Below are 70390 nucleotides of genomic sequence, written 5' to 3' on the forward strand. Positions count from 1 at the left end.
TTAGCCACTGCTTATCGTGTGGAAGGGAGGATAAAGACAATTGCTGGAGGGAAAAGATGTGATAAAATCATGAGTTAATTACGCCAAGTATATAAAAAAGTTTGTAAAAAGTAATACTTTGATAAAAAAAAGTATTTTTTTTTTTAAGATTTGATGCTAAACGTACGAATCAGTAACAATCAAGTGTATTTCGTCATATGCCGTCCAATGCCGTTCCGATTTGCGGACGTGTGACACGTACATTTGATATGACTAATTTTTTTTTAAAAAAATTGATTTAAAATTTTTTACAATAATAAATAATAAAATAATATTAAAATAAAATTCAAAACATTTTCTCACAACTCTCTCTTCTCTCTCTCTCATCTCTGTCTTCTCTCTCTCCTTTCTGTCCTCTCTCTCTCTGTCACGTCTCATCTCTCTCTCTCCTCTCTGTCTGTCACGTCTCTCTCTCTCGCCTCGACGACGATGCGGTGCCAATCCGAGCAAACAGCACCGATTCGATAGGGGCAGGACGTCCACTCTGTCCCCGATTGACCGATGCTCGAGACGACCTCATCCTTCCGATCAACCTCCTCATCACCCTCGATTGCAAACCTGCCTTCAATTCGGGTGCGAGCTGAGGAGGTTGGCAACATGAAATTGGGCGTCGAGGATCGGTTCGCAAACATGGTTGTCGGGGGTTACATAGGGCTAAAGCAGGACGAGGGCTTCATCGTCTTGTCCTCGCCTCTGCCGCAGCTCTTGAGTCGAGGATTTAGATCCGGTGGGGCGGCCGAACGCCCCATCGACCTGATTAATTGGATGGTTCCCAATAACTCCACCCAACGCTATTTCTATACGATGATGAGATTCGGTTACATAGATCTTGTATTTTAGAGGGATTCTTTTGGATAAATTAAAATTATGGGAGGTACTGTTCACACAATTTCAAAAAATTAATTATAAAATGTTGTTTTCTCTCTCTTAACAAGTGTTCTTTTCAGAATTTAAATTTATATTTTCCTCCTTATTTACAACTCAATAAATATTTTATTGATAAATTATTTTTTTTCAAATTACGAATGATATTTACGGGACCAAGAATATAACAATTTCTGCGTGTTAATTATTACATCAATGGAAAACGATGGCATTGAGATTTTGTTCCAATATTTGATAGGATAGGATATCCAGTAATAATCCATACACAAAAGCAGCGGACAACTTTACACGTTATGGCTAAGCTGCTGGGAAACATAGAGACGTGGACAATTTTTATCAAGGTTAATAAAAAGAAATTCACATTTTAATGATTTTAATAAGAATTTTTTTCTTTAATCAATTAAATTATAAATTAAAAAATATAAAATTCACTCGATCAATCATCATGTATCACGTGACATTACCATGTACATTTCAATTAAAATTAACGGAGATATGATGATGTGCTATTACTGTTATCAAATTGATAATTTAAGTAATTAACTGGAAAAAAATCATCTTAAAATTATTAAAAGGTGAGAAGTTTAAATATATATATATATATATATTTTTTTGTTATCGATACTTTTTTTTTTTTTTCAGTTATCAATGATTCAATCAAGTTTGTCGTTGAGTCGTCGACCTTTTTGTAGTCATGCAAGTTGATTGATGCACTAACTGGCACTGTTCTAATATTTATTACTACCTTTATTTATATCTCGCGCACATAGATACGTCTCTGACTCTTTTTCCTGGCAGTGTATAACCATATTTTATTGGATATTTTTTTCAATAGAATAAATTATATCACGAGATGCTCTGTGTTTTGTTTATAAGTAATATTTTAAAATTAAATTTTAATTTTAAAAAATAGTGATATAAATGATTATGTATAAGACTCATCATTTGACTTTGTATGAGTTATGTGATTTTGATTTTGAAAAATAGTGATATAAATAGGGTCCACTCTTTGATTTTGTATGAGTTATTTTATTTTGTTGTGGGTAAAATTTTATTTTGTTGTGAGTAGAATTAAGTTAAAGTAAGATTTTAAAATGCAACTTTGAATCCAAATGGATGCACTCCAGCAATTGTCGATCAAATAATTAAAAACACAATTCCCTACAGAGAGGGCTGTTATTTTCACTCGAAAATAGTGAGGATCTTATCTTTAAAAAAGAAAAACGAGTAAAGCGTGAAATGCTTTAAAAACAAAAAATATATTGCAAGATCGGAAAATATCAGGGAAAAGATTACAAGATCAGGTAATACCGTAGGAAATATTCAGTCTAATTAAAAAGAAAAATATATGTCAAAAATCAAATTATTAATTAAGTAAGTATAATAAAATTAATCACCAAAAAAAGGTATAATAAAATTGTAATTGATTTGCCAACACCGAAATCCTAATTATTACCCTTGCTTATCTATATAAAGCCCAGTAAAAATCGGGAAGAAGGTCCTTGAACTGTAATCCATGCATAGTGCTCTTACATGGCTTCGAAGAGCATCAGGGAAATTCGATAGCACCAGAAATATAATTTCCTTGATATTTCTGGGACCATTGATATTACTGGTCTGAGGGCAAAAAAAAATAATAATCCTATATTCTATTTTGCATCATGAAGTTTATGCCAAACACCTTTTATCACCACAATTTACACAAACTTGATGAAAAAAAAATGAATTACACAATAATCGTATAAAACTTTTTTAAAAAAATTCTACATAGTATAATTCGTGCAAACAGCCTCGATCTTTGATTTTGATTATTCACGGCAATCCAGTAAATTATCCTGTTCCTCTTCAAGCTTTTTTCCCTTGGAAACTAATATCAAGATTATGGTATTGAGTCAATCAAAAAGCAGATAATGGTCTGCAGCAAAAGCCATAAAGGGCTTAGGGCATTGAGGATGCTTTTCATTTTTCAATCAAGAGGTTTGGATCCAATATTCTTTCTAGATGAATTATCATTACTCTTTTATTTTTCATTTATATATATATATCTCTTATTAATTTTATGGGATTTTATTGTAATTGAAAAGAAAACGGTAGTGGAATATAAGCAAACAAGATCCAAATCTCACGTTGCATAATGACAACGCAAAGGTCATGGTGTAAGATAAAGATACCAAACCGATGAGGGTTAGCTCCAATAATTCGTCATTTATTTCTCTTAAATAAGATCCATGGTTCAAGTTTTATGAATGAAGAAATTTATGATTTGAAGAGTTTTATCTCCGTTTGGACGGACTCAATTGGAGTTTTAATTAATTGGGACGACTGAATTTTCGGAAGCAAGTGGTGAAAAAAAAACAGTTTAAACAAGGAAACCTTGCACACATGGCATGGATTATGGACGTCCCATAAGAGATATCCCTTCAAGTTAGTTGAAGAGAAGTCACTGGCTGCTACCTCCTGCATAGCAAAAATATCAAGTGATAGAATTTAATTAATGGAGTCTCTTGAAGCATCTTCTCTCATTTCATTTTGTTTCCTCTTGCTCATTTTCCTCCTCCTCCGCCGCCCCAGGCGGAGCGGGAGCGGCTGTGGCCTCCCCCCTGGCCCTCGGCCGCTCCCTGTGCTCGGGAACATCCTCGACCTTGGCACCAAACCCCACCGAACCCTGGCTGAACACGCCAGGAAACACGGCCCTGTAATGACCCTGAAGCTCGGGACCGTAACCGTGGTGGTGGTCTCCTCCCACGAAGCAGCGAGAGAGGTCCTCCAGAAGAACGACCACGTCATGGCTAGCAGAACAATCCCGGACGTAGTCCGGGCAAGGGACCATTACAAGCACTCCCTGGTGTGGTTGCCCAACTCGGCCAAGTGGAAGGGCTTCAGGAGAGCATGCTCAATGCAATTGTTCTCCCGGCAGAAGCTTGACGTTACCGAAATGCTTCGCCAGAGAAAGGTCGATGAGCTATTAGACTACCTCCATGAGAACTCGGTCAGGGGCAAGGCAGTCACGGTCGGCCAGGCTGTGTTCACGACGGTTCTTAATCTAATATCGAACACACTCTTCTCTATTGACCTGACGCATCACAAAGAAAACTCCGTTGTGGAGTTCAAAGAGCTTATATGGGGCATGATGAAAGAAGGAGGGAGCCCGAACATATCGGACTTCTTCCCAGCCCTTCGGTGGATCGACCCACAAGGAGCCCGCCGGAGGATGGATGCCCACTTCAGTCAGCTATTTGCAGTTTTTGACCGCATTGTCGAAGAAAGGACACTGAAGAGAGCATCGACAGATGGGTCGCCTCGGAGTGACGATATGTTAGAATCTCTCCTTGATCTCAGAGATAGCTCCGAATTGAACCGAGAGGACATCAACAGCATACTTGCCGTGAGTATTTACGTCTGTATTCCTTCCTCAGTATTTTTTTTTCAGTTAAATTCACGGATTTCTTAGTTCATATCAGGCCCGTGATACAGATTTTAATTCATTCTGTCCATATATGCCCTTTTTTTTATTTTTTGGGTATTCGATCTAATAGACTTGGCACAGCATGAGACAGTTGAGATGGAATGCTATTGATGGTTGGAAATAATCAAGCCTAAGTACACATATACAATGAGATAAAATATATGAAGCATGTGAAACATGCGATGTCTTTGACATCTTTTCGTTTTCACTTTAGAGATATATATGATTGGACCACATTTATAACTAGTGTACTTTCATAATATATCAGGATCTAGTCGTTGCTGGCGTTGACACAACCCATACTACTGTTGAATGGGCCATGGTAGAGCTGCTGAGGCACGCGGAAAAGATGGCAAAAGCCCGTGCGGAGATCGAACAGGTCCTCGGCAAGGACACGAAGGTACAGGAATCGGACATCCCGAGGCTCCCTTACCTACGGGCAGTCGTCAAAGAAACCTTCAGGCTGTACTCGCCGTTCCTGCTCCCACACAGAGCAGAAACAGAAGTGGACCTCTGCGGGTTCAAGATACCCAAGGACACGCAGATCATGGTCAACCTGTGGGCCATGGGCAGGGACGAGAGCGTGTGGCAGGACCCTGACCGCTTCGAGCCTGAACGGTTCTTGGAGCTCAAGATCGACATCAAGGGGACAGATTTTGAGCTGATTCCGTTCGGGGCCGGGAGGAGGATGTGCCCTGGGATGCCTTTGGGTTATAGAATGGTGCATTTGATATTGGGCTCTTTGATCCGCTCCTTTGACTGGAAGCTTGCGAATGGGGAAGCAACTGAGACAATGGACATGAATGAGAAGAATGGGATCACAATTCAGAAGGCTAAGCCCCTCTGCGCCGTACCGATCCAACTGCGACGTTAATTTCTATCGTACACCGATAGACATTTACATTGATGAGTGAGCACGCCATTGCACTGCTAATATGCCTTTTAGCGAAAAAGAGTTGTATTAGTTGTTGGGATTGTAGGTATTATTATTAAAAGATTAGTTGTAATAATGATTAATAAAATGTACGGGAGATAATTTATTATAACATAAAATAAAAAGAGTAATAAATAGTTGAGAGAATTTAATTTTTAAAAATTAATTATCCTAATGATAAGAAAAGAGTAATGATTATATTGTTTAATTGAGTGAATAATAAAGTAAAGGGAGTGAAGTAAAATTATAATTTCAAAATCAAATGGAGCCCCCAGATTATATCCCAATTTCTAATATGAGGATCATAAATTATTAATAGCTTGCAAAAAGAAAAAAAGAATCATAATAAAAAAGCAAAAGTACATATGCGATGAAAAGAGGATAAGAGGTGCATGCGCATGAAGATAAACCTTTGTAAGTCCATTAGCTAGCTAATCAGTGGAATTGATAAAACAATTAAGAAAGTTGCTTGCGCATGAATCTCTATCGCACAACGTGATAATCAATCTCAATGTGCTTAGTTTTAGCATGAAAGATGAGATTTACTATAAAATAACTTGCCGAAATGTTGTCACACCAAAGAGTGGAACAGTGATGTTGCTAAATTCTCAGTTCTTGAAGAAGAGATTGTAACCATAAGATCTTAGGGCATGTTTGGTTCGACGGATTTGATCAGAAACGGATTACCTATTCCGCATGGAATAGGTAATCCGACGTTTGGTTCGTAGGATTTGAGAAGAACCTATTTCGGATGGGCCCAAAATTCCGCTTTCATCCGGATTGAGGCAGCCTCACGTGAAGATCCGGCTTGGGCAAGGGGCATCCGGAGTAGATCGTGAAAAGACTAAAATGCCCTCATCATTTTAAGTTAATTTCAATCCATGCTATCATTCTAATCCATCACAGCTCTGATAATTATGCTTATTAAATTAATTAAAATAAATAATTTTATTAATAAGCATAATTTTCAGTAATTTAATTTAAAAAAATTCATTTATTAAATTTTATTTAATAATCATCAATATTTTTATTATTTTAATAAAAATTATTTTAATTCTTTCTATATTTCTACTTATTAAATTAATACATAATTAATTTTATTACGAAAAACAAATTTTAGTAATTTAATTAAAATAATTATTTTTTAAAAATTATTTCATAATTGAAATATTTTTTATTAATTAAAATAATTATTTTTTAGTATCAATTAAAATAATTATTTTGAAATATTATTTATTTATTAAAATAATTAATTTGTAAATATTATTTAATTTTAAATTATTTAAAATGTTTATTTTTTTGTTAATTATACAAATAGATAATTATGCTTATTAAATTATTAAAATAATTTCTTTTATTAGATAAAACTATTTTTAGTAAGTCAATTAAAATAATTAATTTTCAAATATTATTTAATTTTTTTGTATTTTTATTAATTAAAATAATTAATTTTATTAATAAACTTAATTTTTAGTAATTTAATTAAAAAATTAATTTTTTAAAATTTTTTAAAATATTTATTTTTTATTAATTATTAAAATTATCATTAAGGTTATCTATTTATCTTATAAAACTCATTAAATTTAGTATGAAGGGCATTTCTGTCTTTTTACCATATTCCCGTTCTTTCCCATTCCTTATTCAACCCAACCAAACATCAGAATTATAACTCCCAGTTTTGTTATTCCCTCCAACCAAATAAAAAAATTTCATCAAAATTTTTATTTTATTCCTTGCCTATTCTATTCCCTATCTATTCTATTTCATATCTATTCATATCCAACGAACCAAACGTAGCCTTAGCGATGGGTTTGACATGTATAGTTGGAAAGGATGAGGGAAGGACAATGGAGATTGAGGAGGATGAGCGATCAACCATTAGTGCCAAGAAGAAAACGGATAGATCAGGAAATAGACAGGTGAGTTAGGGGAATGAGCAGAAGCGAGCTATCCAATTCGGAGTTACTCGGTGTAGATTTGACACTTTAAAGAATTGGGCACAAAATGATATAATTCCTCACTAATGAGGTGAGATGTGTATATTAAATTATATAAATATTGTACATGACCATCAAGGAAAGTATATAAATGTGTATTAATACATGCCTAAAGTGCAACAAGCATATATGAAAATCTATGATTTCTAACATCCTTTATTAGAGTGAACTTGTACAATATCTTTCTTTCTTCTTATGAAAGAGAACAATATCTTTCATCATGATTGTCTATTTGTTGCCTATCAGCTGTAGGCACCGACTAAGAATCATGACAAGCGAAGACCCGACCCAGGAATTGGATCGAGGGGAGCGGACCTCAGGGGGATGAATGAAGAAATGAGTTTTCCAAGTTAGGAAACGCATATACAAGCAATTTCATAAAAAAAAATGAATAATATACAAATTCTTTTAAAATGTCAAGATTTTAAGGGAATGATTCTTTTACAAGGGAGGCCCGTGATTTTAATATAATAAAAATTCTAATAACTAATAAAGAAATACGAGTAATCCTACTGAATATCGAACTTGAAATTTTTTAATTACCAAATAACAACATACATGGTCTTGTGAAGGGAAACCTAAACCCTCGCACTTCATCCCTGATGATAAACATGTGAATTCTCTCCCACTTCCTCTCTCTTCCCCCTCACCTCACGTTCTCACTCTCTCTCTTTTAATTTTCTTTCTTTCTCACTAGTACTCTAAATTCTCTTTTAATTTTTCTTTATTAATATCGCTACACATTTACGTATTACTGCACGTAGCAAGGATCTGACTCTAGTATATAGTATTTAGAGACGCAGGAAATATACCTCCAATTCGCGAAGCATAACACTCACTTTTAACAGTAAAATGGACATTAAAAGTGAATGTTATTAGTATAACACTCACTTTTAACAGTAAAATAGACATTAAAAGTGAATGTTATTATAATCGTGGCACAACTTACAAATTAGTCATTGATTATATTATAATTGTAGCACAATTTACAAATTTTCTATAATACTTCTCTGGTTAGATAACAAGTTTGAATACGTTATAATGTTTCTTTTTCTTATTATAGATATTAGATAAATTATTTCTTATATTTCAACGTCCTAATGAATATCGGTTGTAAGTGACCTAATGAAGTAAAAAATGGTTTTCGAATTATTAAAAAAAAATATGGCAAAGTGTAAAGAGATATTAGCTTTTATATCATCTAACATATATTAATCAATATACTTTGTCAGAAGTCTAAAACTTTACTAATAATCAAGAGTTTATGATTTTAATTCTTTACGAGATATTGAGGCTGTATGCTATATCAAGTATCGCATAAATTATAATTACAATATGATTGTTCGGAATAATTTCAGCCTTACCGCACCGCTCAAGCCTTTTGCCCTAGTATTGTCCTAAAGACAGAACAAAGTTCTCCTTTTTAAGTAAAAAAAAAGAAAAAAAAAATTGATGATGACCCTTCTATGCCATAAATATTTACCACTATCGGCTATGAGAGAAAACCGACGAGTCTAGTAAAGGGATACAAAAATGGGAAATAAAGACAACAAAAAATCCTATAGGAAAAATTATAACCGGAACCTCTTACTTTCAAGCGAAGACGTACCGATATTTAACTACTACAACCACTTCTCAAATATTTTATGTTCTTATTTGTATTGATCCCATCTACATTTTCTAGACGCACAATACTATCCGTATATATAAGAAAAATTGACTCTTATTATAATAAATGATTCATCATTAAAGGAATAAAATAGTTAAAATGATTTTTTTTAAAGGATAAGACTATTAATCTAATTTCTATCATAAGATTAAAATCATTATAATACATAAAATTATGATATTATAAAAACAAAAATTAAACATGTGAAATAAATATGTCATGAATTTTATATTTAAAAAATGTGTAATCAAGTTTGTGTATATAAATATTTATAATAAATCTGTGTAGTACACAATTGATTAAATAAATATACAATTGCATTCTAATTGAGAGATGTGAGTTATATTTATTGAATCATACAAAATTAGTCTCATTTTATCAATTGACTATTGTATAAACTTAAAATTAATCATTTCAATATTTTATTGTTAAGAAGTAAATGAATTTTTGAAAAATTAGAATAATTGTTATAAGAAATGTCATACAAATGGTGCTAAAATGAACATATACAACGCAAAGGATATAAACACCACAAAAATAAAAATAAAAATAAAAAATTGAACGATTATTTATAGAATTTTCGAAAAAACGTTTGTGGATGTTTAAAGAAAAAATTTATAATATATCATCATGAACTTAATCTCACAAATAAAATAAAAATAAAACTTTAAAAAAATGTGATAAAACATGATTTACAAATAGGACAAGACAAATTTGTATTGTAATTACTAAACTTAATTAATATAAGTGACAAAACTAGACTAACAGTCAAATTAAATATAATTATTATAACAACTTACTTTGACTACATTATGATAATAATTTACTCTAATTCTAACAAAAAAATATTGAAAATTATTATTTATAAAATAAAATTACTAATAGATGTGACTTTTATCAGAAAAATAGTGTTTCAAAATGTAATAATTATAATAAGAATTTATACAAAGATTTAAAAAAAAAAACGTGAAGCGCATAGATAGAAGTAGACTAGTTGTCCTCAATAATAATACGCACATAAATGGCTTTTCCCAATGGGTGTGACTAACACATCGCTTTTTGGACTTGACCCTTGAAAGCCCAGACTAATCCCTTGATCTTAGCTATGGTTGGGCTGATGGGGCTGGACCAAGCCCCAATGTGGCAAGAATTATTTAGCGTCAACAATATGGCATCCGCACTTTACAATTACATAAATTTATAGGGGTGAGTCGGGCACGAATACTCCATAAGTTTTATGAGAGAAGAACCCTATCCAATTCTTATAAAGACTAGTCAATATTCGCACGTTGTGCGAAAAACTTTTGTCAATAACGTTGTGCGAAAAACTTCTGTCAATATCTAAAAGGATATATTTGACCAAGTAAACATAACAAACACAATGATTATAAGTGAGATATTGTGTAGGACTTAGGGTGTTGGAAAACTATATGGGAAAAAAATATGTCGTAGCATAACATTTTACTTTTGTGTAAATTTTACCACAACTTTTTAAAATTACACTATATAATATATCGTTTAGGGTGTAATGTCAATTATGGCTTAACGTCAAATTTTCCGTGAAAATTAAACGGAAGGCTGATGTGGCACACTCGTAGATGAATAGTGGACCTAAACTTTTGCCACATTCGAAATAACCCATATTCGGACCTGTCTGGTGCCTTCTTTTTACCCACCCGACTCTCTTACTATCAATACCTGAATCTCATTCACGCATCTTCACATACAGAATTACTCTTTCTGAAAACATCAATAGAATGAAAAAAAATCACATATAGAACTCATTACAGTTCGCATAGTGAACAAATGATGAAAAATTGCTAAAAAGAAAAGATAAGCTCATACCTGTCAGATGAAATGAAAACATTTATTCGTTTTCTTCTATGAAAGTAAAAGAGGGAGAAGTGTGAAGAGAGGCTGACAGGCTCGTGGGTGAAGAGGGGGACAAAGGGCAAAGCGCTAAACTAAAGAGAAATTTGAAACTGCAATGAGGCGGGAGAAGTGTGAAGAAGCGGGAATGGGATTAGAGTATTGATAGTGATGGGGAGTTGGGTGGATAAAAGGACACCGAGCGAGTCTGAATATGGGTTATTTCGCGTGTGGCGAGAGTTTGGGCCCACTACTTATCCACATGTGTACCTTGCCAACCTTTCGTTTACTTTTAATGGAAAATTTTGCATAATTGGCACTTGTTGACCCGGTGTTTCGTATTTAGGTTAGGATCGGTCTCAATTAAAGGAGAAGGGCGGCCCATGAGGTGTTGGACTGATCTAGGGATTACGAGTTAAGATGACGATGCTGATAAAAAGACAAGCCCAGCCCATTGTCGGATGGCTTGGTCTTAGAATCAGATAGAATTTGAAGAATGCGAGATAGATTTGATGTCATGCTTATCTCTTTTGTTGAGGCTCCATCAGTTAAGGAGACATGGGGACGCACAATCATATTTGGATAAACTAGTAAAAGTGGTGAAAAAGGAGAAGAAATAGCATATGACTTGATCATTTGATAGCAAGCAGTTACTGTACGATCAAACACCCACATTTGTTGACTGAGAAGCATGAGAACGTGGAGGTTACGGTGATGAAGGCTTGATTGCTCTATAAATACTAGGCTTGGAAAATCAGAGAACACACACGCACATGCTCATCGATTCAGACTTGAAGCTCTATTAAAATGCTCCTACAATCTTTTTCTTTTAGCTAATTCTTTTGTTTCCCCATACATACGTTCCTTTAGGTTTTCTTGTTTTCCCTTCAATTTGTAAAGATCGTCCTTTCTCTTTACCTTATTGTATAGACCTTTACCCTATTAATGCAATTTTAGTTTGCTCGATCCTTCTCAATCTAAGTCCTTTTTCGAAGTAAGGCTCGAACCCATTACCGAGATTTAGAAGTTCGATTATGCACATTCTTATACTTTCGAGACCTACTATCTCTGGCATATTATTTTTCTACAAACAATACTACATCCTAAACGTTGTGCTATATAGTGTAATTTCGAAAGATTGTGATAAATTGACATGAAAGCAAAAGGTTTGTGCTATGGCATATTTTTTCCAAACTATAATGGAACAAAAAAAAATTTAGGTCTTGTATTTATAGGGCTTTCGGTACATTAAACAAAAATATCACATATTTCAAGGAAATCTTTTCAATTGTCAAGAAAATTTTTAATTTTTCAAAAAATTTTATTATATATTATCACATATGTATAATATGAACAAGTAGTCAAAGTACATTGAAGATGATACAAGCAAAATATTGTAAATGTTCATTAAACTAGAATTTAAAAGTTAATAACGTCGAACTGAGGGTTTCATATTTGGATTTCATGACGCATTTTGTTTTTACTTGTCGGTTTTTATATACCATAATAGATTGGTTTCTAAATTTGGGTCCTGGTTCCTACCATATCATATTGTGGACATGTACTCTATTATTCTTTCTCATAGCAAAAACTCAGAGTTTGGATGTCGAAATGAAGTATAGAGGAATCAGAAGAACGGATGAAGGAGATGCAGAATCCAAAAGTATTTTTTAACATTTGTCACATATATCTTATATAACTAAAACTCTTGCACATATTGCCACATGTCAACTCTTTAAATTTTTCTAACTTCTTTTCATTTATTTTCTTTGTATTTTTTTTCTTTTACTTATCCATCCTACAAACATTAATTAGCTTCATTACAAAAAAATAATAATAAATGAAAAGAAGTTAGAAAAAATGAAGAGTTGACATGTGGAAATATGTGCAATAGTTTTAGTTATAGAAGATGATGATGATGATGATGATAATCATAGTAATAGTAATAGTAATACCAGCTGTTATTGAGGTTATTGGCCCTTGTAAATCCAAGATCTCCCATTTGCACAACCAATGCGGGATTCGGGGGTGACGTTCATTTTATTGTATTTTATATAAAATCTAAAACATTATTATAAATTGAGAATTTATAATTTCCACGAATATTATCATAACTAGAAAATTGAATTTGTATAAATTAATATATTACTAGTAATATTATTGTCGGCTAAACAAAGGGTGCACAATGAAACAAAATTTAATTTTTCCTTTGTAATAGAAAGAAGCACTTCCAATATCATGTCGGTATTCAGAACATTGAATCATGGATAATTGGATTGGAAATTCTACAAGTATGCTAAAATTTGAGGTTGAGTTATAAATGGCTAAATTTGAATGAATAAATTTGGCTATATTATACATATTTAGTGCGAAGCGACCAATTTTTTGTTATGCCTACGCTACCAAAATATGTGCATTATACAAGCTACTGAGTAATGAAACTAATGAATAATAAGACATATATAAACCAATTTAATCAGAACCGATAATATGAAAAATTCAATGGTCATGCCAAAGATAAAATACTAATGAAAAACATAAAATAATAATCATATTTATAATATCAATCCATTTTTCAGTTGCGAAGTGTGGGTTTGCGTCCTAGTATTTTAGAAATTGAGTAGATGAAATGAAATGAAAGGAATTTAATGGAGTAGAAAGGAATAGATCTAAGATGAAAGAAATGGAGATGAAATATTTAGAACATAGATTTTGAATGGTATTGATAATATTAAAAAAAAAGCAAATTACGGAAAACAAAAACATATATTTATATATTATTTAATATTTGTATACGGTCGATTCCATTTTTAAGTTCGAGGTACTATTGAAATTGGAGCCGAAACCTATTTTACCGTCCTAATTTTATTGCCCAAACATACTGAGAACCAGCCCACAAACCCTATTAATTTGTAGTGTTGAGGAATAAATTTTAATTTTTAACATATATAATATGGTAGGTTGCGTTTGGTCGGCCATAGACTAGGATTGGGATTTCAAAATAATTATCTTGCATTTGGTGGGAATTGGATTGAGCCCTATATCATTATTAACTCATGATCAATCCCACCCGATATGAATTTAGGACATGTTAATAAGATAATATTTTATTCAGAATGACAATGTAAAATTTTCACTTGAGCCTACACAAACCGGAGCTTATCTGTGATCCAAAAACTTAAGTTGATAAGTTGTTAGACCCAAGTCTCATGCTTGTGATTTCTTTTTCAATTTTTTCCGTATGGGACAACATATCTCAATGCCCTCACATGGCAATGTGTGGTACATCACGTGCCACATACCTTTGAACATCCTTACTCAATAACTAACCACGAGACCAACATCCTCTTCTTGCTCAGGCAAAGGGGGCAAATACCAAACTAGTCTCAAGCTCCACACTCGGGTCTAACTAAAGGTGCACTTTTAGCTACCTTGAAACTGGACTGGGTCGCTCTCGGGCCTAAATAACATGATGCACACTTTTAGCTGCCTTAAAATTGAATCTAGCGTGGTGTGAGCCACACTTGCGCACGAAAAGCGTAACCCGCTTTGATACCATGTAAAATTTTCACTTGAGTCTACACAGACTTGAGCTCATCTGCAACCCAAAAGTTGAAGCTGATATGTTGTTGAATCCAAACCTCATATAAGTTTGTGATTCTTTCTCAATTTGTTGAGATATATTGTCTTGCACATAAAATTTGAGAAAGAAACCACAAGCCTATATGATGTTTGGATCTAACAAGCTATCAGCTTAAACTTTTGAGTGTATGGGGCCCGAACCCGTGTAATCCCAATGAAAATTTAATATGGTATTAGAGCCCGTGTTATGCATTTGCGCTTGCCAAGTCCAGTATGTCCGAGAGCAGCTAAAAGAGCGCCTCGTGTATGTCCCCTCTCACCCAAGCACGGAAGAGTAACTCGACTCGAGGTCAGTTGTTAAGGGCGGGTTTTTAATGTCACGTGACAATGTATAAGCAGAAAATAGACCACATATTGCACGTGAAGACGAGTATTGAAGAGTAAAATATGATAAATTCCATATCATAAAACAAAAGGAAAATCCATGGATTAATATATGGTTTGCGTACCACAACTTATCAGCTTTAACTTTTAAGTGAATATGGGTCCAAGCCTGTATAAGTCAAATAAAAATTCAATAGACACAAATGCCACTACTTTTGTTCTTCAATTTGTAAGGAGTGCCATTGAAGGAGAGAGAGAGAATCAAGAGGAGGTGGTGTCCTAAACGCGCCACCACCACTCCAGGGAACTCTCCGTTGACCTTGCCTAGACAGCAATGACTGAATTCGGACCGCCACCGTGTCCCCTTGATTCCTTTCACTTTCCTTCCCACAAAAAGAGCGGGGTCTGAACTGGAGGAAAAAGGGAGAGGAACGGTGACAACCGATATTTGGGCAATTACAAGTTCAGAGCTAGGTTTTAGTAAGAATTTGATACAAGAATTTGTCACCTTTAATCTTTGGGAAGTACTGTTGTTGATCGACAGCTATTACATCCGAGATACTTCTGTCATATTGTCTTGTTATTGGATCTACTTTGTGAAATTTTCTTTTTACTGTAATCGATCAATGTTTGATGTTTTCACCAACTATGCTTTTCTTTATATGTGCACGGTTTTGGCCCAAAAATTTAAGAAACTAACCTTGCCTTTGGTTTTCGAGTTGGATAAGTGATCCAACTTAACTTGATTTTGTATAATAATTATAAGTATCGATAAATATATTGATATATGAGAATATATATATATATATATATATGTATGTATGTATCTATAGATGTGAAAGTAAATAGAAATTTTATTAAAAAATTAATTTTAAAAATAGTTAGGAAAAAGTATGAGTGAGAAAGTATTATAAAATGGAAGTTTAAAAATTGTTAGGAAAAAGTATGCTTGAGAAAGTATTATTAAATGGAAGAAAAAGATAAAACAATAATTATTATAAAATGAATATAATTGAATTGGATAAAGTTAAATTATTATAAAAAGAAATAAACAAAGCATAAGAAATTGACATGAATGACTATATACAGTCTCCTGTGCTAATTACATTAAAGTGTTATCCATTTAAATTTTATTGAAAAGTCGTGGGAAGTAATCTCCATAGATACTTTAGGACTGACGTATATTGACTAAACCTTTCTTGCCAACCAGAGAGGGATTAGGTTATGGTTAACCATACTTCTTTCCTTTATTGGTGAGGACGGAATTTTTATTCTGATAATAAGAAAGGAATTTTAGTATAGTGTTACAAATTGTGGACTTGAAATTAAAAGGTCTTGCATTTTTTTTCTCAACAAAATAAATTAATTAATGTTAAATAAAAAGATATATAATTCATTGGTGATGATCGAACTTTCTTGCCTCTTGGTTAGAAATCCGTCCAAAGGAGCACACCCATCCTGGGTAGAAAACGAGAAAAATATGGGTCCTTATCTGTAAATACTGGAACTTCTGGAAGCATGTATAGATTTGTGATAATCTCAAAGTACGGGGGAGAATATGAGAGAATCCAATTCACGAAGCACTCGGGTATAAACAAAACTTTCAAACTAAACGGACAGATGGGCGTAAGCGTGATTAATTGAAGTCACGGCAACAGTCACAAGGGGAAAATTCTCCCCGCACACGACCATGCACCCGGTGCACGTAAGGCCAAATGAGTAGGACCCACCGCTTTGCTCCTGGCCTCACCGCAACCGGGCGCGTGCACTTTCTCCAGGCGCCTCCTCTGTGAACTGCTTCATCTTCAATGCATTTCCCATCTCCTGGCCGAGACGACGAAGAAGATGAGAAGATCCCGTCAGATTGTTTCCGCCATGGATTGAGGAACCGCCCGAGCTTTCCATAGGGAGAGAAGATTGAATATTCGATGCGTTTCTGTTTCTCATAGTAACCGATCGTTTCGCGTTTCGGTCCGCATTGAGTCCTGGTCGTTTCTGTTTGTCCGACTGAGGCGTCGCTCCGGTATTATCGTCGTCACTCTGTCTGCGATTTGACTGTTTGTTTGTGTAAGGACTTGGACTGCTGCTTCTAGAGGACGATCTGATCGGACACGTTGACCTGTGGCGGAGTCGGAGATCTTGTCCTGCCTTCTGTTTGTGCTCTGGTTTTTTCGGAGAAGCGGATAGTAGAGATGGGGTTTACTTCGGGAATCGTCATGGGGGCGATCTTTGGGGTGGCGGTGATGTTCGGATGGAGTTACATGATGAGCTATCGCAGGACCAAGCGTGTCGCTAAGGTGAACTTGATGAAGTATTTCTCTGATCAATTTCGTTCGTCGATGAATCTTCGGTCATGTGTTTCTATGTTGCATTTGTTTCCGTGATCTCCTATGATACATTAGGGCCTCTGAAATATGCGAAAAGGATTAAGCTCATGGAATTGGTAACTGTGCTGCTTTTTGATCGCTAACGTGATATAGAGAATCCTTTCCATAGATACTCAAAAACTGCATGGTTAAGTAAGTGTCATTAACTATTGTGTTCTTGAAAAGGAGATGCTGCTGTGTACCTCATTCGATTTCTGGCTTCCGGTGCATCGGAATGTTCTTGTATATTGCACAGTGACTGCTCCTTAAACTAGCCTTAAGTTTTTGGGCCATTGCATCGCATCGTATTTTGTGCTCTTCGAGATCTGTACTCTTGAGGAAAAAGTAATGATTTAGATCAATAAAGTGATGGTGAGTATAAAACTTTCTGATGTTTTGCCAATCAGCTTCTCTATGCTTACTTAGGACATTTCAAAGTGCATGTGAAATATCTTTATTCGAAAAGAACCAGTAGCTGCGATGGCTATACTTCGATGTAGATACTGAGACAAATTCATTTGGTTTCTTTGCTTGCTTGGGATTGGTTAATCGGTGACTTCTCCTAGTTCGGTGAGGTCCTGTTTGTTTATATCTCCTGTTCTCTTCACAGGCAATGGTTATCAAACAACTGGCATCCCTTAACCGAGATGATCTAAGGAAAATTTGTGGTGATAGCTTTCCTGACTGGATATCATTTCCCGTATATGAACAGGTTAGACTTTTCTTTATCTTTCGTACTTAAGAATGGAAAATCACCAAACAATTAAAAAAAAAAGACTTTTCCTCTTTTTCCCTTATCCATATTGCATAATCATCTTTTATTTGATATAATAATGGCCCGGAAGAATAGTTTGATTATGAAAGCATATAGAGGACGAGAGAGAGATAACTGTTTTAGATCTGCCAAGGACTAGAAGTAACATTCTAATTGCTTCTTGAATGGTACAGAATTGTTTTTTCTTTTTTTCTGGGGGTAAATGACTGTCCAACCTTTATAACCTCTGAACTATATTTTCATTATCTGATCTCATGCAAATATGCTTCTTTAATGCAGCAAAGGTGGGAGGCAACTGTTTTACATAACGATTCTCTAATAAAGGAGCTTACTATAATTTAATTTGGCATGGTCCTTAGTTGTTCATTTAATTGGTTGCTCTATTTTGTAAATGATTCCTTCTTTCATGTTGGCAGGCGAAATGGATGAACAAGCAACTGAGCAAACTGTGGCCATTTGTTGCAGATGTAATTCTTTTTTTCTTCCTTCTATTTTCTGTATATTCATTTTACCTGGCTATCCATGCTACAAGCAGCAGTACCACTGCCGCATGCGCTTTTAGTTTTCGATTTTGTTTCCATGAAAAATAATTATGACCAAAACTGCTGAACTGAGAGATCGGGGTGTAGGCCAGGGATGGGTGGTTGGAAGGGAATTTAGGCAGTTAAATGAATGAGAGATAGCTAAATTTTAGGCAGTTACAGACTTAAAAAATAAATTGACAACCTCTATCGTTGCTTTAGTAATATATTTTTTCTACAAGTTCCAGCTCATAAGGTAGTCAAGTGTTGTGACTTGCTCGGAATGCCTTTTTTCCATGATGCAGAACAAACAAAGTTTAAGACTCCTGGCTTGGCAGATGATCAGAACATAATCTTTTGAAATTTCTATTGAATGCTGATATTGGTGGATCACACAATGCATATATTTTCCATTATCTTTTGAAATTTCTTTCTCAACTCCATGCTTGGGATGACCTTTTAGTTCTCACATAGAAAACTATTGGCTGTCATTTTTCCCAGGCGGCAACAATGGTAATAAAAGAATCTGTTGAACCATTATTGGAAGAGTATCGACCTCCAGGGATTACTTCACTGAAGTTTAGCAAGTTGTCGCTTGGAACTGTGGCACCAAAGATTGAAGGTTTGAATCAACTCTTGTTCTTCAATTTCATTCTCTATCCTTCCAAGTTTTATCCTATAATGTTATGACTTCATATTTGCTTGCAACAATTGCCTTAAAATAGTAACCTTGATCACTCTTTTTTTTTTTTTTTTAATCTTCTGAATTCGTGTCTTCTTAGCATTTTGAACCATCTTCCTTGTCAGAATGAATTTGTTTGATGATTGTTGCAGATAGTAAGCTCTTTATTCCTGCATAACTAAATGGCTTATCAAGTTTGTAAGCTTCACAAATAATGTTTTATTCCTGCAGTATGTTTTGACTGGGTACCATCGTTTTTACTTCTTTTAGATTTTTATCCTTTGCTTTATCTTTTCATGTTGCTCTCTAATTTTTTAATACCCAGGTATTCGTGTTCAAAGTCACAAAAAGGGTCAGGTCATAATGGATATTGACTTCCGATGGGGGGGCAACCCCAGTATTGTACTAGGAGTTAAAGCTGCAGTTGTTGCTAACCTGCCAATTCAAGTAAGGGTTTGCAGTTCAAATATTAGATATGTAAAAACTATACAGGGCCTTAAGAGGCACTGCTTACCTCATTTTAGGATGGTGGCCGCTAGCTAGGTCACTGAATCTTGTGTCCTCATCGATAGACACCATCCCAGGACAAGGTCGCCAACAACCTCTGCTAAGGGTGTAATGGCTGCTAACGAAGCCTCCACTATAGAGTTTTGATTTCCCTTTTTTTTTTCTTTTTTTTTTTTACGATTTTCCCTCTATTAAGAGTGGTGGTCTTGTTAGTGGTCACCACCCTCATAGGTAAAGTTATCAGTGCCTCTTGAAGTGATCAATGACCTTAGTCGAGGAGTGGTGGCTATTAGCGAGAGCCCCATCCTTGAGAGTCGGGATCCTAAGTTACAGTCCCAATTCTCGAGGTTAGGGGACTCACTAGCGGTCCCCACAACCCCGACTTGTTGGGAAGATCCCTTCTATATGGAGGAGAGAAAGCACATAAATTCGGGTTGTTGGTATTAACATGTAATATAGATTAATAGAGATATTAGTTGTTGTTTGGATTCAAATCAGATGGGAGAAAGCCCGATATATTTTGGGCCGGGCCAACCCTAAGATTGCGTAACGATCAATTAAGGATAATTAGAGACAAGGAAATATCATTATTCAAGTTCTAACCCCTAGGTTAGCCACTGCTTATCGTGTGGAAGGGAGGATAAAGACAATTGCTGGAGGGAAAAGATGTGATAAAATCAAAGACAATTGTTGGAGGGAAAAGATGTGATAAAATCATGAGTTAATTACGCCAAGTATATAAAAAAGTTTGTAAAAAGTAATACTTTGATAAAAAAAAGTATTTTTTTTTTGAGATTTGATGCTAAACGTACGAATCAGTAACAATCAAGTGTATTTCGTCATATGCCGTCCAATGCCGTTCCGATTTGCGGACGTGTGACACGTACATTTGATATGACTAATTTTTTTTTAAAAAAATTGATTTAAAATTTTTTACAATAATAAATAATAAAATAATATTAAAATAAAATTCAAAACATTTTCTCACAACTCTCTCTTCTCTCTCTCTCATCTCTGTCTTCTCTCTCTCCTTTCTGTCCTCTCTCTCTCTGTCACGTCTCATCTCTCTCTCTCCTCTCTGTCTGTCACGTCTCTCTCTCTCGCCTCGACGACGATGCGGTGCCAATCCGAGCAAACAGCACCGATTCGATAGGGGCAGGACGTCCACTCTGTCCCCGATTGACCGATGCTCGAGACGACCTCATCCTTCCGATCAACCTCCTCATCACCCTCGATTGCAAACCTGCCTTCAATTCGGGTGCGAGCTGAGGAGGTTGGCAACATGAAATTGGGCGTCGAGGATCGGTTCGCAAACATGGTTGTCGGGGGTTACATAGGGCTAAAGCAGGACGAGGGCTTCATCGTCTTGTCCTCGCCTCTGCCGCAGCTCTTGAGTCGAGGATTTAGATCCGGTGGGGCGGCCGAACGCCCCATCGACCTGATTAATTGGATGGTTCCCAATAACTCCACCCAACGCTATTTCTATACGATGATGAGATTCGGTTACATAGATCTTGTATTTTAGAGGGATTCTTTTGGATAAATTAAAATTATGGGAGGTACTGTTCACACAATTTCAAAAAATTAATTATAAAATGTTGTTTTCTCTCTCTTAACAAGTGTTCTTTTCAGAATTTAAATTTATATTTTCCTCCTTATTTACAACTCAATAAATATTTTATTGATAAATTATTTTTTTTCAAATTACGAATGATATTTACGGGACCAAGAATATAACAATTTCTGCGTGTTAATTATTACATCAATGGAAAACGATGGCATTGAGATTTTGTTCCAATATTTGATAGGATAGGATATCCAGTAATAATCCATACACAAAAGCAGCGGACAACTTTACACGTTATGGCTAAGCTGCTGGGAAACATAGAGACGTGGACAATTTTTATCAAGGTTAATAAAAAGAAATTCACATTTTAATGATTTTAATAAGAATTTTTTTCTTTAATCAATTAAATTATAAATTAAAAAATATAAAATTCACTCGATCAATCATCATGTATCACGTGACATTACCATGTACATTTCAATTAAAATTAACGGAGATATGATGATGTGCTATTACTGTTATCAAATTGATAATTTAAGTAATTAACTGGAAAAAAATCATCTTAAAATTATTAAAAGGTGAGAAGTTTAAATATATATATATATATATATTTTTTTATCGATACTTTTTTTTTTTTTTCAGTTATCAATGATTCAATCAAGTTTGTCGTTGAGTCGTCGACCTTTTTGTAGTCATGCAAGTTGATTGATGCACTAACTGGCACTGTTCTAATATTTATTACTACCTTTATTTATATCTCGCGCACATAGATACGTCTCTGACTCTTTTTCCTGGCAGTGTATAACCATATTTTATTGGATATTTTTTTCAATAGAATAAATTATATCACGAGATGGTCTGTGTTTTGTTTATAAGTAATATTTTAAAATTAAATTTTAATTTTAAAAAATAGTGATATAAATGATTATGTATAAGACTCATCATTTGACTTTGTATGAGTTATGTGATTTTGATTTTGAAAAATAGTGATATAAATAGGGTCCACCCTTTGATTTTGTATGAGTTATTTTATTTTGTTGTGGGTAAAATTTTATTTTGTTGTGAGTAGAATTAAGTTAAAGTAAGATTTTAAAATGCAACTTTGAATCCAAATGGATGCACTCCAGCAATTGTCGATCAAATAATTAAAAACACAATTCCCTACAGAGAGGGCTGTTATTTTCACTCGAAAATAGTGAGGATCTTATCTTTAAAAAAGAAAAACGAGTAAAGCGTGAAATGCTTTAAAAACAAAAAATATATTGCAAGATCGGAAAATATCAGGGAAAAGATTACAAGATCAGGTAATACCGTAGGAAATATTCAGTCTAATTAAAAAGAAAAATATATGTCAAAAATCAAATTATTAATTAAGTAAGTATAATAAAATTAATCACCAAAAAAAAGTATAATAAAATTATAATTGATTTGCCAACACCGAAATCCTAATTATTACCCTTGCTTATCTATATAAAGCCCAGTAAAAATCGGGAAGAAGGTCCTTGAACTGTAATCCATGCATAGTGCTCTTACATGGCTTCGAAGAGCATCAGGGAAATTCGATAGCACCAGAAATATAATTTCCTTGATATTTCTGGGACCATTGATATTACTGGTCTGAGGGCAAAAAAAAATAATAATCCTATATTCTATTTTGCATCATGAAGTTTATGCCAAACACCTTTTATCACCACAATTTACACAAACTTGATGAAAAAAAAATGAATTACACAATAATCGTATAAAACTTTTTTAAAAAAATTCTACATAGTATAATTCGTGCAAACAGCCTCGATCTTTGATTTTGATTATTCACGGCAATCCAGTAAATTATCCTGTTCCTCTTCAAGCTTTTTTCCCTTGGAAACTAATATCAAGATTATGGTATTGAGTCAATCAAAAAGCAGATAATGGTCTGCAGCAAAAGCCATAAAGGGCTTAGGGCATTGAGGATGCTTTTCATTTTTCAATCAAGAGGTTTGGATCCAATATTCTTTCTAGATGAATTATCATTACTCTTTTATTTTTCATTTATATATATATATCTCTTATTAATTTTATGGGATTTTATTGTAATTGAAAAGAAAACGGTAGTGGAATATAAGCAAACAAGATCCAAATCTCACGTTGCATAATGACAACGCAAAGGTCATGGTGTAAGATAAAGATACCAAACCGATGAGGGTTAGCTCCAATAATTCGTCATTTATTTCTCTTAAATAAGATCCATGGTTCAAGTTTTATGAATGAAGAAATTTATGATTTGAAGAGTTTTATCTCCGTTTGGACGGACTCAATTGGAGTTTTAATTAATTGGGACGACTGAATTTTCGGAAGCAAGTGGTGAAAAAAAAACAGTTTAAACAAGGAAACCTTGCACACATGGCATGGATTATGGACGTCCCATAAGAGATATCCCTTCAAGTTAGTTGAAGAGAAGTCACTGGCTGCTACCTCCTGCATAGCAAAAATATCAAGTGATAGAATTTAATTAATGGAGTCTCTTGAAGCATCTTCTCTCATTTCATTTTGTTTCCTCTTGCTCATTTTCCTCCTCCTCCGCCGCCCCAGGCGGAGCGGGAGCGGCTGTGGCCTCCCCCCTGGCCCTCGGCCGCTCCCTGTGCTCGGGAACATCCTCGACCTTGGCACCAAACCCCACCGAACCCTGGCTGAACACGCCAGGAAACACGGCCCTGTAATGACCCTGAAGCTCGGGACCGTAACCGTGGTGGTGGTCTCCTCCCACGAAGCAGCGAGAGAGGTCCTCCAGAAGAACGACCACGTCATGGCTAGCAGAACAATCCCGGACGTAGTCCGGGCAAGGGACCATTACAAGCACTCCCTGGTGTGGTTGCCCAACTCGGCCAAGTGGAAGGGCTTCAGGAGAGCATGCTCAATGCAATTGTTCTCCCGGCAGAAGCTTGACGTTACCGAAATGCTTCGCCAGAGAAAGGTCGATGAGCTATTAGACTACCTCCATGAGAACTCGGTCAGGGGCAAGGCAGTCACGGTCGGCCAGGCTGTGTTCACGACGGTTCTTAATCTAATATCGAACACACTCTTCTCTATTGACCTGACGCATCACAAAGAAAACTCCGTTGTGGAGTTCAAAGAGCTTATATGGGGCATGATGAAAGAAGGAGGGAGCCCGAACATATCGGACTTCTTCCCAGCCCTTCGGTGGATCGACCCACAAGGAGCCCGCCGGAGGATGGATGCCCACTTCAGTCAGCTATTCGCAGTTTTTGACCGCATTGTCGAAGAAAGGACACTGAAGAGAGCATCGACAGATGGGTCGCCTCGGAGTGACGATATGTTAGAATCTCTCCTTGATCTCAGAGATAGCTCCGAATTGAACCGAGAGGACATCAACAGCATACTTGCCGTGAGTATTTACGTCTGTATTCCTTCCTCAGTATTTTTTTTTCAGTTAAATTCACGGATTTCTTAGTTCATATCAGGCCCGTGATACAGATTTTAATTCATTCTGTCCATATATGCCCTTTTTTTTATTTTTTGGGTATTCGATCTAATAGACTTGGCACAGCATGAGACAGTTGAGATGGAATGCTATTGATGGTTGGAAATAATCAAGCCTAAGTACACATATACAATGAGATAAAATATATGAAGCATGTGAAACATGCGATGTCTTTGACATCTTTTCGTTTTCACTTTAGAGATATATATGATTGGACCACATTTATAACTAGTGTACTTTCATAATATATCAGGATCTAGTCGTTGCTGGCGTTGACACAACCCATACTACTGTTGAATGGGCCATGGTAGAGCTGCTGAGGCACGCGGAAAAGATGGCAAAAGCCCGTGCGGAGATCGAACAGGTCCTCGGCAAGGACACGAAGGTACAGGAATCGGACATCCCGAGGCTCCCTTACCTACGGGCAGTCGTCAAAGAAACCTTCAGGCTGTACTCGCCGTTCCTGCTCCCACACAGAGCAGAAACAGAAGTGGACCTCTGCGGGTTCAAGATACCCAAGGACACGCAGATCATGGTCAACCTGTGGGCCATGGGCAGGGACGAGAGCGTGTGGCAGGACCCTGACCGCTTCGAGCCTGAACGGTTCTTGGAGCTCAAGATCGACATCAAGGGGACAGATTTTGAGCTGATTCCGTTCGGGGCCGGGAGGAGGATGTGCCCTGGGATGCCTTTGGGTTATAGAATGGTGCATTTGATATTGGGCTCTTTGATCCGCTCCTTTGACTGGAAGCTTGCGAATGGGGAAGCAACTGAGACAATGGACATGAATGAGAAGAATGGGATCACAATTCAGAAGGCTAAGCCCCTCTGCGCCGTACCGATCCAACTGCGACGTTAATTTCTATCGTACACCGATAGACATTTACATTGATGAGTGAGCACGCCATTGCACTGCTAATATGCCTTTTAGCGAAAAAGAGTTGTATTAGTTGTTGGGATTGTAGGTATTATTATTAAAAGATTAGTTGTAATAATGATTAATAAAATGTACGGGAGATAATTTATTATAACATAAAATAAAAAGAGTAATAAATAGTTGAGAGAATTTAATTTTTAAAAATTAATTATCCTAATGATAAGAAAAGAGTAATGATTATATTGTTTAATTGAGTGAATAATAAAGTAAAGGGAGTGAAGTAAAATTATAATTTCAAAATCAAATGGAGCCCCCAGATTATATCCCAATTTCTAATATGAGGATCATAAATTATTAATAGCTCGCAAAAAGAAAAAAAGAATCATAATAAAAAAGCAAAAGTACATATGCGATGAAAAGAGGATAAGAGGTGCATGCTTGCCTATTAATCATTAGTTTTTAGGTTTGATTTTCATGACAAAAACGATATGTACTCATTTATTAATTATTAAAATTTTCATTGTATTATATTAATTTATAAGTCTCTCTTATAATTAAAAAAAAAAGAAAAAGAAAAGAAGACCGTAAAGAAATGGGAACAAAATGGTTGAATCCTCTCTAATGAGGTGAGATGTGTATATTAAATTATATAGGCACTTTACATGACTCTCAAGGAAAGTACATAGATGTGTATTTATACATGCCTAAAGTACAACAAATATAGATGGAAATCTATGATTTCATATCATCCTTTATTACCCTGCTGCCAGCAGAACGGGGAATTCTCCACATGAAGCTGGGATCGAATATCAGCAAAACGAGATGAAGATAAACCTTTTGCGAGTCTATCAGCTAGCTGATTAGTGGAATTGATAAAACGAATAAGAAGCTATTTGCGCAGGAATCTCTCTCGTACAACGTGATAATCAATCTCAATGTGCTTAGTTCTAGCATGAAGATGAGATTCACTGTAAGATAAATTGCTGAAATGTTGTCACACCAACGAGTGGGAGGGTGATGTTGCTAAATTCTCAATTCTTGAAGAAGAGATTGTAACCATAAAATCTCAGCGATGAGTTTGACGAATATAGTTGAAAAGGATGAGGGAAGGACAATGGAGATTGAATAAGAAGAGGGAAGGATAGTGAGAGTTGAGGAGTATAAGCTATCAGCCATTAGTGCCGAGAAGAAAACAGATAGATTAGGAAATAGACGTGTGAGTTAGGGGAATGAGTGGAAGTGAGCTAGCCCATTCGAAGTTACTCGATGTAGCTTTAATACCATAAAGAATTGGGCACAAAATGATTGAATCCTCACTAATGATGTGAGATGTGTATATTGAATTATATAAACATTGTACCTTACTATCAAGGAAAGTACATAAATGTGTATTAATACATGCCTAAATACAACAAGTATAGATGGAAATCTATGATTTCATATCATCCTTTATTACTCCCCAGAAAGCCGAACGGTGAATTCTCCACGTAAAACTTGGATCGAATATCAGCAAAGCGGGATGAAGATAAACCTTTGTAAGTCCATTAGCTAGCTAATCAGTGGAATTGATAAAACAATTAAGAAAGTTGCTTGCGCATGAATCTCTCTCGCACAACGTGATAATCAATCTCAATGTGCTTAGTTCTAGCATGAAAGATGAGATTTACTATAAAATAACTTGCCGAAATGTTGTCACACCAAAGAGTGGAACGGTGATGTTGCTAAATTCTCAGTTCTTGAAGAAGAGATTGTAACCATAAGATCTTAGGGCATGTTTGGTTCGACGGATTTGATCAGAAACGGATTACCTATTCCGCATGGAATAGGTAATCCGACGTTTGGTTTGTAGGATTTGAGAAGAACCTATTTCGGATGGGCCCAAAATTCCGCTTTCATCCGGATTGAGGCAGCCTCACGTGAAGATCCGGCTTGGGCAAGGGGCATCCGGAGTAGATCGTGAAAAGACTAAAATGCCCTCATCATTTTAAGTTAATTTCAATCCATGCTATCATTCTAATCCATCACAGCTCTGATAATTATGCTTATTAAATTAATTAAAATAAATAATTTTATTAATAAGCATAATTTTCAGTAATTTAATTTAAAAAAATTCATTTATTAAATTTTATTTAATAATCATCAATATTTTTATTATTTTAATAAAAATTATTTTAATTCTTTCTATATTTCTACTTATTAAATTAATACATAATTAATTTTATTACGAAAAACAAATTTTAGTAATTTAATTAAAATAATTATTTTTTAAAAATTATTTCATAATTGAAATATTTTTTATTAATTAAAATAATTATTTTTTAGTATCAATTAAAATAATTATTTTTGAAATATTATTTATTTATTAAAATAATTAATTTGTAAATATTATTTAATTTTAAATTATTTAAAATGTTTATTTTTTTGTTAATTATACAAATAGATAATTATGCTTATTAAATTATTAAAATAATTTCTTTTATTAGATAAAACTATTTTTAGTAAGTCAATTAAAATAATTAATTTTCAAATATTATTTAATTGTTTTGTATTTTTATTAATTAAAATAATTAATTTTATTAATAAACTTAATTTTTAGTAATTTAATTAAAAAATTAATTTTTTAAAATTTTTTAAAATATTTATTTTTTATTAATTATTAAAATTATCATTAAGGTTATCTATTTATCTTATAAAACTCATTAAATTTAGTATGAAGGGCATTTCTGTCTTTTTACCATATTCCCGTTCTTTCCCATTCCTTATTCAACCCAACCAAACATCAGAATTATAACTCCCAGTTTTGTTATTCCCTCCAACCAAATAAAAAAATTTCATCAAAATTTTTATTTTATTCCTTGCCTATTCTATTCCCTATCTATTCTATTTCATATCTATTCATATCCAACGAACCAAACGTAGCCTTAGCGATGGGTTTGACATGTATAGTTGGAAAGGATGAGGGAAGGACAATGGAGATTGAGGAGGATGAGCGATCAACCATTAGTGCCAAGAAGAAAACGGATAGATCAGGAAATAGACAGGTGAGTTAGGGGAATGAGCAGAAGCGAGCTATCCAATTCGGAGTTACTCGGTGTAGATTTGACACTTTAAAGAATTGGGCACAAAATGATATAATTCCTCACTAATGAGGTGAGATGTGTATATTAAATTATATAAATATTGTACATGACCATCAAGGAAAGTATATAAATGTGTATTAATACATGCCTAAAGTGCAACAAGCATATATGAAAATCTATGATTTCTAACATCCTTTATTAGAGTGAACTTGTACAATATCTAAGAGAACAATATCTTTCATCATGATTGTCTATTTGTTGCCTATCAGCTGTAGGCACCGACTAAGAATCATGACAAGCGAAGACCCGACCCAGGAATTGGATCGAGGGGAGCGGACCTCAGGGGGATGAATGACGAAATGAGTTTTCCAAGTTAGGAAACGCATATACAAGCAATTTCATAAAAAAAAATGAATAATATACAAATTCTTTTAAAATGTCAAGATTTTAAGGGAATGATTCTTTTACAAGGGAGGCCCGTGATTTTAATATAATAATACGAGTAATCCTACTGAATATCGAACTTGAAATTTTTTAATTACCAAATAACAACATACATGGTCTTGTGAAGGGAAACCTAAACCCTCGCACTTCATCCCTGATGATAAACATGTGAATTCTCTCCCACTTCCTCTCTCTTCCCCCTCACCTCACGTTCTCACTCTCTCTCTTTTAATTTTCTTTCTTTCTCACTAGTACTCTAAATTCTCTTTTAATTTTTCTTTATTAATATCGCTACACATTTACGTATTACTGCACGTAGCAAGGATCTGACTCTAGTATATAGTATTTAGAGACGCAGGAAATATACCTCCAATTCGCGAAGCATAACACTCACTTTTAACAGTAAAATGGACATTAAAAGTGAATGTTATTAGTATAACACTCACTTTTAACAGTAAAATAGACATTAAAAGTGAATGTTATTATAATCGTGGCACAACTTACAAATTAGTCATTAATTATATTATAATTGTAGCACAATTTACAAATTTTCTATAATACTTCTCTGGTTAGATAACAAGTTTGAATACGTTATAATGTTTCTTTTTCTTATTATAGATATTAGATAAATTATTTCTTATATTTCAACGTCCTAATGAATATCGGTTGTAAGTGACCTAATGAAGTAAAAAATGGTTTTCGAATTATTAAAAAAAAATATGGCAAAGTGTAAAGAGATATTAGCTTTTATATCATCTAACATATATTAATCAATATACTTTGTCAGAAGTCTAAAACTTTACTAATAATCAAGAGTTTATGATTTTAATTCTTTACGAGATATTGAGGCTGTATGCTATATCAAGTATCGCATAAATTATAATTACAATATGATTGTTCGGAATAATTTCAGCCTTACCGCACCGCTCAAGCCTTTTGCCCTAGTATTGTCCTAAAGACAGAACAAAGTTCTCCTTTTTAAGTAAAAAAAAAGAAAAAAAAAATTGATGATGACCCTTCTATGCCATAAATATTTACCACTATCGGCTATGAGAGAAAACCGACGAGTCTAGTAAAGGGATACAAAAATGGGAAATAAAGACAACAAAAAATCCTATAGGAAAAATTATAACCGGAACCTCTTACTTTCAAGCGAAGACGTACCGATATTTAACTACTACAACCACTTCTCAAATATTTTATGTTCTTATTTGTATTGATCCCATCTACATTTTCTAGACGCACAATACTATCCGTATATATAAGAAAAATTGACTCTTATTATAATAAATGATTCATCATTAAAGGAATAAAATAGTTAAAATGATTTTTTTTAAAGGATAAGACTATTAATCTAATTTCTATCATAAGATTAAAATCATTATAATACATAAAATTATGATATTATAAAAACAAAAATTAAACATGTGAAATAAATATGTCATGAATTTTATATTTAAAAAATGTGTAATCAAGTTTGTGTATATAAATATTTATAATAAATCTGTGTAGTACACAATTGATTAAATAAATATACAATTGCATTCTAATTGAGAGATGTGAGTTATATTTATTGAATCATACAAAATTAGTCTCATTTTATCAATTGACTATTGTATAAACTTAAAATTAATCATTTCAATATTTTATTGTTAAGAAGTAAATGAATTTTTGAAAAATTAGAATAATTGTTATAAGAAATGTCATACAAATGGTGCTAAAATGAACATATACAACGCAAAGGATATAAACACCACAAAAATAAAAATAAAAATAAAAAATTGAACGATTATTTATAGAATTTTCGAAAAAACGTTTGTGGATGTTTAAAGAAAAAATTTATAATATATCACCATGAACTTAATCTCACAAATAAAATAAAAATAAAACTTTAAAAAAATGTGATAAAACAAGATTTACAAATAGGACAAGACAAATTTGTATTGTAATTACTAAACTTAATTAATATAAGTGACAAAACTAGACTAACAGTCAAATTAAATATAATTATTATAACAACTTACTTTGACTACATTATGATAATAATTTACTCTAATTCTAACAAAAAAATATTGAAAATTATTATTTATAAAATAAAATTACTAATAGATGTGACTTTTATCAGAAAAATAGTGTTTCAAAATGTAATAATTATAATAAGAATTTATACAAAGATTTAAAAAAAAAAAACGTGAAGCGCATAGATAGAAGTAGACTATTTGTCCTCAATAATAATACGCACATAAATGGCTTTTCCCAATGGGTGTGACTAACACATCGCTTTTTGGACTTGACCCTTGAAAGCCCAGACTAATCCCTTGATCTTAGCTATGGTTGGGCTGATGGGGCTGGAACAAGCCCCAATGTGGCAAGAATTATTTAGCGTCAACAATATGGCATCCGCACTTTACAATTACATAAATTTATAGGGGTGAGTCGGGCACGAATACTCCATAAGTTTTATGAGAGAAGAACCCTATCCAATTCTTATAAAGACTAGTCAATATTCGCACGTTGTGCGAAAAACTTTTGTCAATAACGTTGTGCGAAAAACTTCTGTCAATATCTAAAAGGATATATTTGACCAAGTAAACATAACAAACACAATGATTATAAGTGAGATATTGTGTAGGACTTAGGGTGTTGGAAAACTATATGGGAAAAAAATATGTCGTAGCATAACATTTTACTTTTGTGTAAATTTTACCACAACTTTTTAAAATTACACTATATAATATATCGTTTAGGGTGTAATGTCAATTATGGCTTAACGTCAAATTTTCCGTGAAAATTAAACGGAAGGCTGATGTGGCACACTCGTAGATGAATAGTGGACCTAAACTTTTGCCACATTCGAAATAACCCATATTCGGACCTGTCCGGTGCCTTCTTTTTACCCACCCGACTCTCTTACTATCAATACCTGAATCTCATTCACGCATCTTCACATACAGAATTACTCTTTCTGAAAACATCAATAGAATGAAAAAAAATCACATATAGAACTCATTACAGTTCGCATAGTGAACAAATGATGAAAAATTGCTAAAAAGAAAAGATAAGCTCATACCTGTCAGATGAAATGAAAACATTTATTCGTTTTCTTCTATGAAAGTAAAAGAGGGAGAAGTGTGAAAAGAGGCTGACAGGCTCGTGGGTGAAGAGGGGGACAAAGGGCAAAGCGCTAAACTAAAGAGAAATTTGAGACTGCAATGAGGCTGGAGAAGTGTGAAGAAGCGGGAATGGGATTAGAGTATTGATAGTGATGGGGAGTTGGGTGGATAAAAGGACACCGAGCGAGTCTGAATATGGGTTATTTCGCGTGTGGCGAGAGTTTGGGCCCACTACTTATCCACATGTGTACCTTGCCAACCTTTCGTTTACTTTTAATGGAAAATTTTGCATAATTGGCACTTGTTGACCCGGTGTTTCGTATTTAGGTTAGGATCGGTCTCAATTAAAGGAGAAGGGCGGCCCATGAGGTGTTGGACTGATCTAGGGATTACGAGTTAAGATGACGATGCTGATAAAAAGACAAGCCCAGCCCATTGTCGGATGGCTTGGTCTTAGAATCAGATAGAATTTGAAGAATGCGAGATAGATTTGATGTCATGCTTATCTCTTTTGTTGAGGCTCCATCAGTTAAGGAGACATGGGGACGCACAATCATATTTGGATAAACTAGTAAAAGTGGTGAAAAAGGAGAAGAAATAGCATATGACTTGATCATTTGATAGCAAGCAGTTACTGTACGATCAAACACCCACATTTGTTGACTGAGAAGCATGAGAACGTGGAGGTTACGGTGATGAAGGCTTGATTGCTCTATAAATACTAGGCTTGGAAAATCAGAGAACACACACGCACATGCTCATCGATTCAGACTTGAAGCTCTATTAAAATGCTCCTACAATCTTTTTCTTTTAGCTAATTCTTTTGTTTCCCCATACATACGTTCCTTTAGGTTTTCTTGTTTTCCCTTCAATTTGTAAAGATCGTCCTTTCTCTTTACCTTATTGTATAGACCTTTACCCTATTAATGCAATTTTAGTTTGCTCGATCCTTCTCAATCTAAGTCCTTTTTCGAAGTAAGGCTCGAACCCATTACCGAGATTTAGAAGTTCGATTATGCACATTCTTATACTTTCGAGACCTACTATCTCTGGCATATTATTTTTCTACAAACAATACTACATCCTAAACGTTGTGCTATATAGTGTAATTTCGAAAGATTGTGATAAATTGACATGAAAGCAAAAGGTTTGTGCTATGGCATATTTTTTCCAAACTATAATGGAACAAAAAAAAATTTAGGTCTTGTATTTATAGGGCTTTCGGTACATTAAACAAAAATATCACATATTTCAAGGAAATCTTTTCAATTGTCAAGAAAATTTTTAATTTTTCAAAAAATTTTATTATATATTATCACATATGTATAATATGAACAAGTAGTCAAAGTACATTGAAGATGATACAAGCAAAATATTGTAAATGTTCATTAAACTAGAATTTAAAAGTTAATAACGTCGAACTGAGGGTTTCATATTTGGATTTCATGACGCATTTTGTTTTTACTTGTCGGTTTTTATATACCATAATAGATTGGTTTCTAAATTTGGGTTCTGGTTCCTACCATATCATATTGTGGACATGTACTCTATTATTCTTTCTCATAGCAAAAACTCAGAGTTTGGATGTCGAAATGAAGTATAGAGGAATCAGAAGAACGGATGAAGGAGATGCAGAATCCAAAAGTATTTTTTAACATTTGTCACATATATCTTATATAACTAAAACTCTTGCACATATTGCCACATGTCAACTCTTTAAATTTTTCTAACTTCTTTTCATTTATTTTCTTTGTATTTTTTTCTTTTACTTATCCATCCTACAAACATTAATTAGCTTCATTACAAAAAAAATAATAATAAATGAAAAGAAGTTAGAAAAAATGAAGAGTTGACATGTGGAAATATGTGCAATAGTTTTAGTTATAGAAGATGATGATGATGATGATGATAATCATAGTAATAGTAATAGTAATACCAGCTGTTATTGAGGTTATTGGCCCTTGTAAATCCAAGATCTCCCATTTGCACAACCAATGCGGGATTCGGGGGTGACGTTCATTTTATTGTATTTTATATAAAATCTAAAACATTATTATAAATTGAGAATTTATAATTTCCACGAATATTATCATAACTAGAAAATTGAATTTGTATAAATTAATATATTACTAGTAATATTATTGTCGGCTAAACAAAGGGTGCACAATGAAACAAAATTTAATTTTTCCTTTGTAATAGAAAGAAGCACTTCCAATATCATGTCGGTATTCAGAACATTGAATCATGGATAATTGGATTGGAAATTCTACAAGTATGCTAAAATTTGAGGTTGAGTTATAAATGGCTAAATTTGAATGAATAAATTTGGCTATATTATACATATTTAGTGCGAAGCGACCAATTTTTTGTTATGCCTACGCTACCAAAATATGTGCATTATACAAGCTACTGAGTAATGAAACTAATGAATAATAAGACATATATAAACCAATTTAATCAGAACCGATAATATGAAAAATTCAATGGTCATGCCAAAGATAAAATACTAATGAAAAACATAAAATAATAATCATATTTATAATATCAATCCATTTTTCAGTTGCGAAGTGTGGGTTTGCGTCCTAGTATTTTAGAAATTGAGTAGATGAAATGAAATGAAAGGAATTTAATGGAGTAGAAAGGAATAGATCTAAGATGAAAGAAATGGAGATGAAATATTTAGAACATAGATTTTGAATGGTATTGATAATATTAAAAAAAAAGCAAATTACGGAAAACAAAAACATATATTTATATATTATTTAATATTTGTATACGGTCGATTCCATTTTTAAGTTCGAGGTACTATTGAAATTGGAGCCGAAACCTATTTTACCGTCCTAATTTTATTGCCCAAACATACTGAGAACCAACCCACAAACCCTATTAATTTGAAGTGTTGAGGAATAAATTTTAATTTTTAACATATATAATATGGTAGGTTGCGTTTGGTCGGCCATAGACTAGGATTGGGATTTCAAAATAATTATCTTGCATTTGGTGGGAATTGGATTGAGCCCTATATCATAATTAACTCATGATCAATCCCACCCGATATGAATTTAGGACATGTTAATAAGATAATATTTTATTCAGAATGACAATGTAAAATTTTCACTTGAGCCTACACAAACCGGAGCTTATCTGTGATCCAAAAACTTAAGTTGATAAGTTGTTAGACCCAAGTCTCATGCTTGTGATTTCTTTTTCAATTTTTTCCGTATGGGACAACATATCTCAACGCCCTCACATGGCAATGTGTGGTACATCACGTGCCACATACCTTTGAACATCCTTACTCAATAACTAACCACGAGCCCAACATCCTCTTCTTGCTCAGGCAAGGGGGGCAAATACCAAACTAGTCTCAAGCTCCACACTCGGGTCTAACTAAAGGTGCACTTTTAGCTACCTTGAAACTGGACTGGGTCGCTCTCGGGCCTAAATAACATGATGCACACTTTTAGCTGCCTTAAAATTGAATCTAGCGTGGTGTGAGCCACACTTGCGCACGAAAAGCGTAACCCGCTTTGATACCATGTAAAATTTTCACTTGAGTCTACACAGACTTGAGCTCATCTGCAACCCAAAAGTTGAAGCTGATAGGTTGCTGAATCCAAACATCATATAAGTTTGTGATTCTTTCTCAATTTGTTGAGATATATTGTCTTGCACATAAAATTTGAGAAAGAAACCACAAGCCTATATGATGTTTGGATCTAACAAGCTATCAGCTTAAACTTTTGAGTGTATGGGGCCCGAACCCGTGTAATCCCAATGAAAATTTAATATGGTATTAGAGCCCGTGTTATGCATTTGCGCTTGCCAAGTCCAGTGTGTCCGAGAGCAGCTAAAAGAGCGCCTCGTGTATGTCCCCTCTCACCCAAGCACGGAAGAGTAACTCGACTCGAGGTCAGTTGTTAAGGGCGGGTTTTTAATGTCACGTGACAATGTATAAGCAGAAAATAGACCACATATTGCACGTGAAGACGAGTATTGAAGAGTAAAATATGATAAATTCCATATCATAAAACAAAAGGAAAATCCATGGATTAATATATGGTTTGCGTACCACAACTTATCAGCTTTAACTTTTAAGTGAATATGGGTCCAAGCCTGTATAAGTCAAATAAAAATTCAATAGACACAAATGCCACTACTTTTGTTCTTCAATTTGTAAGGAGTGCCATTGAAGGAGAGAGAGAGAATCAAGAGGAGGTGGTGTCCTAAACGCGCCACCACCACTCCAGGGAACTCTCCGTTGACCTTGCCTAGACAACAATGACTGAATTCGGACCGCCACCGTGTCCCCTTGATTCCTTTCACTTTCCTTCCCACAAAAAGAGCGGGGTCTGAACTGGAGGAAAAAGGGAGAGGAACGGTGACAACCGATATTTGGGCAATTACAAGTTCAGAGCTAGGTTTTAGTAAGAATTTGATACAAGAATTTGTCACCTTTAATCTTTGGGAAGTACTGTTGTTGATCGACAGTTATTACATCCGAGATACTTCTGTCATATTGTCTTGTTATTGGATCTACTTTGTGAAATTTTCTTTTTACTGTAATCGATCAATGTTTGATGTTTTCACCAACTATGCTTTTCTTTATATGTGCACGGTTTTGGCCCAAAAATTTAAGAAACTAACCTTGCCTTTAGTTTTCGAGCTGGATAAGTGATCCAACTTAACTTGATTTTGTATAATAATTATAAGTATCGATAAATATATTGATATATGAGAATATATATATATATATATGTATTTATAGATGTGAAAGTAAATAGAAATTTTATTAAAAAATTAATTTTAAAAATAGTTAGGAAAAAGTATGAGTGAGAAAGTATTATAAAATGGAGGTTGAAAAATTGTTAGGAAAAAGTATGCTTGAGAAAGCATTATTAAATGGAAGAAAAAGATAAAACAATAATTATTATAAAAAGAATATAATTGAATTGGATAAAGTTAAATTATTATAAAAAGAAATAAACAAAGCATAAGAAATTGACATGAATGACTATATACAGTCTCCTGTGCTAATTACATTAAAGTGTTATCCATTTAAATTTTATTGAAAAGTCGTGGGAAGTAATCTCCATAGATACTTTAGGACTGACGTCTATTGACTAAACCTTTCTTGCCAACCAGAGAGGGATTAGGTTATGGTTAACCATACTTCTTTCCTTTATTGATGAGGATGAAATTTTTTATTCTGATAATAAGAAAGGAATTTTAGTATAGTGGTACAAATTGTGGACTTGAAATTAAAAGGTCTTGCATTTTTTTTCTCAACAAAATAAATTAATTAATGTTAAATAAAAAGATATATAATTCATTGGTGATGATCGAACTTTCTTGCCTCTTGGTTAGAAATCCGTCCAAAGGAGCACACCCATCCTGGGTAGAAAATGAGAAAAATATGGGTCCTTATCTGTAAATACTGGAACTTCTGGGAGCATGTATAGATTTGTGATAATCTCAAAGTACGGGGGAGAATATGAGAGAATCCAATTCACGAAGCACTCGGGTATAAACAAAACTTACAAACTAAACGGACAGATGGGCGTAAGCGTGATTAATTGAAGTCACGGCAACAGTCACAAGGGGAAAGTTCTTCCCGCACACGACCATGCACCCGGTGCACGTAAGGCCAAATGAGTAGGACCCACCGCTTTGCTCCTGGCCTCACCGCAACCGGGCGCATGCACTTTCTCCAGGCGCCTCCTCTGTGAACTGCTTCATCTTCAATGCATTTCCCATCTCCTGGCCGAGACGACGAAGAAGATGAGAAGATCCCGTCAGATTGTTTCCGCCATGGATTGAGGAACCGCCCGAGCTTTCCATAGGGAGAGAAGATTGAATATTCGATGCGTTTCTGTTTCTCATAGTAACCGATCGTTTCGCGTTTCGGTCCGCATTGAGTCCTGGTCGTTTCTGTTTGTCCGACTGAGGCGTCGCTCCGGTATTATCGTCGTCACTCTGTCTGCGATTTGACTGTTTGTTTGTGTAAGGACTTGGACTGCTGCTTCTAGAGGACGATCTGATCGGACACGTTGACCTGTGGCGGAGTCGGAGATCTTGTCCTGCCTTCTGTTTGTGCTCTGGTTTTTTCGGAGAAGCGGATAGTAGAGATGGGGTTTACTTCGGGAATCGTCATGGGGGCGATCTTTGGGGTGGCGGTGATGTTCGGATGGAGTTACATGATGAGCTATCGCAGGACCAAGCGTGTCGCTAAGGTGAACTTGATGAAGTATTTCTCTGATCAATTTCGTTCGTCGATGAATCTTCGGTCATGTGTTTCTATGTTGCATTTGTTTCCGTGATCTCCTATGATACATTAGGGCCTCTGAAATATGCGAAAAGGATTAAGCTCATGGAATTGGTAACTGTGCTGCTTTTTGATCGCTAACGTGATATAGAGAATCCTTTCCATAGATACTCAAAAACTGCATGGTTAAGTAAGTGTCATTAACTATTGTGTTCTTGAAAAGGAGATGCTGCTGTGTACCTCATTCGATTTCTGGCTTCCGGTGCATCGGAATGTTCTTGTATATTGCACAGTGACTGCTCCTTAAACTAGCCTTAAGTTTTTGGGCCATTGCATCGCATCGTATTTTGTGCTCTTCGAGATCTGTACTCTTGAGGAAAAAGTAATGATTTAGATCAATAAAGTGATGGTGAGTATAAAACTTTCTGATGTTTTGCCAATCAGCTTCTCTATGCTTACTTAGGACATTTCAAAGTGCATGTGAAATATCTTTATTCGAAAAGAACCAGTAGCTGCGATGGCTATACTTCGATGTAGATACTGAGACAAATTCATTTGGTTTCTTTGCTTGCTTGGGATTGGTTAATCGGTGACTTCTCCTAGTTCGGTGAGGTCCTGTTTGTTTATATCTCCTGTTCTCTTCACAGGCAATGGTTATCAAACAACTGGCATCCCTTAACCGAGATGATCTAAGGAAAATTTGTGGTGATAGCTTTCCTGACTGGATATCATTTCCCGTATATGAACAGGTTAGACTTTTCTTTATCTTTCGTACTTAAGAATGGAAAATCACCAAACAATTAAAAAAAAAAGACTTTTCCTCTTTTTCCCTTATCCATATTGCATAATCATCTTTTATTTGATATAATAATGGCCCGGAAGAATAGTTTGATTATGAAAGCATATAGAGGACGAGAGAGAGATAACTGTTTTAGATCTGCCAAGGACTAGAAGTAACATTCTAATTGCTTCTTGAATGGTACAGAATTGTTTTTTTTTTTTTCTGGGGGTAAATGACTGTCCAACCTTTATAACCTCTGAACTATATTTTCATTATCTGATCTCATGCAAATATGCTTCTTTAATGCAGCAAAGGTGGGAGGCAACTGTTTTACATAACGATTCTCTAATAAAGGAGCTTACTATAATTTAATTTGGCATGGTCCTTAGTTGTTCATTTAATTGGTTGCTCTATTTTGTAAATGATTCCTTCTTTCATGTTGGCAGGCGAAATGGATGAACAAGCAACTGAGCAAACTGTGGCCATTTGTTGCAGATGTAATTCTTTTTTTCTTCCTTCTATTTTCTGTATATTCATTTTACCTGGCTATCCATGCTACAAGCAGCAGTACCACTGCCGCATGCGCTTTTAGTTTTCGATTTTGTTTCCATGAAAAATAATTATGACCAAAACTGCTGAACTGAGAGATCGGGGTGTAGGCCAGGGATGGGTGGTTGGAAGGGAATTTAGGCAGTTAAATGAATGAGAGATAGCTAAATTTTAGGCAGTTACAGACTTAAAAAATAAATTGACAACCTCTATCGTTGCTTTAGTAATATATTTTTTCTACAAGTTCCAGCTCATAAGGTAGTCAAGTGTTGTGACTTGCTCGGAATGCCTTTTTTCCATGATGCAGAACAAACAAAGTTTAAGACTCCTGGCTTGGCAGATGATCAGAACATAATCTTTTGAAATTTCTATTGAATGCTGATATTGGTGGATCACACAATGCATATATTTTCCATTATCTTTTGAAATTTCTTTCTCAACTCCATGCTTGGGATGACCTTTTAGTTCTCACATAGAAAACTATTGGCTGTCATTTTTCCCAGGCGGCAACAATGGTAATAAAAGAATCTGTTGAACCATTATTGGAAGAGTATCGACCTCCAGGGATTACTTCACTGAAGTTTAGCAAGTTGTCGCTTGGAACTGTGGCACCAAAGATTGAAGGTTTGAATCAACTCTTGTTCTTCAATTTCATTCTCTATCCTTCCAAGTTTTATCCTATAATGTTATGACTTCATATTTGCTTGCAACAATTGCCTTAAAATAGTAACCTTGATCACTCTTTTTTTTTTTTTTTAATCTTCTGAATTCGTGTCTTCTTAGCATTTTGAACCATCTTCCTTGTCAGAGTGAATTTGTTTGATGATTGTTGCAGATAGTAAGCTCTTTATTCCTGCATAACTAAATGGCTTATCAAGTTTGTAAGCTTCACAAATAATGTTTTATTCCTGCAGTATGTTTTGACTGGGTACCATCGTTTTTACTTCTTTTAGATTTTTATCCTTTGCTTTATCTTTTCATGTTGCTCTCTAATTTTTTAATACCCAGGTATTCGTGTTCAAAGTCACAAAAAGGGTCAGGTCATAATGGATATTGACTTCCGATGGGGGGGCAACCCCAGTATTGTACTAGGAGTTAAAGCTGCAGTTGTTGCTAACCTGCCAATTCAAGTAAGGGTTTGCAGTTCAAATATTAGATATGTAAAAACTATACAGGGCCTTAAGTATGCTGATCTTAGCATGAGAGACATTCACTCAATACATTGCTAATTTTAGAGTTGCTCCCATGCTACAGTTGAAAGATCTTCAAGTCTTCACTGTCATTCGTGTTGTCTTCCAACTTGCTGAAGAGATCCCCTGCATATCTGCGGTTGTTGTATCACTACTTACAGAGGTGAATATTTCAAATATTTTATGGCCAAAAAATATCAATTTCTTCTGTTTGTACAAAGGTGTTTGACAACTGTAAGGAGTAATGATTTCCACTTGCTTGATCAGCCGAAGCCTAAGATAGATTATACTCTGAAGGCTGTTGGTGGAAGCCTAACAGCCATTCCTGGCATTTCCGATATGATCGATGTAAGTCATGAAGTCATTTTATGCTCCCTCTTATGATCTTATGCATCATATTATCATTATGAAGTTCTTTGATTATTCTTTTTGGAAACGTGTAGGACACTGTAAATACAATTGTCACAGATATGCTTCAATGGCCCCACAGAATAGTCGTTCCTCTTGGGGGTATACCTGTAGATACAAGGTAAGGATTTATATTTGTAAGATGTTGTTCATTATATATGTATTCTCTGTAACTGATAGCCTTGCAGGGGTGGCCTCATATTCTGGTCTGGATTTGAATCCGAGAATCTCAGAAGTTCAGGACTGTATAGAACTATTGAAATACTCTGAGTTGTTGCAGCAAGCTGTTTTCTGGTTGTTTTATGTTGTTGACAGATACAGATGTCGATTTAAGGTTCAATGAACATTTAAAACATGAGGATTAATGGGAACACTTGCCTATATTTTGTCTATATCGAGAAATGGAAAGAAAGTATAAAATTGGACTTTTGAAGCCTGTTCCTTTTAGCATCATTCAGTCATGAAGTATTTTATTATGTAAGTTCGATTAGTGCATAGAAATTTCAAATATTTTCAAGTCTCTAGTTGCAATTTTTATGGTAAAAGGAACTGAACAAGTCAACTGGTTTTTAAGTTGGTGTTGTATTCTCCAATAGTTCGTTTGAATTATGACATTAAATACTCATGATGCAGCGAATTAGAACTCAAGCCACAGGGTGAGCTTTTGGTGACAGTGGTAAGAGCTAATGATTTGAAGAACATGGAAATGATTGGAAAATCAGATCCATATGTGGTTCTGTACGTACGGCCTCTATTCAAGGTGAAAACGAGAGTCATAGAAAACAACCTGAACCCAGTTTGGAATCAAACCTTCAATTTGATTGCAGAAGACAAGGAGACACAGTCGATAATCATTGAGGTCCTGCACTCATTACTCTGGAGCTATCATTTTTTATATTTGGATTTTGTTATCTGCCTTGGATTTTGTGCTTCGATGAGCATTTTATTCTTGAATTGTCACTCTTCCATATATTGCAGATCTTCTGCCACTAGAAATGTTATGTGCTTATGCTACTTATAATGGGAATGCACCAACTGGTTGATTTTCAATGCACAGGTTTTCGACAGGGACATTGGCCAAGACAAGAAGTTGGGAACAGCCAAACTGCCCCTGATTGAGCTTGAAGCTGAGACTGAGAAAGAGTACGAGCTGAGGTTGCTTCCATCACTTGATATGATGAAAATAAAAGATAAGAAAGACAGGGGAACCGTCATGCTCAAGGTTCGACCATTTCTCCTTAGAACTGTCCATCCTAATATCTATGGGACCACGGATACTTGTTCATAACACGCCAGCTACTTCTGAAACCTTCAATTTCACCATCCTAATTCTATTTGCTAATTTCACATCCGGAAAAAGGAAAAGGAGTTTTCTCCCTTATTTCTTTTGGCTTAGGGTAATTGCAATTGAACTTGGGTTCTTTCTCTCGCTTTGATAATTTAAACGGGTAATATCATCTTGTTTCTTTTGGATCCTTAGGTTCGATATCACCATTTTAACAATGAGGAGCAGCTAGCTGCTCTGGAAGAAGAGAAGAGGATCCTGGAAGAGAGGAAGAAGCTGAAGGAAGCGGGAGTCATTGGAAGCACCATGGATGCTCTTGACGGTGCCGCATCACTTGTCGGTTCCGGTGTCGGGATGGTTGGCACTGGAATCGGTGCAGGTGTTGGGTTTGTGGGGAGTGGGCTCGGGGCAGTTGGGAGTGGCCTGAGCAAGGCAGGGAAGTTCATGGGGCGGACAATCACGGGACAGTCGGGCAGGAAGAGTGGAACTGCAACCCCAGTGACCAGTGAGAACGGCAGCTCGAAACCTCATCAGCAGTAACCAATGCTAATACTCAGATCTTCATTTTCCGGAGAAAATGGTCAGTTCGATCCAAATTCACTCATCTTCAGCCTAGACATCATTAGATTCTCAATCAGACCTCGTCTTTGATAAATACATGGTACAACACCAGCACCGATACACGCCATTTAAACTAACATTCTGTGTTTGGAGAATAGCTCAAGATGACGATCCACAGTACATTCTAAACTTCTAAATACAGTACATTACGTGAAACAATACAGGCACGGAGATTTTCGTTTTTGTAATTTGATAACCGCTTAAGAGTTATCCTGTTTAGGCACATAACTATCCACCTCGTTCCTGCAATATCGAGTTTAGTTTGTTTCTTTCATGGAAAAAGTAGGAATTTGCCCATCTTACATAGCTAAATCGGTGAAAGGACCTGCTGAGCTCTCTCTATAAGCTATGTAATTGGAATCGACTCGGTAAATACTCGAACTCTTGCTTGGCAGTAAGAAGGGTTGATAGGGTTGTAAGCTAACCGGGCTTTCCTAACTGCAATAGCCCTCTTCACATCAAGCAACGTCGGACCAACCTTAGATTTACTGGTAATGACATTTCTGTGAAAATTAACAGACTAGTCCATAGAAGATTTTCTTGTGGGGATTAATCTCAACCGGTAAAATGAAGGCACGTGAGTTTACCAAGACCGTGGGCAGTCTCAACATAAAAATGATGTCACGTTCAAATAGACAAAGTATATAATAAGTCCACAATCAGTCAATTCATTAATAGTAATTAGTCATGGAGGCACGTCGTTTTAAGATCACATTACACTTCACAGCGGCATCGGAAATATCAAATCATATTTCAAATTGGATTATGTTATTATTCAAAGGGGCCACCCACTGACCCGACAAGCGTGGGTTAGAGTTAGACTCTCCATATGAACAAACCTTTTTCTTTTTCTTTTCTTAATTTATATTCCATAAGGACTTCTGCAGCGCGTGGCACTCACCTGACCCTCAGACCTCTGACGTCTTTCTCTTTTTTTAACAGTCAACGGTAAAAGTTTCATCTTTACACCGTGAAAATTAACAATAAATCCCCTTTTCTGCCATTTATAGAAAAAGTCTTTTTTTTAGTGGGGTTAAATGCCATTTGTAAAAGTCAATATTGCTTAGGAAAGTCTCCCATTTTTAATATTTTCTGATAACAGAAATTAATAACGACACTGTTATCATTTTGATGCGTTTGTTTGTGTTTTTGGCAAAACGAAAGAAAGTCACCATTAATCATTCATTGCGTCCATCATTCATTATTTCCCATTTTTGTAATTCTTTTCCTAATTTTTCTTACCATTTCTAACTCAAAGAAAACGTTGAGTATGTCCCTTCTCCTTTTGTTTTATTTGATCATGTACGATGCCGGACCAGATTAAGAGCTAGTAAAAAAAAAAAAGAGTCTAGGTCAACATTGAGGCCGTTTGCCAAAAATATACAAAAATAAAATTCGTTTTTTACTTATAAGATAAATCAAGAATGAAGTTAATAGCTTTGAATTTGTAGGCTGACGATGTCACCGGTCCAATATTTGAATGAAACATTTTGGGATGGACTTCCGTTTTCCGGTTTCCTTTTAAAAAATTAATTTCTATTTATTTTTTTGCTTTGGTCATTAGATTTTTGGTTCTTTGATTTCACGGTGTATAGAATATTTTTGTTCTTGAAGTCTACCCTTTCAAACTCCGTTGACGACGCTTCGACGGCTACGAGGACTAAGGAGGAATCAAACACTAACTTTGACGACAACATCCGCTGGCGTGATGACGTCGTAACAAGACCAGTAGGGTGCAACTCCACGCGCCGTTAAAAGCTCCGTCAGGATTCGCCCAGTAAAAGAATATATTAAAAAAAAGAAACTCCGTCAGGTTCTGTACTCTGTTTAGTGGGCCCACTGGCACGTTGATCTCCTGATGTCGTGGGGGGCCCACAGAAAACCCCCAAAGCGATACCTTGGATTCCGCAAGCAAAGTCATAACCATTCACGAGTCAACGCTAATAACCACACTGTCTTCAGCTCCCACCAACCATGCCATGCATTAACAAAGTACCCTCGATCCCCTCAATTTAATTTGTTCTTTTTTACTCTCGAACTACAAAACAAAAAAAGAAAAAGAAAAATTTCCGTATGCGTACAAAAACATTATTCGTTTTTATGTTATTATATAATCATGTAATTTTGTTTTCTACTTGCGAAAAACAGAAAAATATTTTTCCAACTGTATAAGATACTTTTCATAGTGAAAGTTATTGTTTACATTAAAAAGCAAAAAGGAAACGGGGGAATATTAATATCCAACTTTGATTTGTTGAACTCGTTATTTTTATTCGATCCCTGTTCGAACATCGGCATTGCCTTCGTCGAAGATGGTTTTCTTTATTTAAATTTCAGATTTTTAGCATAATAGTTCTTTCCAAGACATATAATTTAATCTCCGATCATAAAATCATTTTTTTTAAGAAAAGAATTGTTTGGTAGATGTAAACTCTGAAGTGCCTTTAAAGTTGAAATAAGTATTATCTCAGCTGTTTGGAACTGTTACGAAAAATGATGCACTTTTTTTTAGTTTTTATAATATCTTTTGAATTAAAATCTCTCAAATATCATATATTAACCATTAGGTTTATTTATCAAGAGAGAATAAAATACATATTTTCGGCTCAAGGCCCCTTCAATTTTATATCTGATAATATAGATTCTCGACATCAAATTCTATGTTAGAAGTCGAGACTGCTTAGATTTAATTAACTAAAAACTCTTCCTTTTCGGTTTTCAATAGAAATATTAGCAGTCGACAAACGGTTTGATTTAGGCATGGTTGGGTAAAATACTCTCCGCGATTATTGTATGAGTTTTTTCACATTATTTTTATAATATTGTAATTTGTCTTGGACAAATTCATAATATCTTTATAACGGAAAATCTTTTCGTTGAGTATATTGTAGCCTTTTTTTTTTTTAATGATAGATCCTCATTCGTCATTACTCATTACTTCCAGAGAAAAATAAATAAATAAAAAGGAGCGAATGGAATATAAGAACCCATCCTCGGTATGAATATGCGTATTATTCCGGAGAAAAATATTCATATGGTTTACAAAGGAAAAATATCTAAAAGTAACTGTCAAAAATATTTTCTTAAAAAAAAAGAAAAAAACAGGTTGAACACGACAGCTGGCTTAAAGTCAAGAACTACAGAGTCCACAGAATTACTACCCGACAGAACAATATCAGTAAGATTGAGGGAAGAGAGAGAGAGAGAGAGAGAGAGAGAGAGAGAGAGAGAGTTTTCCTTCTTCTTCCTCCTCTGCTCTGCCCCGTTTTCCTCTGTTTCGCTCACTATGCTCTGACCCTCCCACCCCACCGCCACCGCCACCGCCATGCCCTCCCGCCCTCTCGACCCATCTTCCGCCGCGGCGGTTCCTCCGCCTCTCCACCATCACATCCTTCCCCAGCACAAAAAGCCCAACCTCCTCCTGCCCCTCCTCGCCGCCTCCCTCACCTTCATCTTCCTCTTCCTTCTCATCCTCCTCTGCGTCTTCCTCTACCGCAGGCTCTCCCGCAGCCGCACCGCCCCCGCCACCACAGACTCCAAGTCCCCCCATCACCTCCTCCAGCATTCCCAGCTCCGCCGGTTCTCCTACTCCCTCCTGCGCCGCTCCACCGGTTCTTTCTCCCCCACCACTCTTCTCGGCCACGGCGGCTTCGGCTCCGTCCACAAGGCCACCCTCCCCACCCACCACCCTTCCCCTCTCGCCGTCAAGCTCATGGACCCCACCCGTTCCCCTCTCCAGCAGGGTGAGCGCGAGTTCCACAACGAGCTCTCCCTCGCTCACCTCACCCTCTCCTCCCCCCACATCCTCTCCCTCCTCGGCTTCTCCTCCAACCGCAAGGGCGACCGCCTCCTCCTCGTCTACGAGCTCATGCCCAACCGCAGCCTCCAGGAGTCCCTCCTCGAGAGCAAGCGCCCCGAGCTATCCGACTGGAGCGCTCGCTTTGCCATCGCTCTTGACGTGGCCCGCGGCCTCGAGTATCTCCACCACTCCTGCGACCCCCCCGTTATCCACGGTGACATTAAGCCCAGCAATGTCCTGCTCGATGGGGATTTCCGGGCCAAGATTGGAGATTTCGGGCTTGCAAGGTTGAAGACCGACTACGAGGATCCCATTACCGCCCTCGAAGGGAATAGTGGTAATACCAATAACAATGGCGGAGAAGGGGATCAGTGCGTGAGGAGGTTCAATGGAGAAGATAATGGGTCGATTCTTGAGGAGACGGAGAGCGTCTTGACGGGGTGCACCGAGGGCGCGGATCAGTCACCTGAGAGTTGCGTGATTCGGGTTGTGGATGCTGGGGCAGTGTCGCCGGAGATGGGGATGGAGAAGGGGAGCGCTTCCGAGGGATGCTTCGATGGAATAAGCATGGATAATGGAGCTGTTAATGGTGGCGAGAGGAAGGCAACGAGTTCTAGAAGGGATTGGTGGTGGAAACAGGACAGTGGAGGAGGAGTGAAAGACTATGTGATGGAGTGGATTGGGAACGAGATCAAGAAGGAGCGGCCGAAGACAAGGTGGGTGGACGGGAGCGGTAATGGAACAGGGACAGGCCTGAAGGCCGAGTCCAAGAGGAAGCAGAAGAAGCAGTGGGAGTGGTGGGTGTCGTTGGATGATAAGGAGGAGAAGGTTGCCCGGAAGCCAAGGAAGTGGTGGAAGGAGGAGTTCTGTGACGAGCTCTCGAGGAAGGCCAAGAAGAAGAAGAAGACCAAGAGAGGGCATAGCTCGAGTAATGGCAATGGCGGAGGAGAGTTGTGGTGGCAGAATGAAGATGAAGAGGATTTCGATGAATCGGGGCAAGAGCGGAAGAAGAGGAAGAGCACGAAGAGTAATAGCCTGAGTAGCATTGACTGGTGGTTGGACGGTCTGAGTGGTGAGCTGATGAGGAACAATGGGAGAAGAAATAGCCAAGAATGGGCCAGCTGCAACTCCGGTGATGCGAATATCCCCAAGAGTGGAGCAGTTAGTAGCACCCCGAGCATGCGAGGCACCGTATGTTACATCGCCCCCGAGTACGGGGGGGCTGGTGGGCCTGGATTGAGGTTGTCAGAGAAGTGCGACGTGTACAGTTTCGGGGTTCTGCTATTAGTCTTGGTATCAGGCCGGAGGCCTCTCCAGGTGACCGCCTCCCCGATGTCGGAGTTTGAGCGGGCGAACCTGATCTCATGGGCCCGTCAGTTGGCCTGCAATGGGAAGCTACTGGACCTCGTCGACAAGTCCATCCATTCATTGGATGAGGACCAAGCGGTCCTTTGCATCACGATAGCGCTGCTTTGCCTGCAGAGATGTCCAAGCAAGAGGCCTAGCATGAGGGAGATTGTCGAGATGCTCTCGGGCCACGCAGGCCCCCCTCAGCTCCCGTTCGAGTTCTCGCCCTCCCCACCCTCGAACGCCCGATTCAAGTCTCTGAGAAAGGCCCAATGAGTAGGGTAGGGTAACTCAATTACCAGTTTCCACTGACTGTAGATTGGTAACTCACTAGAGTGAGTTTGTATACCAAGTTAACTGTTGCTAATTGTTATCTTATGATGGTTTGCTGAAATTGAGGGATCCAAAAGATAAAAAGAGAGCTTCTTGAGACATGTCATGAGTGGTGGGTCTTTTAATGCAAATGCCTGGTCCTTTTGAGATGTCTTGCCCTGGCCTACCACCAAGTGTATATCTATATCTATATTTATATCTATATACAATATCAGCAGACGATCTTTTCCATGGACTTGCTTTAGACATGGCTCCACACATGGACCTTTTTTTTTTTGTCAGCCATTTGGATAAGTCGAGGAATCCCAGGTTAATTGCTACGTCTTGAAGTTTTGTGGAATTCGTGATCTTTCGACCGGTTGGGAATGCACATACGCTGATGAAACGGTCCAAGCTGATAGTCGGTCGGGGATGATTTGGTTTTTGCTATTAGCAACTGTTGAATGCCCTCTGGGTCCTCTATCAATCATCTGTGAAATATAATCATGTCCAGCAGGCGCATGCAGTGACTGGGAAAAATTGGCGAAATCAGGGTTGCAAGTCATTGATGAGGTTCTTCGTGAAATATGATCAAGTAAAGGCCTGTTGTTCGTAGGTTGGGTCATTCTAAAATATTTCAAGGTTATATGGTCCGACCCTTTATCGAGTCGAATCTCAGAATTAGGAAAACAAAACTTATTAAGTAACAGTCTGAATCTTCCTCGGAACTTATTTCATACCATTCGTTCTGAGCACCCATGTAAGCCGAAAGCAAACCCATGGGGCAACCTAGATAAAGGGTTTCGTGTAGAATCAATGTATATGCACACCCTATCATTGTAGGACCAAACCAACTCAGAGTTCATGCATTTTTGCTAAGTATACCATAACCAATCTTCATGACGTAACTGATAATAGCATAATTATGTTATCTCTATGGCTATACCAATAAGGCAGGTCATCGAATCGAATTATAGTTAAAGAGAGTACATTTCAAGATACCTGCATGCCATCCTCTCGTATCCCCATTGTCCGATATAATTATCGGTTACAACTATTTCTACCCCTCTTTTACTCTCTCATGCCCCGTCTATCCTTTCCTCGTTCTGAAACCTCTATATTTATTTTTGGGGTGACTAAGTAAACCTCTATATGTTTTCCATTTATTGGAAAAAGATAACTATGATACGCACAGTACGGCATGCATGTCACCCTTTGATTGCTTATGTAAAAGAGGAGGCTAAGATAGTCTCAGAATTTGCTATTTCAGCCCAATTGGGCCCAGAAAAGTTTCCAGCCTTTGCTTTCTGGGAGAGTAGCTGACAGCGTCCAATTGAAAGGAGAAGCCAATTTTTGTGAAAAGTCTCATTAATTATATTTAAGTATATAGCAATGAGTCGGTACAGGTTTTAATCACTAGACACCATAGCTATTTGGATATTCGAACTATATATTTTGAACAAAGGAAAGCCCCTCAAGATAGTTTCTGCGTAATATTGATTAGATTATCTGTCCACATTCATGACCGTTGAAGATCTATTTTATTTTATTTTTGTCTTGTTTTTGATAGCAACGGCAATAATGATTCATCTATTCTTTGGAGGAGGGACGACGGGTACTTTAGGTATCATAAAGTTCCCTCCCTTATGGACAGTTAATCATTAGTAATAAATTTTTACATGTTTCATTCTGTTCCTAACTGTTAAGTTGTTTGTTGTTAGGAGACCTCAGGGTGGTTCTACCCTGCTTTTGTTAATTAGTTTAACTTTTACTGGTTGTCGCTGGCTGACGAAAGGGGAAAAAAAAAAAAAACTCGTGAACTCATGGACATTTGACATGTGTCCCAAAGCATCCTTGTTCTTGGGTGACCACAAAATCATCCGAGGATTGCGGTTAGCCTATCAGGTGCGTCTTGAATAACTAATTGCATGAAGAAAGATCGATCCAAATGCTTAACAACCCCAAGACTTTCTTCTGTTTATATCCTGATGAATTGATTTGCATCAAAAAAACTGATCATCATCACATCAATACTAATCGGATAAGGAGAGGAGCTATGTCCAAGTTTGATCCGTACGAGTTTCTGAAGGTCGCCTGCAATCCCGATGGCACCTTTACCCGCAACATGGTCGAGCGCCAAAGTGATGCCGAACCTGACGAGTCCTCTGGCGTGACCGTCGTGTCCAAGGATGTCACTTTCAACAAGGAGAAGAATGCTTGGGTCCGACTCTACAGACCCACCAAGATCCCATCCAATGATGGGACCGCTGTGAGGCTACCGATCGTGATTTACTTCCACGGTGGTTTCTGGATCCATGTCACTGCGCGGGACACCGTGTGTCACGAGTTCTGCAAATCTGTTTCCACAATGCTCACCGCCATAGTTGTTAGCGTGAACTATCGGCTAGCACCGGAGAACCGCCTCCCAGCTCAGTATGAGGATGCAGTGGACGCGATCCATTGGGTCCGGGACCAAGGGATGCCACATAACCTAAATCCTGAACCATGGCTCCACAACTATGGCGACTTCTCCAGGTATGATACCTGGCATATTTCTAATGATCATAGCTTATCATTTATTAGTACCAAACTGCAAACACGAGCAAACTCCATTCGATAGGAAAGCAATGCAACTCAAACCTTGTCCTTTAACACCGAATAGCATGTTTCAGTTGCGTTTTTAGAAACCCGAAATCTAAGTATAATCTCTATAATGTTGCACTATATATTGTGCATTGTTATTTGCCTTAAGAGGACGCGAACTGGATTCTTTTGAGGGATCATCCAATGCATTCCCCTTAGAAAGTATATGCTGTTTTGTCTTAGAACGGGAAATTCCATGATGCCGTTAAGATATGACGCATGTCCCTACTTTTAACACGTGGAATAACTCTGCGGTCAAAAACAATTCTTAAAATGGCAAAAAAAAAAAAGAAGAAAGAAAGAAAGGGAGAAGAATCATAGAACTTAGTTGAGAGAAGAGAGTATGGTGCAGTGATATATGTCATCGTCTGTTAACTTAAAAATTGTAAATTTAATATTTAGTGAGACTATTCGTCTTTTATTAATTATTTAATTTTTATTTTTATTGTATTATGGATTGAGCCTCTTTTATAAGAAAAAAATTGAGAAAACATTTCTCTGATGCCATTTATTGTAGGAGCTACTTGTACGGAATGGGGACTGGAGGCAATGTAGCGTTCTTTGCTGCCCTGAGAATCGGGGAAACAAACTTGGAACCCATGAAGATCGATGGTCTAATTCTAAGCCAGCCTATGTTCGGAGGCCTTCAGCGCACCAAATCCGAGATCCGTTTCGCGACCGACCCTTTACTTCCTTTACCGGCGCTAGACTTGATGTGGGAGCTGACCCTGCCTAAATGGGTGGACAGGGATCACCGATATTGTAACCCGTTAATCGATGGCACGCACAAGGACAAGTTGAGGCAGCTGCCCCGGTGTCTAGTAGTTGGGTTTGGGATGGACCCGTTGATCGACCGGCAGCAGGATTTTGTGACGATGCTTGTGATGGCCGGCGTCCGTGTGGAGGCGAGGTTTGATGAGATTGGATTCCATGGGATCGACTACGTGGACACCCGGAGGACCGACGCTGTGATCGGGGTCGTTAAGGAATTCATGCACTGAGAACTCTGCCAATATCTAATTATATAGAAGCATTGTGACAGCACATTGTGAGAAATAGTTTCTAGCCAGGCTGTATTCAATCGACCAGATACATAGTGAATATGAAACTATTGTTCAAACATGTTCGGATGTTGATACATCTTTTTATAGGCTTTCCCCATCCATGTTTATGGGTCAGGTTAATATGGTTTTTCCTTTTTTTTTTTTCCAAATTATGGGATAACTAACTGGACATCGTCAATCTATGATTAAGTGACTTTTTGGACCGACAATCAATAAAAGTGAGACACGTAATGAAATATCACGATGCCACATAATCATAGAAGTCTATTAATACGCACCTCTTCAATCCATCTCATCTTAGAAGTCCGAAAAATACACCGTTGAATCTCAAATTGATTTTCGGAATTCATTTCTCATTGTCCATATCAATTTGGAGGCGAATTTTATAATACAATCAATAAATTTAGTAATATTATCCCATCAATTACAAAAAATTTAAGTAAGAAATAAGTATTTTAATAAAAAGTTTAAATAAAATTCTTCAAAATTTGTGTGCTTTATTTTAAAATTTGGAAAACATATACTTTACCGTGCAACGCTTATCTTCATTTATACAGTTTCTTTATATCTATGTTCATTTGTACATGATATGTATTAATTGTTTAATTTCTATCACATAAAAATTAATAAAATTTTACCTCGCAATGCGCGTGTGTCAATCTAATTAGACTTAAAATGATACTTATTCTTTCACATAGAGGGAAGTATTTTGATACAAAACAAAATCAATATAATTTTTTTTCTTCTATACGATTCGTATAATGAAAAGTTCTTCTATATAAAATTATTTTATATTTAACTAATAATCTATAAATTTTGTATCCATGGCCCATCACACTAGTTGGGACATAATTTGCGTTGTTGGACTTGGTCGGGCCATCTTGTCACCGTCCCGTCACCGTCACCGTCACCGTCACGCTTCTTCAATATTCTCGGGTTGAACTTTGAACTGATCACTATGAGATGCTGCTCAGCGGCTGATTCCTCTCCTATCCTCTCCTTCCATCTCCACCGCCGCTCACGACCTTCCGTACTCCGTCAACGTCAATGGCTCCCCCTCCGCTTCAAGAGAACCCCGTTGGAGCCCTGAACCCGCTCCCGCAGGTCCTCCTCCTCCGCCACCCCGCACAATTCGCCCTCATCAACAAACCCCTGCCCGACCACCTCTGCCACTTACTCAAGCCATGGGAATCGCCCCTCCCCTTCGACCAGTTCGTCCTCGCCCACGCCCAGTCCGCTCGTGCCCTCCTAGCATCCGGCGGCATGCCCGTCACCGCCGATCTGATCCGTATGCTGCCGGAGCTCCGCCTCGTAGTCACCACCAGCGCCGGCCTCAACCATATTGACCTCGCTGAGTGCCGCCGCCGCGGGATCGCCGTGGCCGACTCCGGCGGCGTTTACTCCGAGGACGTTGCCGACGTGGCTGTGGGGCTGCTCCTCGATGTCTGGAGGAGGGTCTCGGCTGCTGATCGTTACGTGCGGGCCGGGCGGTGGGCCCGGGATGGGGATTTCCCTCTCGGGTTTAAGGTTCTCTGTTCCTCTCTCGCTCTGTATTTGATGATCTTCCCGGTGAACGAATGCCATGGTAGCTTAATTAGTTTCTGCTATGAAACTTAACCATGCCTTCGAATGTATTAATTAATACACTTGAAAGTCGAATTCATTCGGGTCGTTGCCGGGGCTTGACATTGCAATTGCCGGTGTTTTATGTAAAGGAATCCACATAGTTCGAGTTTTTAGTGTGCATTAGATAGATAGATAGATAGATATTTGGTGTCTCATTACCATAAAATCCACCATTTGATTATTACATATTGAACCAGTACTGATAATCATGGTAGCTGTTCCATAACGTCGCTTTTGCAATGTTATTAATTAAATTAATTGATCGCAGATCGGTGGCAAGCGAGTCGGAATTGTCGGGCTGGGAAGGATTGGCATGGAGGTGGCTAAAAGGCTCGAGGCACTTGGATGTATTATTTCATACAACTCGAGAAAAGAAAGGCCTTCGGTTTCCTATCCCTTTTACTCCAATGTACGTGATCTAGCATCCAACAGCAACGCCCTTGTAATTTGTTGCGGTTTGACGGATGAAACCCTTCACATGATCAATAAGGAAGTGATGTTGGCTCTGGGGAAGGACGGTGTGATTGTAAACATCGGGCGGGGGGCCATCATCGATGAGAGGGAGATGGTGCAGCTTCTGGTGAGGGGAGAGCTCGGGGGTGCAGGGATGGACGTATTTGAGAACGAGCCTAATGTTCCAAAGGAGCTGATTGAGCTAGACAATGTTGTGATGACCCCGCATAACTCGGTCTTTACCCCGGAATCCTTCTCGGACTTGTGCGAGCTCGTGGTGGGGAACTTGGAAGCATTTTTCTCAAATAGGCCTTTGCTTTCTCCAGTTTCACTGGAATGAGCCAGAGTGTTTCTCCTCAGGTACATATCTTCATAACTGTTACCTCTCAGTGGATCTATGCTACTATATCCAATTAGGAGATCGAACTGTGAATTGAATTATGATGTCCAAAGTTTCCGTTGGATATGTCCATTAGGCGGATTCCGTGGCCAGATATTTCTTCTGTCACAACCTTTTGCTGGAGATGTCGCTAGGCCAAAGAGGTATGATGGAGCTAATAGCCTATGCTTATATGTTCGCTCCTGCTCCTTGGGCAAAACGAATTCTCCCAAGAAAGGGTCGTCTCATTTTCTCCTCCGGGAAAAGAAGCTGAATGGAGTCAAGAAGCTGAGCCTGTTCCAACTTATCGAATTTCAAGCTGGGTTGGTTTGAAGCTTCCTGTGCAAAATGATCGATTTCCAGTTGATGCCATTTACATGGAACTCTTTGACTTGAAGTTTGTTTAGATCAGTCATTCATCATGCTTTATATAAAGCACCTGCGGGTGCTTATTTATGCGCGGCATGTGTTTTATGCTGTGAGTGTCGTCGGTCGGGAAGTTCAACTGCACGAGGAGTGCTGGTTCGGCCAATTATGTGATCAATACTTTTTTTATATATAGTATATATATAGAAGCGGGCATGTGCAATGAGCGAGCCTTGCATCAGAGTTCGGGGTGAATGTCTCTTCGACTGCTTAGGCAAGTAATATCATTGGCGAAATTATAATTTTTCTCGAAAATAAAAAAGAAAGCCAATTCATGTAATCTTTTCGGTAGATTATTGAAAAGTAATTTTAAAAGGGAAATCTCTCAATAAACGAAGTTGGTCGTTCTCTACATAATTTGGTCCCTTCCTATAGCAAATTGATCCCTAAAATTTCAGAAAATAACTCGATTGATACAACTCGTCCATGTCATGTACGGAATTGTTAATTTACTCTATAAAGTCATCACGGACTAAAAAAATCTCTTTTTTTTGGGTGATTATATCTCAATTTATTTCTCGAATCTGTCCCCATTTGGAATAAAGTCTATTATGTAACGGATATATCACGTGATAATATTACTACCCAATAGAATTTCTCAATTTATGATAGCCTGAACTTAGATATCCACCCTATAAGAACAATAGAAGAAAGGTTCTCTTAAATATGAACCCATATTTATGATATTATGCTTTAAACTATGATGTTTGTTGTTTTCATTGGCCAACAATTATTTTGCTAATCCAATAGGTCTAGCCCGCGAAGATGCGGGGGTCTCTCGTCTTGTTCATTTAATTTGTTGAGAGCGTAACATGGTAAGGTCAGTTCCCAAAGCGTGAGCGAGAGATGCACGTAGCTAGGAAAATCGATCAGTCCATGGTGAACTGATTGTGTTCGGTGTGAGTTCGAACATTCAGAGCGTGTGGCTCTTAGTCCAAATTTTGGAATTCATCTCTTTCTCTCATTATTGAAAGCGGTGTTAACGGTTTAAACCAAAAAACAAAAACATGAAAAGGAGGTGTTAACCCATTATTCTCCCTCTTAATGGGTGAAGATTGATGAATCATTCGATAGGAGGTTGCCAAAAATTAATGACTCCGTAAGTTCTACTCATTAATCCTAATTAACATATGGACTTAATGGCTGCTTTATATGTGCAGTTGAGCTGCAGCATCGTTATTATGGGCTACGAATAGGAGAATATGTTAGAGACCAGAACAAGGTGTGCGCTCCTATTAGGAAACGTGAATCTTGAAAGAGCATTTTGGTGCCGTCAATCGTAATTGAATTTCGCTCGACTTTGCATTTTGGTGCAGGATGGGAGGTGTAAGAAATTTCATGAAAGATAATTGAATTTAAATCCTCATTATTCTTAATTTAGGAGATTTTATTTTATTTTATTTTTCGATTCTAATTAAAATTCACGAGTCTAATATAAGAAAATAAAAATCCTAATAAAGGAGCAATGGATATATCCCCACATAAAAATCGAATTCGAAACCTTGATATACCAGGCAACCACGTATAACCAATACACTGCAACCCTTTCTCCACTTTATTTCTCCTTTACTTGGCACTTAATTGAATTGACAGAGTAAATTAGTGCAACAACCTCTTGCACACCTGAGAAGTTGTTTTTCGACTGGCTTTATTCGTCCAAGAGGATTAAGGCCAGGATAACGGATAAACAGCTACGTTCAGAATAAGTGGGTAATCATTATTAACATCATCATCAATTAGAAACAATATAACACGTACAAAGTATGCCATACTGTTGAGCCTGGAATTCGCAATCCACTCTTCGACTACTGCATGGCAATTAGGTTACCAGACGTGTCAGGGCTCAGTCCTAAGATGTGAGTAAAGGCGAAACCACCAGCCGTTCTCACCGGGATAAAGAGTTGCACCATAGTCCCTGGGGTTCGTAGGATTAGCTAGTGACTTTGTTTTCAATTTTAGAGGCGTGATGCTGTCGGTCGAAAGGTTATAGAGATGTTGCAGACAATGTCACGATTTCGAAGGTTAAGCCGTTTAAATTCTCCCAGACGTGCGCGCGATGTTTAGCCTAATATTTGTTTGAGACGCCTCGAAAGCTGGTCTAAGTGAATAAGGATCACGGTCTAGGGAAGGCCAGTGAAGGATGTGTCTCGGTTAGAGGCAACCGAAAATGATGAATTTCGGCTGGAGAGTCGTGGCTTGTGGAACACCTCCTTGAAGGTAGGTCTCGATTGGAGGCAGTCGAAAAGTGGAGTCACGGCTCTAAGCCAATCATGGAAAGATAGAATCACGGTCCCTGAAAGGTTCGTGTTAGCAGGTTTCGGCTACAACGTAGCTGAAAAGAAGATTAGCCTTAGGCCGGAACCCTTGACTCAGTGAAAACCATTCTTAGCCTAAAAGCCTCAAACTAGGTAGAAAAGGCAAAGCCGATAGGGTGCTCCGAAAAGTTATTGCATGTGGTAGTAAAAGGTGCGAGAAAGATAAAACTATTGTTCAAACATGTTCGGATGTTGATACATCCTTTTATAGGCTTTCCCCATCCATGTTTATGGGTCAGGTTGATATGGTTTTCCTTTTCTTATTTTTTTTTTCCAAATTATGGGATAATAAACTGGACATCGTCAATCTATGATTAAGTGACTTTTTGGACCGACAATCAATAAAAGTGAGACACGTAATGAAATATCACGATGCCACATAATCATAGAAGTCTATTAATACGCACCTCTTCAATCCATTTCATCTTAGAAGTCCGAAAATACACCATTGAATCTCAAATTGATTTTCGGAATTCATTTCTCATTGTCCATATCAATTTGGAGGCGAATTTTATAATGCAATCAATAAATTTAGTAATATTATCCCATCAATTACTAAAAATTTAAGTAAGAAATAAGTATTTTAATAAAAAGTTAAAATAAAATTCTTCAAAATTTGTGTACTTTATTTCAAAATTTGGAAAACATACACTTTATCGTGCAACGCTTATCTTCATTTATACAGTTTCTTTATGTCTATGTTCATTTGTACATGATATGTATTAATTGTTTAATTTCTATCATATAAAAATTAATAAAATTTTACCTCGTAATGCGCGTGTGTCAATCTAATTAGACTTAAAATGATACTTATTTTTTCACATAGAGAGAAGTATTTTGATACAAAATAAAATCAATATAATTTTTTTTCTTCTATACGATTCGTATAAAAAAAATTCTTCTATATAAAATTATTTTATATTTAACTAATAATCTATAAAATTTTGTATCCATGGCCCATCACACTAGTTGGGACATAATTTGCGTTGTTGGACTTGGTCGGGCCATCTTGTCACCGTCCCGTCAGCGTCAGCGTCACCATCGCGCTTCTTCAATATTCTCGGGTTGAACTTTGAACTGATCACTATGAGATGCTGCTCAGCGGCTGATTCCTCTCCTATCCTCTCCTTCCATCTCCACCGCCGCTCACGACCTTCCGTACTCCGTCAACGTCAATGGCTCCCCCTCCGCTTCAAGAGAACCCCGTTGGAGCCCTGAACCCGCTCCCGCAGGTCCTCCTCCTCCGCCACCCCGCACAATTCGCCCTCATCAACAAACCCCTGCCCGACCACCTCTGCCACTTACTCAAGCCATGGGAATCGCCCCTCCCCTTCGACCAGTTCGTCCTCGCCCACGCCCAGTCCGCTCGTGCCCTCCTAGCATCCGGCGGCATGCCCGTCACCGCCGATCTGATCCGTATGCTGCCGGAGCTCCGCCTCGTAGTCACCACCAGCGCCGGCCTCAACCATATTGACCTCGCTGAGTGCCGCCGCCGCGGGATCGCCGTGGCCGACTCCGGCGGCGTTTACTCCGAGGACGTTGCCGACGTGGCTGTGGGGCTGCTCCTCGATGTCTGGAGGAGGGTCTCGGCTGCTGATCGTTACGTGCGGGCCGGGCGGTGGGCCCGGGATGGGGATTTCCCTCTCGGGTTTAAGGTTCTCTGTTCCTCTCTCGCTCTGTATTTGATGATCTTCCCGGTGAACGAATGCCATGGTAGCTTAATTAGTTTCTGCTATGAAACTTAACCATGCCTTCGAATGTATTAATTAATACACTTGAAAGTCGAATTCATTCGGGTCGTTGCCGGGGCTTGACATTGCAATTGCCGGTGTTTTATGTAAAGGAATCCACATAGTTCGAGTTTTTAGTGTGCATTAGATAGATAGATAGATAGATATTTGGTGTCTCATTACCATAAAATCCACCATTTGATTATTACATATTGAACCAGTACTGATAATCATGGTAGCTGTTCCATAACGTCGCTTTTGCAATGTTATTAATTAAATTAATTGATCGCAGATCGGTGGCAAGCGAGTCGGAATTGTCGGGCTGGGAAGGATTGGCATGGAGGTGGCTAAAAGGCTCGAGGCACTTGGATGTATTATTTCATACAACTCGAGAAAAGAAAGGCCTTCGGTTTCCTATCCCTTTTACTCCAATGTACGTGATCTAGCATCCAACAGCAACGCCCTTGTAATTTGTTGCGGTTTGACGGATGAAACCCTTCACATGATCAATAAGGAAGTGATGTTGGCTCTGGGGAAGGACGGTGTGATTGTAAACATCGGGCGGGGGGCCATCATCGATGAGAGGGAGATGGTGCAGCTTCTGGTGAGGGGAGAGCTCGGGGGTGCAGGGATGGACGTATTTGAGAACGAGCCTAATGTTCCAAAGGAGCTGATTGAGCTAGACAATGTTGTGATGACCCCGCATAACTCGGTCTTTACCCCGGAATCCTTCTCGGACTTGTGCGAGCTCGTGGTGGGGAACTTGGAAGCATTTTTCTCAAATAGGCCTTTGCTTTCTCCAGTTTCACTGGAATGAGCCAGAGTGTTTCTCCTCAGGTACATATCTTCATAACTGTTACCTCTCAGTGGATCTATGCTACTATATCCAATTAGGAGATCGAACTGTGAATTGAATTATGATGTCCAAAGTTTCCGTTGGATATGTCCATTAGGCGGATTCCGTGGCCAGATATTTCTTCTGTCACAACCTTTTGCTGGAGATGTCGCTAGGCCAAAGAGGTATGATGGAGCTAATAGCCTATGCTTATATGTTCGCTCCTGCTCCTTGGGCAAAACGAATTCTCCCAAGAAAGGGTCGTCTCATTTTCTCCTCCGGGAAAAGAAGCTGAATGGAGTCAAGAAGCTGAGCCTGTTCCAACTTATCGAATTTCAAGCTGGGTTGGTTTGAAGCTTCCTGTGCAAAATGATCGATTTCCAGTTGATGCCATTTACATGGAACTCTTTGACTTGAAGTTTGTTTAGATCAGTCATTCATCATGCTTTATATAAAGCACCTGCGGGTGCTTATTTATGCGCGGCATGTGTTTTATGCTGTGAGTGTCGTCGGTCGGGAAGTTCAACTGCACGAGGAGTGCTGGTTCGGCCAATTATGTGATCAATACTTTTTTTATATATAGTATATATATAGAAGCGGGCATGTGCAATGAGCGAGCCTTGCATCAGAGTTCGGGGTGAATGTCTCTTCGACTGCTTAGGCAAGTAATATCATTGGCGAAATTATAATTTTTCTCGAAAATAAAAAAAGAAAGCCAATTCATGTAATCTTTTCGGTAGATTATTGAAAAGTAATTTTAAAAGGGAAATCTCTCAATAAACGAAGTTGGTCGTTCTCTACATAATTTGGTCCCTTCCTATAGCAAATTGATCCCTAAAATTTCAGAAAATAACTCGATTGATACAACTCGTCCATGTCATGTACGGAATTGTTAATTTACTCTATAAAGTCATCACGGACTAAAAAAATCTCTTTTTTTTGGGTGATTATATCTCAATTTATTTCTCGAATCTGTCCCCATTTGGAATAAAGTCTATTATGTAACGGATATATCACGTGATAATATTACTACCCAATAGAATTTCTCAATTTATGATAGCCTGAACTTAGATATCCACCCTATAAGAACAATAGAAGAAAGGTTCTCTTAAATATGAACCCATATTTATGATATTATGCTTTAAACTATGATGTTTGTTGTTTTCATTGGCCAACAATTATTTTGCTAATCCAATAGGTCTAGCCCGCGAAGATGCGGGGGTCTCTCGTCTTGTTCATTTAATTTGTTGAGAGCGTAACATGGTAAGGTCAGTTCCCAAAGCGTGAGCGAGAGATGCACGTAGCTAGGAAAATCGATCAGTCCATGGTGAACTGATTGTGTTCGGTGTGAGTTCGAACATTCAGAGCGTGTGGCTCTTAGTCCAAATTTTGGAATTCATCTCTTTCTCTCATTATTGAAAGCGGTGTTAACGGTTTAAACCAAAAAACAAAAACATGAAAAGGAGGTGTTAACCCATTATTCTCCCTCTTAATGGGTGAAGATTGATGAATCATTCGATAGGAGGTTGCCAAAAATTAATGACTCCGTAAGTTCTACTCATTAATCCTAATTAACATATGGACTTAATGGCTGCTTTATATGTGCAGTTGAGCTGCAGCATCGTTATTATGGGCTACGAATAGGAGAATATGTTAGAGACCAGAACAAGGTGTGCGCTCCTATTAGGAAACGTGAATCTTGAAAGAGCATTTTGGTGCCGTCAATCGTAATTGAATTTCGCTCGACTTTGCATTTTGGTGCAGGATGGGAGGTGTAAGAAATTTCATGAAAGATAATTGAATTTAAATCCTCATTATTCTTAATTTAGGAGATTTTATTTTATTTTATTTTTCGATTCTAATTAAAATTCACGAGTCTAATATAAGAAAATAAAAATCCTAATAAAGGAGCAATGGATATATCCCCACATAAAAATCGAATTCGAAACCTTGATATACCAGGCAACCACGTATAACCAATACACTGCAACCCTTTCTCCACTTTATTTCTCCTTTACTTGGCACTTAATTGAATTGACAGAGTAAATTAGTGCAACAACCTCTTGCACACCTGAGAAGTTGTTTTTCGACTGGCTTTATTCGTCCAAGAGGATTAAGGCCAGGATAACGGATAAACAGCTACGTTCAGAATAAGTGGGTAATCATTATTAACATCATCATCAATTAGAAACAATATAACACGTACAAAGTATGCCATACTGTTGAGCCTGGAATTCGCAATCCACTCTTCGACTACTGCATGGCAATTAGGTTACCAGACGTGTCAGGGCTCAGTCCTAAGATGTGAGTAAAGGCGAAACCACCAGCCGTTCTCACCGGGATAAAGAGTTGCACCATAGTCCCTGGGGTTCGTAGGATTAGCTAGTGACTTTGTTTTCAATTTTAGAGGCGTGATGCTGTCGGTCGAAAGGTTATAGAGATGTTGCAGACAATGTCACGATTTCGAAGGTTAAGCCGTTTAAATTCTCCCAGACGTGCGCGCGATGTTTAGCCTAATATTTGTTTGAGACGCCTCGAAAGCTGGTCTAAGTGAATAAGGATCACGGTCTAGGGAAGGCCAGTGAAGGATGTGTCTCGGTTAGAGGCAACCGAAAATGATGAATTTCGGCTGGAGAGTCGTGGCTTGTGGAACACCTCCTTGAAGGTGGGTCTCGATTGGAGGCAGTCGAAAAGTGGAGTCACGGCTCTAAGCCAATCATGGAAAGATAGAATCACGGTCCCTGAAAGGTTCGTGTTAGCAGGTCACGGCTACAATGTAGCCGAAAAGAAGATGAGCCTTAGGCCGGAACGCTTGACTCGATGAAAACCATTCTTAGCCTGAAAGCCTCAAACTAGGTAGAAAAGGTAAAGCCGATAGGGCTCCGAAAAGTTATTGCATGTTGTAGTAAAAGGTGAGAGAAAGATAAGGTGCATGATCAAAGATATGTAAGGGTGCGCGAGCGGAAAGAATAGTATTAAAAACGTAGAGTGCTGAAAGGTAATGTTGTGTACTGAAGATGCGGATAATGTAAAGGTAGTGTAAAGATAGGGGTGTGGAGCCTGAGGCATTGAATCGATTTGTGTGTTCGTCATGGGGAGAGTTTTCAATGAATGGCGTTGTCTACTCTTATACGTTGAACCTAAGAGACCTAATCGAGTAGCATTTTAACTTTACTCTAATGAAATAATGAAGACAAACAATAATCTAAAAGTTAGCTGATCAACTAACTAAAACTGAAAAAGATTTATATCACTAGCTAGAAATAAAGAAATTGCCCAATATTGGAGAATTGGCTTACCAATCTTCAAGCAATCCCCAAAGATATGATATCTAACCAATGAAATGTTCTCTGGTAGTCCAAATTAAGATACCAGCTGTGTCTTTTCACTCCATACACACATATAAGCTCGCATAAGAAAGAAATCATCTCCTTACGTAAGCTTCCTTCCCTTGTGTGTCCGGCTATTCCCATGTTCGATTTGATTCACCAAGGAAATAATCCCCACTAGCCATGTAGAAATGTCAACTTTTCTGCGTGTATGTCCAGGTTCATGCGTCAATGTCATCTTGGAAAATAACGAAATTCTTCCCTAGTGAGAGTTGTTCAGCTGATGCACTCAGCTAATTCAAACATATCAACCCAACTAAAAGTTGCCATAACCTCCTCTTGAATATCTAACCCATTAATGGATGTCCGAATGGAGTAGTGCCCTAGATCTTTGAATTAGGTCATCGAGTGCTCGATCATGAACTGCTCCTTCACACAGGCTTCCTTGCGTGTCCAATTTGTCATGTCACGGGCCTCAAATTAAGCACAAATTTGACCAATTAAGCTCGATCTTAAGTCACATACTTCAGGGGCTCCGTAATTACCCATATGTGCAAAAAAAATGAGTGTAAACACATACTTATGAAACAAATTAATTAAATATAGTGGTGAAAAGAGCAGTTCTACATATCTTTTAGTGGATTACATTAAAAAAGTAATATACAAGACGAAGAAAATAGAAAAAGAACATGTTATGTCGGTTAGGGTTAAACAAATAACATAAATTTTCCAAATTATCAAAACAGAAAACAAGAAAAAGAGAACGGGATTTAGGTGCAGTGACATCGAGGGCTAATTCGCCAACGTGCATACATTCGTCCCTATTCGTTGTGTCTTTGGCATATATTCACCGGTAACAACATCACTATAGTGGCATTATATGCAGTGCTTAAAGTATTATATACAAGGGAATGAGTAAACTGGTATGAGAATGATAATATACGCATGCTATGGATAAGAATATACAAACATACAAATCAAGGCCGACGAGAAGAGGCACGAGAGAAGGTTGTTGTCTAATTTATGATGTAAATTAAACAGAAAGGATAATTTTGATTTGAGAGGGTACTTCAACACCTCATCATCTGCCTTATATACATATATAAGTGAAACTTAGCACTGAGATCCTTTCCTTCCTTCTTCTTGCCGGCTAATTATTGTCCTTCCGTTGAAGCCAGTTCGAGAAGGCATTGAGGGTTTTCCCGTCGGCTCGATAATGTTTCTGGGTGAACTCCAGGAATGTACGCCATGTGAAATCCGGATACTGTCTATCACTTGAGTTTAACAACTCAACTGGTGGTGCCACGATTTTATCCATTCGTGGGCACAGAAAAAAGGCAAGGGATTTTCTCGCTGTTCGGCTATTCACGACTGCCCTGTGCAAGCAGCTCTTGTATGTGCCGTTTGAGAGTGCCTGATTCACATGAGACATCTGGCTCATTGACTAAGTATCACACACACTACATATATATTCAATTGACTGAGGTAGAATGGATTAGTTGATGATCATTGTATGTACCGTAAATGTATCGCCGATGTTAACTACAAATGCATCAGGGTTCGGGCTAACGGAGTGCCATTTGTCATCGACGAGGACTTGGAGGCCTCCAACTTGGTCCTGGTGAAGGATAGTGAGGGAAGTGGGGTCACAGTGAGGGCCAGTCCCAAGAGTTAGATCGGGTTGCTGACATGGTGGATAGTAATTCAATCTCATTATCGAGTCATTCTCTTCGAAAAATTCCTTAAAATGCGCTCTTCCGACTCCTAGGCTCATCCCCAAGAGCTCCATTATCTCTAGGGAGAGATTGCCCATTGCTTCACAGTATTCCTGGTACACCTCCCTACAACCATACCGGAAAAATCTCGTAATGTTATTATTAGGTCATAATTAAGAAACCAAGACCGAGCCTCGTAATGGTTTCAAGATTGAAGGTGTTTAGCAATGCAGTGCTCTTACCCGAAGTACTGAAATTCTTCGCCCATAACATTCAAGAAGTACTCCTCAACGGTCTTCATAGACCGATTATCATCAGCGGAATACTGAAAAGAAAGGGTCTCTTTCCAGGGGAGCTTCGAGGAGAACCTCCCCGTAAAGCTACTGGCATAACCACAGTGATCACCTATCTTTCTTTGGGCTCTTTCCTTCTGAGACAGCTCCATCCCAAAGAAGATCTCCATTAACTCCCCAGCCCTTTCTACGAGGCCGCGGTCGATCCCGTGGTTGACTATGATGAAGAAGCCGTGTTTCTTGCAGGCCTCATTGACAAGGGGAGTTGCTTCGGATGCGGAAATGAGGTCTCCTGAGAGGAAAGCTCTCAAGTCGATGACGGGGACTTCAAGTTCCATGGTTTCGGAAGATAGTTTTGGCTTCTCTTCATCTGGCCATACGAACTGTGACGTATGTTCGGTTGGTTTTGAAGAATCGAGGCATCGAAGACGAGGTTAGGACTAGGATGGTGTTGTGGTGACGCCGGTTCTTTCTCTACTATCTTTGGCTTGTCCATCGGTGGGAAGGGAGGGTGCCGAGAAGGCATTGGCATACAACAAGGGCTAGACATCTGATTGAACGATTGTCGATCGATATATAGACCCGGATCAATTTCAGGATTCAGAATTTTTATGTTCAAGAAGGTAGTTCAATTGTGGGAGAGACTGTACGTGGTGGTTGAGTGGGCAGTGAGTTTTATATAGAGGACGAGAAAATATAGGGCGAGTAATGCATAATTAAGCGGTTGCATAAAACTTTATTCCTAAATGACAAGTATCTCACCGTATAACTCTCTATTTCTTACTTTTACACTTATCATTCTGGAGTTGAGTTTTATCGCATCACTTAATTGTCCAATATTTTGTGAAGGAGGACAGAGGGCAGAGTGTGAGGATTGGTGGAATGAGGTACTAACAAACGTTGGGAATCTCTACGTTGGAAAGCAAAATGCACAAAATATATATATACATATATATATATATATGTATGTGTGTGTACGGTCTGCTCAAGTCCACTAGATCACGACTAATTTAGTTCGAAACAGATCATCCCACTAAAAGATAAAGCTTTCGGCGTGAATTTTCTTTATTCACAAGATTCGAACCTAAGACTATATTTAAGGAGAACAAGTGTCCAATCACTTGAACCGATATAAGATTGGTTAATTCAATTTCAATCTTAGACGGAGACGTTTTGGCCTATATGATATATCACATAGATCATTAGGTCATTATTTTGAGTTAACTTGTGGACACCATATGCAACAGATGTATAACGACCAAATGTAGTATGCTTGGGAAGTGAAGAACTCGCGTCCAAATTTTAATCAAATATATCATGTACAAAAAATTGAATCGTACCATTCTTTGTCACAAGGAGTTACATGTTTATAATGTTATTATAAGAGACGTATTACCGAGAAGCAATAGAAGGGACAATATAACCACAATAATGTCATGCCGTACCTTTTCTAAAATTACAATTGGATATTATTGTAAGTGAATAAATGAAAAAAATACATCCTATCTAATAAAATTAACCTTTTAATGCAGATGATTGTTATCATGTCAAATTCCCATAAGGTATTAAACCACTAGTTTGATATATTGCACAAGCGTATTTCTCTCATTTAATTTATTTCACTCGTGAATAGAGAATTATTTCGACCCACGCCTGAGAAGAAATGTAATGAATGAATAAGTAAATATACCGAATCTAAAAGAGTAATATGATTGTGATATTATATGAGTTCGGAAGAGTGCAATGATAAGCAGATTGGAGAGAGATTTGGTGCAATCACACCCAAACTTGATCTGAAAGTAGAGAAATTCTACAATTTGTTCCTTTTTTTCTGTGGATTACAATTTATTCTTATCGTGAGTTTTTTTTCGTATACTCATAAATTTTTTTTAGCGTGTATCATGATATCCAGAACCCAATGAGTCTTGGTTAATTCAGTTCGAGTCGAATTGGCCTATTAAATGGTAAAACTCTCCAACATTGATTTTTTTTCATCGATAAGACTCGAATATGAGACATTGATTAAGGAAAACAAATACCGAATAACTTGAACCAACCTATATTGGTATTGTATATTTAATTATTAAAAGAAAAAAAATGAAAGAGAAAGCGGGGGAGAAGGGAAAAGCCAAGGCCGGTCATTGGGGAGGTCGGTGTACAAAAATTGGAATCTTGTATTGTTTTAACTGTTGCGTCACTCCTTTCTTCTTTACCCACTCGCACGTCCAATTTTATATTTCTACGTTTTATCATATGATATTGCTTTTAGTCCTATGTTTTGTCATATTATAAATCCTTTATTTAAATAACACACTAAAAAATTAATAAAATTTCTTTATTATTACCTGGCTATAAACAAATTAACAAATTGAAAGGAGTGATGTTGACTGAAATAGTAACCAAATCTAGCTAGTACCCATTCACTTCATACATACAAGATACAACTTCTACGTACATGGCACTATTTTATACATAATAATTCATCCATATATAATCATTATCATTATATTTGTATATAGTAAAATTGACTACACATGCAATTAATGCCCTAAAAATATATGTAATCATATTTTAATTAAAAATAGAATATAATAAACGTTTGCTGGAGGATGATTTATCAAATGAGTATGTCATAAATAGAGAAATGTGTAAATCAAATCTTCATTAAGAATTTCATAAGTTGAAAACATGTCATAAATCTTTCGAATACACGAATGGTTACACCACATATTAATAGATACCATTAGTCGTAAAATAATTATTGAAACATTTGAAATATATTTAAATTTGATGAAAGACCATTTTTAAAATTTCATATTAATTAATTACTATAAGAAATGATATAAATTGATGAAACAAAACCATACAGCTAAAATGACACAGATACTAAAAAGTAATTGATCGATAATATTTAGAGTTTTTGAAAACACTCCCAGAAGCCACAGTTTCGGCAAACTTATGACATGAAAATTTGTCAGAAGCCACTGAAACTTATATATGATCATACATATTAAAAAAAAAAGAATAACATTTGAACCAGCTAGGGACGTCATAAACACTTAATAAAATATGGGACAAAAACAATTCTATAAATCTTTGAGTTAAACAATTATGATAAATTCGCATTAACAATTGTATAAATACATTAGGAATATTAAAGGAGACGATTAGGTATAAAATAATTGCTTAACCATTTAAAATTAGAGGGTTTTACCTCAAATGGCCCATGGTTTACCCATTTTGTCAAATCTATCATATGTTTTTTTTCAAATCTATCCTATGGTTTACTTTTTGCATCAAATCTATCCCGACGTTATCTTTTCCGTCAACATCTAACGGCCGTGCTAACGTGGCAAGTGGAGGGATAGTGGGTTACACTTGCCACGTGAGCGCCATGTCAGCACGACCGTTAGATGTTGACGGAAAAGATAACGTCGGGATAGATTTGATGCAAAAAGTAAACCATGTGATAGATTTGACAAAAAAAAAGCATGGGATAGATTTGACAAAACGGATAAACTATGAGCCATTTTAGGTAAATTCCCCTTAAAATTACTCTAATTATATAGAAGATTCTCAATTGCTTAAAATTTGAAATTAAGAATTGAAAAACATTATATTCTTCGTAATTTGAGACTGTGATAGTTATAATAAAAAGTGATAATAGATAAGTAAAATCGTTGAATACATTAGTCTCATGCATATAATACATGTATCTAATTTATTATTTTATAATACTCATAATATTGTAATTAAATTTTGTTATAACTAGTATAAATTCATGTAATTTACATGTAAGAGCTTCTCTTTTATTGAATACAAACTTATTACAATTTTGTGATATACTAAATATAGATACCAATAGTTAATTAGGTATGTTAACAAAATCAATTATAAAATTTCATAAATTATCTATATAAATTAGTGTAAAGATGATTTATATTTTAACGATTTTTAAAAATATGGTAATTTATCTACATGCGTGAGATATTGAAAATCATTTAAAAAAATAATGAAAATAAGTTTTAAAGTAATTTAATTAACCTTTTTAACTAAGTTAAATTATTAAAAGTTGTTAATTATAGTGTGTTCTCATATGAAAATATTCATGACATAGAAGAAAACATTGAAGCATATCAATTAAATAACACAAAAATGGGTTCATAATAACGCCCTTAGAAAGGTAAAATATAATCTATCTTTAAAAAGTCAACATATTAATATTTATAATTAAATTTAAAATATGTAATCTTCACATAGATCTAAAGACTTTTAGCGATGTGATGATATATAAGTAGGCTTATTATAATTCAATCACCTTTAAAAAGATAAGATATAATGGAAAATAATCATCAATATATTCCTAGAACATGTAACTGAGTAAATTATTAATTTAGTCCCTAGAAAATGTAATTATTGATTGAACTCTATGACCATATTCTCTTGAATTTTTTTCAGATGTAATAAATATGAATGCACGTTCATTGTAATTTTCTTTCAAATTGGAGTGCTATAAAGATAATATCTCTTTCAACTAATTTGATGCATGATCTAATATAAGAAGAAAAATTATCCAGGTTTTGTTTAGTGAAAAAATAGAAAAATATTCCTTTTTGTTAGATTTACTAAACGCATGTTTTTAAAATACTTTTATTATTTTTATATCAAAATACGTCCATAGTTTTAAAGTAAACTAAATCATCTAGCTGCACTAAGAAACTGATGCTCCCATCTGTTTAGTGTATGTGAAAAGAAAAATTGTAATTAAATCGTATACTTAATAATTT

At 36.9% G+C, this 70390-nt stretch overlaps 9 protein-coding genes across 13 annotated transcripts; 8 read left to right on the top strand and 1 right to left on the bottom strand.

Annotated features, from left to right (window-relative positions):
- Positions 1–3186: 3186 nt before the first annotated feature.
- Positions 3187–5471, top strand: LOC116202838 (geraniol 8-hydroxylase-like). Of its 2 annotated transcripts, none has more exons than XM_031534463.1 (2): positions 3187–4321; positions 4659–5471. In XM_031534463.1, exons 1-2 carry the CDS (start codon positions 3419–3421, stop codon positions 5262–5264), a joined length of 1509 nt encoding a protein of 502 aa, XP_031390323.1. In that variant the 5' UTR covers positions 3187–3418; the 3' UTR covers positions 5265–5471. The 2 variants fall into 2 exon arrangements, with proteins under 2 accessions (XP_031390323.1, XP_031390324.1); XM_031534464.1 differs by having other exon boundaries at positions 3219–4309.
- An 11001-nt stretch (positions 5472–16472) lies between these two features.
- LOC116202839 (synaptotagmin-5-like) lies at positions 16473–20210 on the top strand. Its single transcript, XM_031534466.1, has 6 exons — positions 16473–16796; positions 16898–17122; positions 17802–17903; positions 18383–18433; positions 18989–19109; positions 19495–20210. The coding sequence occupies exons 2-6, from the start codon at positions 17018–17020 to the stop codon at positions 19710–19712; spliced, it is 597 nt and encodes a 198-aa protein (XP_031390326.1). The 5' UTR covers positions 16473–16796; positions 16898–17017; the 3' UTR covers positions 19713–20210.
- A 3260-nt stretch (positions 20211–23470) lies between these two features.
- Positions 23471–25790, top strand: LOC116202837 (geraniol 8-hydroxylase-like). Of its 2 annotated transcripts, none has more exons than XM_031534461.1 (2): positions 23471–24640; positions 24978–25790. In XM_031534461.1, exons 1-2 carry the CDS (start codon positions 23738–23740, stop codon positions 25581–25583), a joined length of 1509 nt encoding a protein of 502 aa, XP_031390321.1. In that variant the 5' UTR covers positions 23471–23737; the 3' UTR covers positions 25584–25790. The 2 variants fall into 2 exon arrangements, with proteins under 2 accessions (XP_031390321.1, XP_031390322.1); XM_031534462.1 differs by having other exon boundaries at positions 23523–24628.
- A 12059-nt stretch (positions 25791–37849) lies between these two features.
- Positions 37850–43586, top strand: LOC116205088 (synaptotagmin-5-like). Its single transcript, XM_031537555.1, has 12 exons — positions 37850–38145; positions 38247–38471; positions 39151–39252; positions 39731–39781; positions 40337–40457; positions 40842–40963; positions 41088–41186; positions 41291–41371; positions 41467–41552; positions 42065–42290; positions 42489–42653; positions 42912–43586. Exons 2-12 carry the CDS (start codon positions 38367–38369, stop codon positions 43254–43256), a joined length of 1503 nt encoding a protein of 500 aa, XP_031393415.1. The 5' UTR covers positions 37850–38145; positions 38247–38366; the 3' UTR covers positions 43257–43586.
- A 2934-nt stretch (positions 43587–46520) lies between these two features.
- Positions 46521–49047, top strand: LOC116205651 (receptor-like serine/threonine-protein kinase At2g45590). The gene has a single exon (XM_031538284.1). It carries the CDS (start codon positions 46663–46665, stop codon positions 48757–48759), a length of 2097 nt encoding a protein of 698 aa, XP_031394144.1. The 5' UTR covers positions 46521–46662; the 3' UTR covers positions 48760–49047.
- A 1697-nt stretch (positions 49048–50744) lies between these two features.
- On the top strand, positions 50745–52601 carry LOC116203368 (probable carboxylesterase 9). The gene is made up of 2 exons (XM_031535063.1): positions 50745–51330; positions 51956–52601. The coding sequence occupies exons 1-2, from the start codon at positions 50852–50854 to the stop codon at positions 52437–52439; spliced, it is 963 nt and encodes a 320-aa protein (XP_031390923.1). The 5' UTR covers positions 50745–50851; the 3' UTR covers positions 52440–52601.
- Positions 52602–53439: 838 nt separating this feature from the next.
- Positions 53440–55569, top strand: LOC116205727 (glyoxylate/hydroxypyruvate reductase HPR3-like). Of its 2 annotated transcripts, none has more exons than XM_031538373.1 (3): positions 53440–54029; positions 54397–54941; positions 55035–55569. In XM_031538373.1, the coding sequence occupies exons 1-2, from the start codon at positions 53550–53552 to the stop codon at positions 54919–54921; spliced, it is 1005 nt and encodes a 334-aa protein (XP_031394233.1). In that variant the 5' UTR covers positions 53440–53549; the 3' UTR covers positions 54922–54941; positions 55035–55569. The 2 variants fall into 2 exon arrangements, with proteins under 2 accessions (XP_031394233.1, XP_031394232.1); XM_031538372.1 differs by having other exon boundaries at positions 53443–54029; positions 55058–55569.
- A 3168-nt stretch (positions 55570–58737) lies between these two features.
- Positions 58738–60899, top strand: LOC116205709 (glyoxylate/hydroxypyruvate reductase HPR3-like). Of its 2 annotated transcripts, none has more exons than XM_031538355.1 (3): positions 58738–59356; positions 59724–60268; positions 60362–60899. In XM_031538355.1, exons 1-2 carry the CDS (start codon positions 58877–58879, stop codon positions 60246–60248), a joined length of 1005 nt encoding a protein of 334 aa, XP_031394215.1. In that variant the 5' UTR covers positions 58738–58876; the 3' UTR covers positions 60249–60268; positions 60362–60899. The 2 variants fall into 2 exon arrangements, with proteins under 2 accessions (XP_031394215.1, XP_031394214.1); XM_031538354.1 differs by having other exon boundaries at positions 58752–59356; positions 60385–60899.
- Positions 60900–64507: 3608 nt separating this feature from the next.
- LOC116203229 (gibberellin 20 oxidase 1-like) lies at positions 64508–66251 on the bottom strand. Its single transcript, XM_031534904.1, is given in 4 exon segments — positions 64508–65009; positions 65115–65436; positions 65553–65997; positions 66000–66251. Coding segments are annotated over 4 exon segments (1185 nt in total). The 5' UTR covers positions 66154–66251; the 3' UTR covers positions 64508–64745.
- Positions 66252–70390: the final 4139 nt, after the last annotated feature.

This window comes from Punica granatum, chromosome 4 (genome assembly GCF_007655135.1).
Source record: "Punica granatum isolate Tunisia-2019 chromosome 4, ASM765513v2, whole genome shotgun sequence".
NCBI lineage: Eukaryota > Viridiplantae > Streptophyta > Magnoliopsida > Myrtales > Lythraceae > Punica > Punica granatum.

Bases quoted from the DNA above. Each gene is read 5' to 3' on its own strand.
- LOC116202837 (XM_031534461.1), top strand. From the start codon at position 23,738: ATGGAGTCTCTTGAAGCATCTTCTCTCATTTCATTTTGTTTCCTCTTG. The intron at 24,641-24,977 runs GTCTGTATTCCT...ATAATATATCAG, and splicing joins TACTTGCCGTGAGTATTTAC to GATCTAGTCGTTGCTGGCGT.
- LOC116202839 (XM_031534466.1), top strand. From the start codon at position 17,018: ATGGGGTTTACTTCGGGAATCGTCATGGGGGCGATCTTTGGGGTGGCG. The intron at 17,904-18,382 runs GTTAGACTTTTC...TCATGTTGGCAG, and splicing joins CATTTCCCGTATATGAACAG to GCGAAATGGATGAACAAGCA. The intron at 18,434-18,988 runs GTAATTCTTTTT...CATTTTTCCCAG, and splicing joins TGTGGCCATTTGTTGCAGAT to GCGGCAACAATGGTAATAAA.
- LOC116203368 (XM_031535063.1), top strand. From the start codon at position 50,852: ATGTCCAAGTTTGATCCGTACGAGTTTCTGAAGGTCGCCTGCAATCCC. The intron at 51,331-51,955 runs GTATGATACCTG...CATTTATTGTAG, and splicing joins AACTATGGCGACTTCTCCAG to GAGCTACTTGTACGGAATGG.
- LOC116205651 (XM_031538284.1), top strand. From the start codon at position 46,663: ATGCCCTCCCGCCCTCTCGACCCATCTTCCGCCGCGGCGGTTCCTCCG.
- LOC116205709 (XM_031538355.1), top strand. From the start codon at position 58,877: ATGGCTCCCCCTCCGCTTCAAGAGAACCCCGTTGGAGCCCTGAACCCG. The intron at 59,357-59,723 runs GTTCTCTGTTCC...AATTGATCGCAG, and splicing joins ATTTCCCTCTCGGGTTTAAG to ATCGGTGGCAAGCGAGTCGG.
- LOC116205088 (XM_031537555.1), top strand. From the start codon at position 38,367: ATGGGGTTTACTTCGGGAATCGTCATGGGGGCGATCTTTGGGGTGGCG. The intron at 40,458-40,841 runs GTTTGAATCAAC...TTTAATACCCAG, and splicing joins TGTGGCACCAAAGATTGAAG to GTATTCGTGTTCAAAGTCAC. The intron at 41,372-41,466 runs GTAAGTCATGAA...GGAAACGTGTAG, and splicing joins GCATTTCCGATATGATCGAT to GACACTGTAAATACAATTGT.
- LOC116205727 (XM_031538373.1), top strand. From the start codon at position 53,550: ATGGCTCCCCCTCCGCTTCAAGAGAACCCCGTTGGAGCCCTGAACCCG. The intron at 54,030-54,396 runs GTTCTCTGTTCC...AATTGATCGCAG, and splicing joins ATTTCCCTCTCGGGTTTAAG to ATCGGTGGCAAGCGAGTCGG.
- LOC116202838 (XM_031534463.1), top strand. From the start codon at position 3,419: ATGGAGTCTCTTGAAGCATCTTCTCTCATTTCATTTTGTTTCCTCTTG. The intron at 4,322-4,658 runs GTCTGTATTCCT...ATAATATATCAG, and splicing joins TACTTGCCGTGAGTATTTAC to GATCTAGTCGTTGCTGGCGT.